The sequence below is a fragment of the Theobroma umbraticum genome, unplaced genomic scaffold (genome assembly GCF_002168275.2).
Source record: "Theobroma umbraticum cultivar Fairchild unplaced genomic scaffold, ASM216827v3 scaffold_147.0, whole genome shotgun sequence".
In the NCBI taxonomy this organism is placed as follows: Eukaryota; Viridiplantae; Streptophyta; class Magnoliopsida; order Malvales; family Malvaceae; genus Theobroma; species Theobroma umbraticum.
This window is the reverse complement of record NW_018397259.1, coordinates 1,575,051-1,633,399: the sequence shown is the minus strand read 5'-3', so window position 1 is coordinate 1,633,399 and position 58,349 is coordinate 1,575,051. Positions and strand designations below refer to the sequence as shown.

Here is a 58,349-nt window from a genome sequence, read left to right as displayed (position 1 = left end):
TAAGTCCCTTGTTGAGATTATAAAAGATATGTGGGTTTGAGTTGGGCATCTCTACATTCTAGTGAACTTCATTGTGCTTGAAATGGAAGAGGATGTGAAATTCCTTTAATCTTAGGTTGACCATTCCTAGCTACTGAAAGCACAATAATTAATGTGAACGAAGGAAATATAACCTTTAAAGTTGGAGAGAAAGTAGTCGAATTTAATATTTTCAATGCAAATAAGTATCCTACCTCTACAAATAGTTGTTATAGAGTGGATTTAGTTGATAAAGGCTAAGGTAAGCATTTTCAAAACCAAGTAGTTGCATGAGGAGCATTTTCAACCACCTCTCAATTGTTTTGATTTTGAGGTTAGACAACAAGTGTTACTCTCTAATTCATGCTTCAAGCTTTTTCCATGGAAACGCAAGGCAAGATGGTTAGGTCTTTTCAATGTGGTAAAGGTTTATCATTGTGGCATAACAGAGATTAATACTAAGGATACTAGTGCATTCATGGTTAATGAACTAAGCCTCAAGCCTTATTTTATGGATAAAGAAGTGCAAAAGAGGATGTCGTAGTCAAGATAGTGACTATAATGAAGTACTTCTTTGTAGGTGACCCAAGTTTTTGAAACTCTTACTATTTTTATTTGAAGTTATTATTTTTAGATTTTCCCATTAACTTGTTTTTGTTCCTTTTCTTCTTTAGATTTTTGTCATCTTAATGGATCCTCCCAACAACTTTGGATATAATGAGGGTAAAGAGGAAGATTAAAAGATCTCCGCTACCTAGAGGAGTATTAATGACCTTTTTTCTTTACTTTTTAACATTGAAAAAAATGTTAATTCTACGTTTGGGGGAGGGGGAACTTTTTAGTTTTTAAGCTTTGTTTTCTTCTTTTTGCATTAATGTTTTTAGACTTTAAGTTTAGTTAAGTTGTCCATCATTTAATTTTCTACATAATTTAAGATTTAGAACTAGATTTAGTTACAAAAATTTCTTTGATTCATCTATCTAATGATGAAAATTAGTTATCTTGTTTTCTTTTGCTCATAGTAAATGTGAATATTATTTGAGTATTATGTTGAACTCTTATGTTAAGCATAATTATAGGATGAGATTTTCCATAACTTGAGCACTATATCTCTTACTTTGAATTATTGTATACATTTAAAGAAGATATATGTGAACGTAAATTTTTAAAAAATGTCTTGACTTTCAAAATTTGTTTAAGTTTATCTCGAGGCAAAATCCTAGAGTATACTTAGTTAAACAAATGACTTATGCCGTCATTGGACCGATTAAGCTTTTCAAGCCACTTTGTTATATATTTGTCCCTAGAATGCCCCTTTGAGACTAATGTAACATTTTCTTTGTTTAAACACTTAATTATTAGCCTAGACCCATATATAAAAAGTTTCAATTTTTGCATCTCTCACTCTTAAGTTCATAAGTCAATTTAAGAAGTGTAATGAGCTAAATAATGAAAAAGATAGTAAAGATGAAAGTGATTAAAAGCTTGAAAGCATGATTTTATTCATTTCATTACCCAATAAAAGAAATAAGTTTGAGGTGTGATATTAAGAAAAAGAAAAAGGGAAAAAAAGAAGAAAAAGAATGAAGTGTTGAACAAAAGAAAATTTTGATGAAAAAGGTTATACTTGGTGAAGGAAAATAAAGCTCTAAATGGGTCCTAGAATGATCACTACAGTGATTTGAGCCACATATTATCCCATATCCTACCTTGACTCTAACTATATGTTACAAACTGTATAAAGTCGTAAGAATCTTCGATTGAGTGTTAGTCTACATTAGTGGAGAGATAGATGAAAAGCAACAATGAAACTCTAAACTAATTTGAATTTTGCATGAGCGTAAATTTATCCAAATAGCATGATGTTCATTGTGAGAGATTTCCCACACACATAGGAATTCATTCGAGAATGAGTTTGTATTTGAGATGAAATGTGAACTTGAATAATATATATGTTTTGCTTTGAGTCGTAAAAATGAGATGACTTATAAGGAATTTAAAGCTGATGATTGACTTGGTGGAACCTAGTTCTAGTTAAATGTTTTCTTCGTTTATGTTGTTTCCTTTTGTTTTAAGTTTTGCTCGAGGATTAGCAAAATATTAAGTTTGGAGGTGTGATAACTCTATTACATAAAGTTATCTTGTCAAATTTTGGGTGCAAAAATGGTTAAATTCATGAGTCTTAGCTGTGGTTTTAAGTTATTTTAGATATTTTTCTTAAGTTAATAAAAAAACGTTGAGTCAATTAACTTCAGTTATTTTAGTTCATTTGTATGTTAAAATGCCTACTTTTAGATGCTATTAATTTAGTTCCTTGTTTTTAAAGGTCCACAAATGAAAAGGGGCTTAAACGGCAATGAATTGCGCATGTATGGCTAAATGCAAACTTTCACTAAATAGGTTGCGTATTTTGCATACAACTCTCACTCCAAAAATTCAATTGACATGATTATTTAACCATTGGAAATCTAAGAGTTAGAGCTATAACTTACATTTTTTCACTTTACCCAGTTTAGCCTTGAAGCAGGGGAAAATCACGTTACAAGTGAAGATACTGTAGTAGATTCTGCACAATGGCAACATGAAGAAGGCATCAATCACCCAATGCCTAGGCACCGAGATCCCTCATACAAATTCCAGAGAACTCAGCACCTAGGCGCCAGCCACTCAATGCTTAGGCACCAGCACGTGACTTAAAAATCTACAACTTTTTTATTTTTTTTTTATCATAGGGCTTTTAACGGGGTATAAATAAGAATTTTTTGAGCTGAGAAAACGGGTTTGGAGCAAAGTAGCTTTTGAGAGAAAAAAGAGACTTTTTACAAAGAAGAACGATAAAGAAATTAAGGAAAAAAGAGCTTTCAAAAGAAGCTACTGCTTGTTTCTCTCACTAGATTTGGCTTTCTCTCTCTTTTATTTACTATAAAAATGATCAATTTTCTTAGGATATTGCTGTTTGTTGAAGATATTATGAGCTAAATTAATTTTTCTAGGATTGTGGCAGATTTCAACATGTAATTTTGGATATTATGTTTCTCCTTTACTTAATATTAATGGGTAGTGTGATGTTTATTTAAATCTAAGCTTATTACCTTTGGTTGCTTGATCAATAATTGAATGAATGTGGATATCTAAATGAAACTTGATAACGTAAGCTTAGATTACACCATGGTTTGAATAATGTATGTTCATTTCACTTAGAAAATGAGTGAATTGGTTAGCAATTAAGATAGACGTACACCTAAATACCATATGGAGTCAAATTAGAACATATGCTTAATGAACCTTCCTTAATGGATTCTTACAAACATATAGTGACCCAATTAGGTTAGGTATTTATGCAAACATCTTAATGGAGACTTGTACATAAATTTGGATTTTAGACTAGCATCACCACCTATTGATTTAAGTATTAAAATATGTATTAGTATAAATGAAATGTTTAATAAAACTATAATCCTAAACTCTTAAACCATTCCTTTTCTTTTAATTTTTACTTCCATTTCTTGGACTAGTGTTGTTAAGTAAATTTTGTCTTAAATTAATTTTCAAAAATTTGGTTTTCTTGGATAAAACTATGGTGCCTTAATTTTAGTATTTAGCAAGAATTTAGGCATAATTTATCATGGGATACGATACTTACTTACCTTTGTATTACTTGTGCAACACATGCACTTATGTGTGTAAAGTTAGCAATAAGCATTTGTAAAAATTAAGATTGAAGTCATCAGGTCAGAGAGCTTTAGAACCATCACACTCTCATATCGTTGCTCTCACTTTCTCCACAATGATCGACAACTCAAGGAAAAAAGCACCTTTTTGGCTTAGCTTCTCAAAAGAAAAATCTTAAAAGTTTGGGTGAAGCCAAGAGTCACAATGAAAAAGATTTTTAAAGAAATTGGCAGTGGTTTGGCATACTTTTCTTGGGTTAAAGATCAAAGAACCATTAACTAACACATTGGATATGTAGTTTCAACTCAATCTAGTTTTAGCCTTACATTGGAAATAACGAGTATTCTTATCACCATCTCTAACCCATTGAATGTGAGATTTTTAGCGCCAAATAAATTCTCTTTTTTGATGAGCTATCCAGAGATTACTAGTTGCAATTCTTTTACTTAACATTCAGCAACCAAAAGATCCCTTGAGTTGACTAAATGGTCAAACTCCTTAATCCAACTTGACAATAGTGATGTCGACATTACCAAAAGATTACTTGTTCCACCATTTTAGGTGTGATTTAAGTCTATTTAATTTGACCTTAAGGTAAAGACCCGTACTTCCATTAGTAGTAAAAGAATTCCGATTTTCAACAATTGTGTTAGAGAAATCCTTAATAGATAACCAATAGTCAAAAAATTTGAATAGTCATGGCCCCCAATCAATTAACTCAAAAGAAAGAAGTAAGGGACAATGGTCTAATCAAGCTCTTTTGAGTCCTTTTTTGCTAAGATTTTTGAACTAAAAGAATCACTCTGAAGAAAGAAGAAATTTGTTGACGCAGCTTCGTTTGTCATTTAAACCATACCTTGTGCATTTCTTACCCACCAATAGAAGATCCGTAAGCTCACAACGATCAATAAAGTCATTAATTTTGCCATGCCTAATCTAGAATGGCTACACCATGTTCTTTCCTCCAAACATCTAATAGAATTAAAATCACCTGCACAACACCAACTCAAAGGGTGATGAGAACGAAAAGAGAAAATATTCTCCCATAAAGGAAGCTTGCTAGTAGCATCACATGGAGCATTCAAATTGAAAACAACACATTGAAAATTTTCTACAAGCCAAGTTCCACACAACAGAATGAATCTTTCCCTAATCACAATAGAATTCTAAGAAAATGAGGATTTGTCCCATAATGTTAAAATACCCTTTGACCTCCCATCAGATGGACTGAAACCTAGTCCACATTATTATTTTGCCAAAGTCTCCCAATAAGTCTACTTGAAACTTCTATCAGCTTGGTTTCTTGAATGAAAGGCATATCTACTCTATTAGAAAGAATAACTTTACAAACCATATTGATTACTAAATGAACTTTTCTTTAAGGCTTTAGGAATGCTAGTGGAGCAATTTAGGTCCCAAGGAAAGAAGATCTCTCCAACATTAACCACAGATAAAAAAATAAGATTTTTGCGTTTTTGTCAATAACATCCCAACTAGAGTACATTGGAGATACCTAAAAAGGGTCTTTCAACATTTTGGAAAGTTAGTTGATGTTTATATTGTCAAGAAAAAAACAAGCTATGGTGGTATATTTGGATTTGTTAGGTTTGAGCAATTAATTGATGCTCAAAGAATGGTTTCAAGGTTGAATGTAGCTTAGCTTCTTAACTAGAGAGTGTGAGTCAATATGGCTTGATTTGGGGGTAAATATTCTTACTGGAAGAAAAACACGTGATATCTCCCATCAAGTAGATGAGTATCTAGTTGGAAAAAGGGAAAATAGTCATGACAAAAAAAAAGCAACCCTTTACTCTAAATGGACATATGTCTTATGCATAAGCTTTAATGGAGCATAAGGACAAACCAAAGAACTTTTCTAATTGTAATACAAACAAGACACATAACAATCTACCTAGCAAGTAGTGCAAGGGAGAGATTAAAGATGAGACTCTCCATCAGTTAAAGGAGTCTCTGGTGGCTATTACAGACCATCAGGTGAAATCAACTTTCTTACATATAATGAGGTAATGAAGTCTCAAGACTATGCATTTTGGAAAGAAGTAATAAATAATGAAATGGACTCAATACTGGGTAATAATACTTGAATTTTGATTGATCTTAGGTTGTAAATGGATTAGTAAGAAAAAAAATGAAGGTGGATGGAACCATAGACAAGTTTAAAGCAAGATTGGTAGTCAAAGGCCTCACACTAAGTAAGGTATTAACTACTTTGATACTTATACTCATAGACTTCTAATTTCTTTTGCCTCAATTTATAATTTGATAATTCACCAAATGGATATAAAGAAAATTTTTAAATGGTGCATTAAAAGTGGAAGTTCACATGGAATAATTTTAAGGGTTCATTGTTTCGAGACAAAGCTTAAGATTTGTGAACTTCTTAATTATTATTTGCACATTTGGTATAAAAAAATTGATATTGTTTTAGTTAGGGGTGAGTAATTGGGTAGTTCTGTCCATCATACCTACGAACCAAATGGACTAAACATTTTTAAAAAATGACCAAAACCAATCAAACATAAAAAAAAAAAAACCAAACCAACCAAACATCGAATGGTTTAGTTGGTTCAGTTTTGCACCAATGGACCAAAATTTTATCATTTTTTTTTTGCAAATTACAATATTTAAACTTATAAAATTCATCTATAATTATAAAATATATAAATAATCTAAACATTAAAAAAATAACATTTGTTCTTTCACTCACATAATTATGTCTTTTTGCATAAACTATCAAATTAACATTCAAGATTTAACATAACAAATAGTCAAAGATAATAAAATTAACATTCATAAAATAAAACTATTTCAGTTCAAGCTTTGAAAAAAGAAAGAAAGAAAGAGTAAAGACTAAAAAAAGACTACAGGTGAGAAAGAAAGAAAGAGTAAAGAAAAAAGGTGGTTAAAAATGAAGAAGTGAAAGAAAGAATAGGGTGGGAGCACGAAGGGTATAAGCTCAAATGGCAACAATAACTTATTAATTAAAAATTGAAAATATTAAATATATATTATATTTTATATAAATTTATAAATAATAAATAATATTATATATATTAATATATATAAAAATATTAGATTGGTCCTTTGATAAGTTTGGTGCAAAAATTTTAAAATTGAGAACAGATCAAATAAACCAAATGGATCAAATGGCTTGAACTAATTGACCCAATGGATCAATTGGATCAAACCATTTTATCCAAATCACATTTGGTTCAAGTGAGTCATTGGTCCGATCCACTTTTGCTTACCCTTACTTTAAGCCATTGGTGATATAATAAATGAGTCTAATAAGTGCATATGTAACAAAATCCAAAATGTTGAAGGGGTTATAATTTGCTTATATGTGGATTAAATGTTAATATTAGACTCAGAATTGGAACAAGTTGAGGAGATATAAAAATTAGTTTTATAATTTTGCAATGAAATGTATGGGTGTAGTAGATATTATCTTAAAAAATTAAAATATTTTGAAATGAAAAAATGGCATAACTTTGTTTCAATCACATTATATTGACAATGGTGCTCAAAAAGTTTGATCTGATTAATTGTATACCAATATTTACACCTATGGATCTTCAAATCAAATTAATGTCTAATATTGGTAGTACGAATGATCAATTACAATATACAAGAGTAATTTATTGCCTAAAGTATGCAATGACAGCTATAAGGTTGGATATGGCATTTATGGTGAGGAAATTAAGTAAATATACAAGTAATCCAAGTATGGAAAATCATGGTAAGTAGGTACACAAGTAATCTAAGTAACTTGCATTGGTAAGTATTAAATAAGTACTTAGATGCTTAAAGAAGACAATCACTTATGATCTTTGCTATAATAGCTATCCATCGGTATTAAAGATATTTGAATGCTCAATGGATTACAAGTATGGAAAATCATGCTTTTATAAAAAGATGGAGCTCCATACTTGATAAGGGTGTTATTTCTTGAGGTTTTAAGAAACAAATATATAAAACTGATTCTACCATAGTGGCTAAATTTATTTCATTAGATACTTTCACAAAAAAAGTTGAATGACTAAGAAAATTATTATATGTTGTACCTTTATAGCCTAACCAATTTCTTCAATTTTTAGTTGTTGTGATAGTGAAGATCCTACAGTAAGGGCACATAGCCAAGTATAATGAAAAGTCTAGTTATATTTGTTAAGATATAACTAATTTTTGCAATTAACTTCAGGTGGAGTGATCACTATGACCATTTTGATCTTAATTGAAAACTTGACAAATTCTTTGGTGAAAAGTCATGTTAGAGATCTTATAAACATGACCTTGAAGGGATAAGGCTCAAGCTCATAAATTGAAGTACTCGTCCGTGGTGGAACCTTAACTTAATCTTTGGTGTAACGTCAAGTCTTGAATTCAATGAAGAAAAGTACATTAGCTATACATGGTTGATAGCACTAGAAATATGATATATAATATTCCATCCCAAGTAAAATGTTAGGTACTTGTAATGGTAAGAAAATAATGAATAAAGAAACCAATAACATAATTTGTTAAAATGGTTTAGTTATTGGAACATTCTTTATGCAGTCTACCTATGTAAGTGTGAACGATGATTACTAGGAGCTCAATACCTTGGCTTTAATTGCACTCATGAAAGGAAGATGCTAACGCATAGTCATAAATATGTGAATTTTGTATTAAATGTGCTTGATTAACCAAATGGAATAGCTAGTTCAAAATATAATATACCATGCAATTTTTATTTATTTTAACATAGTTTTACTAAATAAAGGTTTAATACAAAAATACCTACATTTATGCAATTAGATTTCAAAAATATTGAAATTTTTTAAAAATGATAAGAGACTGTTGGATATTTTCAACAATAACAAGTGCGGCATAACCCCAATTTGGAAGAAATAAACGAAAGAGTGTTCTTTCAGTAAAAATGAGTTCAAGTCCATAGTAGTGGGACTAAAATGCGAACTGAACCATGATTAGGCTTTTCAAACCTTAGAAGGTCGTGAAATTTAATTAAAGTAATATTTATTATTATTTAATAAAAGCACTTCATAAGTGGAGGTGTAGTTGTAGTTGATTAAATAATATATAATTTCAATTTTAAAGTTTATTATTTTGAATTAAACAATTGTTTATTGACTTTCAATTGATTTCTCTATACAAGCAAAAAATTTTGTGTGTACTAACAAACATTTGATTGTCTTTAAATAAAGACTTCTCTTGCTCATAAAAACACAAAAACAATTTGCAAGAAAATCTATACTTATTCTCCAAATATTTTTCAACTTGCTTTTGTGTTGTTTCGCTCCAAAAAAATTCTTTAGAAATTTGATAATTTTTTCATATGTAGATGAGTGTTCAATGTATTGATCTCATTAGTGCAAAACAAAATAAATCACTGACTTCATTATAGCCTCAAGGTTTATCATCTGTAACTTTTTTGCACACCAACACTGAGACATATAAACCTTAAAGACAATAGTATTGATAGACACTTTAAAGCCATTTCATAAATTTTTGTATTTCTAGACTTGATTTTTTAAAAAATTTTACACTAGAACAACATTTTCACCTACTATTTAATGCCTTTAAAACCTTAAAGCATTCTATTGAGTTTGATCATCAAATATCATAACAATACATTGTTTCTTCGAATTAGAAAAAGTGAAAGATGAGGACGACAGCCAAAATGAGTTGGAAAAGAGGAGAAGGAGGAAAGAGAAAAGGAAGCAAAAAGGCAAAGATCAATAGAAAAATGACAAAAATAAATAAAAAGTCATATTAGATTTAAATTTATTTAATTTCCACAATGTAGGATTTTATTATTTTTTATGGTAGACACTTATTTTTTAGAAAAATATATATTAAAATTAAATAAACAAATCCAAAAATCAAAAAAATAGAAGATCAAAAAAGAAAAATGAATGAAAAAAAGTAACAACATTGAAAAAAAAGGGCCAAAACACAATCTGTCCATGGAAAGGACAAATCGTACAAACATCAAAATGTACCCTAGCAAAGGGTGCCCAAAAATGCACCCTCTACACAGTATAACTAGTAGCACATAAGAGCGAATTAAAGGGAGGAAAAAATAAAGAAAATAAAAAGAAAAGGGATGCCATTTTAGGGAAAGAAAATTATATTTAAAAAAAGAAAAAAATGGAGAGAAACCCTAGAATTCTACTAACTAATGAACCACAATATAATCAATAAAAAAACTCAGAAACAAAAAAAAAACAAAATATAAGAGAGAAACATTTAGGACTTATTTTCTTTGTTAGGCCTCGATATTTTGTAGATCTAGACAAATGGAGTGAGTTTTTTTAAAAAAAAATCTGATCAAAAGGTAGAAAAGAGAGAGAGAGAGGAATTTTTTAAAGATTTTTGAGAAATTTTTTGACACGGATGAGAGATGATTGACGTGGACCAAAGGAGTGGTCGTTTGAGAAGAGAGAAAATAAGAGTTAGAAAAAAAAGAGCGGGCTGGGGTTTTTTCTTTTTTATAGGGGGTTTATAAAAAGAAAGAAAAGAAAGAAAAAAGAAAGGTAGGTTACCCAAAGAGTGAAGCCCAAGTAGAAAGAAAACCTTAAAAAAGAAGAAGAGGAAAATAATTGGATAGCCTAGCAAAAAAGAAAAAAGATCCAACAGAAAAAGAAAAAGGAAATGGAGAAAAAGCCCAACCCTTGGAGGCCCAACAATGATGAAAATAATAGGCTCTTGCCTAGTCCATTAAAGATGAGTTTCTTGAGCACTTTTTTATTTTAAATTCATTTCATTTTATAATGTTTCATTAGTGTAGTTAGCATGAAAGTAATGAATTAAATATATTTAATGCAGTAAGCATGAAATTATTGAATTAAGTGTATTTACTTGAATTAACCCGATGACGGAGTTTCACTTAAGAAGGCGAAGAGTCACATTTTCAAGATGATTTTTCTAGGTGTGGAATTTGGCTAAGGCTTTCATCGAAACATTGGAATAAACTCTAGTTTTATATTCCATTACTTCGTTAATTCAAATAATTATTCTAATAAGAATAATAAAAACAAAATAAAATGAGATAATGCTAAGTTTTTACGAAATAAATAGTTTTAAAAAAGAATAGGTAGGTATACATATTAAAAAATAGAAGAAAAATATGATGAAATAAAATTATAAACATAAAAATAGAATGATTATTTTGAGTTAACCTGATGATGAAATTTCACTCGGAGGTGCAAAGAGCTGTGTTTCTAGGATGATTTTACTTCGTTCAGAATTTGATTAAGGTTTTCATCAAAACATCGGGATAAACCCTAGTTTTATATTCCAATACCTCGTTAATTTAAATAATTATCCTAATAGGAATACTAATTTAAGGGAATTAATCCATTAAATATTTTATTAATATAGTATTCAACAATTAACTTAATTAATTATTATAAATAGAAGACTTTTTGAAATTAATTTGTTTACTCAATTAAAAATAATTCCATGGTTGAGGTCAATTATTTATTCAAAATTCCATTGGTTAAAATATATATTTTAAAATATAATAAAAATAAAAAAGGATATTCAATTAAATCAAAATATTAAGTATATTACCGTAAAATTTAAAGTCAAATGTTGCATTCAAAAATGCATTCATCATCCATATTGTTGGCATTGCATGTAACTTGATTATTTTGCCAATAGGTACAAAAACCCCGATGATGAGATTTTCTCAATAAACTTGTAGAGATGAGTTTTTTCAGGAACTTTCTTAGGTGAGAAAAAACCTTTAAATTTCATCAAAGCATTGGGATGGTCTACAAATGTTTTTTCAATACGCTTTTGATTCCCATTATTTAAAATTGGAAATCATATCATGTCATGGTTGCACCATGTGCAGTAAAAAATATTTGGTTCGTAAATGACAATCTTCGACAATAGGATCTTCTCAAGGAGGCTTGTAGAGACAAGCTTTCTCAAGAAATTACCTCGGTGAGGAGAAATTCTTAGACTTCACCAAAGAGTTAGGATGTATTAAAAATTTTTTCGAAATAAGGATTTTATTCACGCACAGATAAAAAATAATGAATAAAATATATAAATAATAAAAATAAATTAGAGAAAAGAAAGAATAGGGAAAATAAGACATATAAAATCAAGAACAAAATAATGAATAATAATTAAGGAAACTTATGAATAAAATTAAAATTAAGATTAAAATAGGATAATGTGTGATTAAATGATATTGTTCGTGAAACATGTATGATAGGAGTGCTAATCCCTCCCTATGCGTAACCGTACTCCCAAACCTAACTCCAAAAAATGTAGACCAAGTTATTATTCGTTAGATGTACCTACAATTAATTTAGGAGTTCATCGAATTAAATCAAATAAGAGGTCAATCACACCTAGATAATAAAGATTGGTAGCGACTGATAACTCTATTATATAGAGTTATTTTGACTCATTTTGAGAGCTTAAGTAGCTAGATCTTTGAGATTTTATGTTCGAATTTTAGCATTATAGGTGTTTTTTTTTAGTTTAAGTTTGATTATTTGTTAAGTGATTAATTTAAGTTATTTTAGTTAAATTTTAGGTTATTTTATTTTAAATTACTTTAAGAGTAGTTATTGCTAATTTCTCCTATGGCTTTTGTAGGAAATTGATGAAAAAGACTCATTTGATGAAAATCAGTGCAAGTATGGTGATAGCTTCATTTGTATATGTTTCAATATTTTGACCATATCTCTTTCTAAAAAACTCCAAATGAGGTGATTCTTTGACAAATCAAATTATAAGAAGAAGGGAAACACATTTTTATGTTCACCAATTGCCCAGTTATGATTGGATCATGGTCAAAACATTTGTCAATTCGGACCACTGCAGCAGGATGTAAAGACTGAACATGATGCAGCATTTGGAGCAAATCTTTCAATCCAGAAGTCCAATTGATGTGATTTTTAATCCATTGGAAAGTTAAGAGATAGGGATAAAACTTTTATGTTTACTACTTTGCCCAGTTCTTAACATATCAGGGTGAAAGTCATGTTTGAAGTTGATAGACTGCCACAGTGCTGGGAGAACAAGGCTGCAGCGTTGATGAAAGGAAGCACACATACAAAATTCCAGAGAGCTCGGAGCTGCAGCGCTAGAGAAGTAGCGCCGCAGCCTAGAGACTTCCCTAAAAAAATAAAAGACATTAACGGAATTTCGTAAAATTAGGTTATTTGGAGCCTTATAAGGAGACTTTTTCAGAGATTTTGGAAGAGCAAGAGAGGCAGCAAAGGAGCAGCAAGCAACTATTCTGGAGATTTGGAGCAAGAACAAAGCAAGGAAACAAGAGAATTGGAGAGAGAATCAAGATCACAAATCTCTAACCATTAGTTTTCTCTCTTACCTTTGTGTTTTTCTTATTTTCTTTGACTTGGATTCATGGCTAAATTTCTTTGGATATTGTCTTATATAGATATTATGAACTAATTTATTTTTCTAGGATTGCAATTGAACTCACATGTAATCTAGATTTTTAATCACTTTCTTGCTTATTTTCAATGGGATTTGAATTGTTTATTCCAATTTGTTCTTAATGCTTTAATTGCATGGCCACCAATTAAATTGATCTAGAAACCTAAACAAACTTGGGAAAGGGAGTTTAGTGTAGACTAAAATTGGGATAGCATATGATCATATTAAGTGATTTGCATATAGGATAGGATATACCTATAGGCCATATGTAGCCAAATTAGAGCCTGAACTTAATGAGTTTGTTTTAATTTCAATTCACATAGGGATATAGTGTTTTGGTTAAAATAGATATTTTTATAAGATGAGTTGGGAGACCCTTATAAATAATTTAGGACTCTAGGTTAGCAATTCAAACCATTGAGATAAGTTAAGGAAGAGAGGTAAGATTTAGATGAAGTGTGAGGGATATTGTAATCCTAGGCTTGTTTGATTTGATATTTATTTGAGTATTTATTATTTTGATTTTTCTTAATTTAATTCTGCTATAACTTAGTTTGATTGATATTATTTTGATATTGTTTGGATAGATTAATTTGCAATATTTTAGTACTTAGTAAACTTTTAGATCAATTCCCTGCGGATCGATACTCTACTTGCTAATATATTATCTATTCGATACGTATACTTGCATAGTAGAATTTTAACTGACAGCGACTCCCAAATTTTTCATGTTGCACATAGCAACACTTATAATTAAAAATGAGTTTTTTAATTATTTTTTAGATTGTGCTGGTTTTTTTAAAGATAAATCTATTCAATTATTATTTTTAAATATATTTATTTAAAAAAGTTATTAAATACCATTATAAAGTTTGTTATTTTTGCCATCAAAAAGATAAATAATGTGAAATGAGCATTAGGCAAAACTTGTTTGTGACACAATCAAAACACTGTGTCCATGAAAATGGCTAAAGCACTACAAAAAATAATTAAAATACAATGATATGCCTTTAACAACAAAAAGGAAATTCCACTTATCGAATTTGACTTGATAAAGTATTTTTTTTAGTACATTATACCCATAATTCCTAAAACTCAAGACATGATTTATTTAGGCATTTATAGTTTAAAAAGTAAGATGGTCCTCTTCTTTCATTTTCTGTTATTAAATATGAGTTGATGTCTAATATGTTTACATAAACATATATAGAAACGGACTCAAGTGGATTTTTTTTTAACTATTTACGTTTTGTCTATTTTCTCTTTTTTTTTTTACTTTCTTTTCTTTTGGTTCTTTTTTATGTGAGACCCCATGTTCTAATGTAAAGATAAAGTGGTAAATTCTTTAGAGGGCTTGTCAAATATTTCATTCAATCGAATATTTTAAAGATTTTTCCTTACAAAACCATATTTTTTAAGTTATTGAGATTATTTGAAAGAAAAGAGAGAAACAGAAACTAAAATGGGTGTATTTCATGAGAAAAATAGCATTCTATGAAGTATCGATACCCGATACCTAAAAAGCCTTTGAAACACATTTTGTATAACAAATATAGATACCTTTAAAGAAGGTATTTTTTTTTTAAAATAATTGGGAAAAAGGGGATTCAAACCCTATCTTTTAAACAGGGAGTTTATGCACCAACCAATGAGCAAATGCTCAAGTGCATCAAAGAAGAAAAAAGTAGTGATACTTGAAACTTTGAATGAAAAGTATCGATACTGAAGCCTTAAGTATCGATACCTTTCATTGTTTTACAAAATCAAAATAGATAAAATAGTAATTTCACACAAAATCTACCTCTGATGGAAAGATTTAACCTTAAGTTAAGATTTGGAATGTAATATTGTCCATGGATTAATGGTGTTGTCTTTGTGAACTTTTGATGAGATTTTATGTTGTCTAATTGCCTCTAAGGGTAAAGAGGTTGTTTGGACTTCCTATTGTTAGAAATTGGGCCAAAATTTGAGTAGAATGAATGAAGTATCAATAACTCTTGAATAAGGTATTGATACATAATAAGCAGAATGCCCTAAGAGGCATTTGTTAGATGTAATCCCTACAACCAGTCAAATTGCTCGAGGTTTATATCCTTAATCATGCAACAAGATTATTGATAACAAGTGATCAAAGATTTTCCTTCATCAATAAGCTATTTTACATAAGCTTATTGGATGAAGTCTAAGGAATTAACATGCCTTGCAAAAGAACTTTAAGTGTTACAATTATGAGATTCCTATACATCAAAGCATAATTCTTAAATTGTTCCTAGTCAATGTATCATTGAGACTAGACATCAATAATGTTTAAAGATTAGCACAATCTATGTTTTTTACTTTTGAAGTAAACAACTTATCTCATAGATTGAAGTATGGAGATACTTAGAATTAGAATGTGGGTGCTTGTTCTTGGAACAAGTTCACTGAACATGACTCATCATGAGGATTCCATTTGGTATGTCACTCAAGTATTTATAGAATATATCCTCATATGACATTCGTGTAAGTGATCCTTTGATTTGAGACATTGGGTGGTCTTATATGAGGATTGTTATTTTTGATATCATTCTTTCATGTCCTAACCAAGGATGCCCAAATAGGATGGTGTTGGGTATAGCATGAAGCATATGAAGACAAATGAATGGTCAAGAAGGGATTCACCACTCTAAGTGATTGAGGAGATGTATCTTAATTAATTTTGTCTTAAATTAGCTTAATGAAATCTTCGGCCTAAGCAAGATGGATTTTGGAAAAAAAAATTTCCATAATCCATGTTAGCTAATTAGTGGTTAGAAGAACTAATATGGAAAGATCAAGTGGAGTAGATACTGCACAATAATTTTTGGTTTTCTGAGACATTTGGTAAATGAATTGAATTGCACTAAACGACTGATTACTAAAAGATTGAGTCAAACCATTTTGACTTTTCTAATATTTAGGTACCCATGATGCATCACTGGATCATGCTCTTGGTCTATGAACTTTAAATAGTTAATTTGATTAATGATTATATCTTAAGTTTAATTTAAGAATTATATATTAAGTTCATTTTCAACATGTTAAAAGCCTAATGGGTCACACTCTCAAAATGAATACTAAAAATAAAATGGGAGAGGTGATTAAGTTGGACTTAATTTAGTCATAAGTTATACTCTTATTAAGAACTTAATTAAATAATTTAATTAAGTTATTAAGTTAATTGACAATTACATAAAAGTTATTTAATTAACTTAATTAAGGCTTAAACTAATCCAAGGTATCAATAACTTGCTGTAGTTGCTTAATATAAGCAAGCTTACACACTTACAAACACTCTTACCCGAGCCATACACCTAGTGAAGAGAAAAATATTTTTTTTCACTTTACACTGAGTGTGTTCGGCATTAAGGATGTTTGTTTGGGAATTTGAGTTTATGAAACTCATCTTTACGAGCACATTACTGTGGCACAACACTCCAAATCCTTAGAGAAGGATTTTCAAGTTCATTGGTGTGGATCACCATTAAAGGCTACACAAGAAATCCTTCGATAACTTTGGTTTGCAATTACTAGGTTGAGGTGGTTGAGTCTTTTGAGGGTTGTTATGGTGGTTTTGTTAAACCACCTTACCTTTGGTTTGCATTTTGTTCATTCATTGTCTTCCACTACAATTCTATTTGTATTTGATCCACGACTAGCCCTCTTAATAGCATTCTACATATGAAGTATCAATATCTCAAGGGAAGGTATCAATAGCTAATGAAAAGGATCGATACCCAAAGGTGGATGCTTGTATAGTTATAAGCCCCTAAAATTTAAAATCTTTTATATACTATATATTTTTCTTTTAATAGCCCCATCGAAATAATTTTTTTATTTAATAATTAATACAAATAAAGAATAACAAAATAACCCCACATGCCCCACTCAACTTTACTCTCTTTAACTCTTGAGTTTCTCTACACCTCTTTATCTCTCTCTCTCTTTTTTCTCTCTTTTCCTTCTCTTTTATCCTTTCATTTTTAACTTTACTCTCTTGCAGATAATTTATTTGTTTATATTGACAAAGACATTGCTAGTCTTTTCAATACAAAGTCAATAATTGATAAATTTGAATCCAAGAAACGTGGTCAAGCATAATTTTCTTAAAAGACTATTTTAAGTCTTTTTTTTTATTCCTTTTGATTTACATGTTATATAAATTATTGTTCATTATGAATTTTTTGATTATTGATTAATTTCAACATATTAGTTTTAAAAAATTTTAGCCCTTATTCTTGTTTATCTTTGACTCTCTCAACAGAAGTTGGTTAGTTCCGCCCTTGTCGATACCCTAGAAAGAGATATTGATACTTAGTGGACAAAATGCCTAAAAGGCATTTTATGTTAAAGGTATCGATACCTTTGGGCTAGGTATTGATACCCACAACTTATTTTCTTAAAAATGCCCTATTTTAAAGCAATTTCCCTTTTTAAATGGTTCGTTATTCCTAGATAATGATTTACATGGTATCATACCTCAATGTCTTTGAAATATATTATGAAAATTCCTTAAACACTTAACTCACTTGATTTGGTATGACTACTACCAAATTGCATATTCGTGAAAAATGATGGTTTAGTAAAACAATCTTCCCTCTTAGCTTTTCCCCCCTCATTTATCTGCACATTGAGCTTTTATAACTCACACATGTAAGCTCTACTTGTTTTCAAATCAATAAACTGTTTAGCTTATCACTTGTTGGAGAAGTCTTCCAGCTTTCATTTTGATAGCTATGTAAGAGCCCTTCTTGAAGCTCCAACATCGAGTCACTCTCTGCTATCAAGTCAGTTCTTATATGTTTATCTATTTTGTTATGTTGAGACACGTGGTTATGTAACCAAGATTAACAATACTTATGTTTATCTACATATGTTATGCAATGCCTATGATGAGTATTGAAAAATTGTGAATGATATGTGATGGAAATGGTCACAAGACCACAGATGAAAATGAGCACAAGTAAACATGCAATATAGTTGACTAATGTGAAAATGTTGATATTGATGAACGAATACATGCTTACATATATATGCATAACTTTGTGTTGCATGATTTGATTGACATGGTGCATACAAACACTTTTATATGTGCACAATAGTATAATGACAAGATATATACGGCTTGCTTGGGTTTTGTGGGTTTACCATTTTAGACTCTTGCATTAGTCATAGCTTAAGATTGGGTCATGACATTTTCTCTTTCCTTTAACTTTGGCTCCCACTTTCCCCACTAACCAAGGGGCAACCAATAATAACAAAAGGCTCAATCTTAGCACAATCGACATTGTGACACTTGTTGGATCCAAATTGATCTTTTTTGCCATTGATCCAACAAAGTGGAAAAGGTCATGTCATATAAAAATGTCAGCCTAAACTTTTTCCCCATGTCAAATCCATAACAAAATGGGTCAATTTGGCTCTGATAAGTATCGTAATGTCAATTAAATTTGGCCCTTAGCCATTGTTGGCTAGTAAGGGTAAGCATCAGTTGATGCGGTCAATTTTGGTCCTAAAGAAGGCTGTAACTGACCAAACCAACCAAGGTGGTGGAATTGACTGCCACCAATTGAGGCTATGGAGGAATCAACCAAACCATGACTAACCACAATCAGTTCGTTATGTGATTTTTGGCTTGGCAAGTAGGGTTGAAATTGATGGCGACTCAAGTTGTAAGACATGCAGTTGTAGTACGAGAAGGGGAATGTGAGTTCAACAATCTTTGGGATTTAGGATTTCTTTCTAAGAGTGCAAGTGGGAGAAAATGGGAGAATTAATGAAGAAGGGTAAATGTGTAATTTCTCATATAAATATAATTTTTTTGAAAAGCTTTAATGATTTTCATTACTTCCTAAATCCAAAATGCCATTTTAAGTTTATAGTTTTTAGCAGGAGACTTTGATAGCAATTTAACTACACCCAGTGACTCACTCTTATACCTTAGGACCATTATAATAGTAAAAAAAGTCCACAAATAGCTCTTGTGCCAAAGAACTCGAATGTTCTCACTTTCAAAGTGTCATACCAACTCAAGATACCTCATCTGGCTTTCCTATATAAAAACTAAGCGCTTGATTCAAGGTCATATAAATATAATTGAAAAAAAGCTATCAGTTATTTGATTAGTCTTGGGGGAAAGGGTTCCTCGTTAATGATCTAGTCGAATAACCAAAATAATAATCACCCTCAACTGCATCACAATTGACGTCAATATAACCAGCCCCATGTTGATTGAAAACCGTTGGAACTTGTTGACTCTATGGTTTTGGCCAACTAGTGCTTAGCCCTGTAATGGTTGGCTCTTGGTTAATGAGTAAGAGGGTGGGATAAGAAAGAAAGATACAAAAGAGAAAATTAAAAAAAGTGATGAATAGAAAAATAAAATAGAAATAATTATAGAATAAAAGAAAAATTTTTATATTTTTTAAAAGTTTTGATATATTTTTTAAAATATTATAATTTAAAATAAATTACATATTTATTTTTTAAATAAATAATTAATATACATGTGTTAGATACATGTGGTCAATTGATTTTATCAAAAAAATATAAGGGTAAAATAGTTTCACTTTTTAAGTTTTGATTGAAATTATACAGAGGTCCATTCGTTTTGGAAATGGACACTTCACCTAAAAAAAATATTTTTTTGAACACCTAGGTCCTATCTTTAGTCAATTGTTAGTATTTTCGTCAACTTGTTGATGCGGCAAGAATAAAAAGATAATTTTACCATTAATTAATTTTTATAATTACTATTATATAATTTTATTATTTTTTATTAATTAAAAAAAAGGCTCCCCATTTTGGGGAGCACAGAAGCTCCCCTGGAGAGCACAGAAGCTCCCCTGGAGAGCGTGATTTAGGGCTCCCTTCCCTGGGGAGCACCTGTCTGTTAATGGTGTTTCAACTCTGTGGGTGAAGTGTTCATTTCAAAAACTAATAAACTTTCATGTAATTTCGATCAAAATTTAAAAGATAAGGGTATTTTACCCAAAATATAAATAATAATAAATTACTTTTTTATAAAATATAAAAACTAAAATGATAAACATCATCACTATGTAATGATTTTTTGTTAGATTGAAAATTTTTGAAGACAAGACAAGGCTTTCAAAATTAATGACCAGCAATAAATTAATTGAAGAACAAGAAGTTAGAACTCTATATAGTTTTCTTTTTCTTGGTAAAAAAAAAAGTAGAAACAAAATCACTATTGGTCCCCCTTTTTCTCTGTATAAAAGTTATCGGTTAAAATACCCAAGTCTCTTTATTCATGCATTTTGCTTAATTTAGTCACTATACTCAAAATCAAAGTAATTTAGTCTTTTTATTTTGAAAATTACTTTAATTTAGTCATTCTCTTTAATTATATCCAATTTTACCATTAAAAGGAATGAAGTCAATGCTGATATTAGGGTTGACGTGACACCACATAATGATGTGGCATGCCATGTGCCACCAACTTAATGACATGGCAATGCCATGTGGTATTAATATAATGACGTGGCACTAACATGCTGACATGTCAGTACCATGCGGTAGCTCAAAAAAATTTCAAACAATTTTTTGTGCCATGTCATAGGGACTAAAATGAATTAAAATATTTAAAAATTATAAATCTTTAAGTAGATAATAGATATACTTATTAATAAGTTAAATATTTAAGTATAAAGATTTATGGTGTTAAACAATATATATAAATACTTTCTTATTTGATTATTTGATATTGGAATATGTACATTAATTTATCTTCTTTGTAAAAATTAAGATTGAATTCTCTTTCTATAAAATATATTTTGAAAAAAATTTCATATCTAATATCAAATTTAGATAAATAACTTGTATTATGTTGAATAAAATAATATAAAAAAATTAAATAATTTTTTATTTATAATAATATAAAAATTTAAATTTATGTGACATAGTTTTTAACTTGAGCTAAACTCAAATTAGCAAAATAGATTAATTTAGTTTTTTCTTTTAAAAAAATGTAAAAGATAAATATGGAGTTGGTGATAATTATAAAAATAATTTTTTATTCTGACTTGCTTAATTTGGACATGGCAAACTTTTTATTACAATCACAAAATTTGAGTTGCTCCACCACTTCAATTTTTTATTTATTTTTATATTTTTATTTTATTTAATATTTCAAGTTACATTTTTTAGGTTGAAATTTCATGAATTAAAGACTGCATTTATAGTTGATAGAGTTAAATATAATTCTAAATATTGGTACAATTTTATTTTATATTACAAATTTTTTGTACATCTAAATTAATAATTTAAATTTAAATTTAAATTTAACAGAATTTGATTGTCGTATTTGAACTTAAATAAAATTATTTTATAAAAACCTTTGAGTAAATTTAAATGGAAGGTAATTTGGGTAAGAGTTGAATAATTTTAAAAAAATCAGTATTTTGTAAATTGTGAAAGTTATAACTAAATTAATTTATTTTCTTAATTTGAGTTCAGCTTTAGTTAAAAATTAAGTTAAATAAATTTTAAAATTTTATACTACTATAAATAAAAAAATTTCTTTAGTCCTTTTATATTATTTAATTATAATATAATGTATATTATTTATCTAAATTTGAGTTTAAGTATGATATTTTTTTTGAAATTTTTTTATAGTAGGAGAATTTAAACTTAATTTTTATAAAAAAGATATATTAGTGTATATATATTCTAAAATCAAATAATCAAGTAAGAAAATATTTATATATATTTTAACACTATAAATCTTTTATACTTAAATATATAGCTTATTAATAAGTATATGTATCATCTATTTAAAAATTTATATTTTTTAATTTTTTTCTAATTTAATCCCTCAATATCTTAATTTTATTCAATTTAATCTTTGTATTATATATTTGTATCTATTTTAGCACCTATGACGTGGCACAATAATTTCTTTTAGAAAGTTTTGATCTGTCATGTGATACTAATAAGTCAGTATGTTAGTATTTTAATATCATCAAATTAGTGCTATATAGTATTGTCACATCATCAAGTTAGTGCTATGTCATCAAAATATATTACGTGCACTAATGTCAATGCTGACCTTATACAAAATTAGATATTATTAGAAAAAGAGATTAAATTGAATTAGTTCTCAAAATCAATTCAATATAAGACTAAGTGTCCGTTTGGCCTAACTTATATTTAACTTATCTACTACTTAAAAGTAGAAGTTGGGCTAAACAAGATTTCGTAAAAAGCTTTATAGAAAAACTTTTTTTTGAAAAAAAATCTTAAAAAAAAGTTAAAAAAAACACTAATTAGGTGCTTTCTCTTTTCTTTTTTTTAAATACTCCAACTTATTAGGAGAGTTATTTTTTTTCAAAAAGATCATTTCTGTAAAAAAATACTCCTTTTTCTGTTCCTATCGATCTCCTTCTTCTTTCTCCCTTGCTGCAAATCATCACTCTAAGATTTTTTTTTATTCTTACAAAAGCTAAGAAAAAAGAAGATTCAAAATTTAAAACTACATTAAGGTATTATTTCTTTTTTTCAATTTTGTTTTTTATTTTTTATCATTTTTTTTAGATTTTGAAAACTCTCTTAATTAGTTGATATTTCTCAGTTTATTATTTGATATGACAATTATGTTATGTTTATTTATTTTAACTTCTTTATGATGTATATAATATTTGATGATTATGATTGAAATAATTAATTAAATAGGTCAATGGTTGTTGAGATAAATTAGATGAAAATTGAAATAATATTTGTTGATTATGGTTGTTAATATAATATTGTTCATGAAAGTGAATTTTATTGGTAAAGACATAAATAGCTAAACATGATTTTCTTGAGTTATTATTATCACTTTGGACTTCTCTTATTCTTTTACGAGTTCTTTTCCATTGTTAAAGTTAGAGATTTAGTAATCGATTCACTGTTTTTTTTATTTTTTATTTTATTTTATTTTTTATTTTATTTATTTATTATTATTTAATAAAAAATTATTTATGAGTTATGTGTTATTTATAAATTATTTGTTAAACTCTTTTTTTATAATTTATTATTAATTATAAACTTTATATTATATAATTTTTTTATTTTTTTAAAAATTTATTTTAAATAGATAAAAGATAAAATTATTTTTTATTTTCAATAAAAAATTTATAATTAACAAAAAATTATTTATTAAATATCTTTTATGATAATTTTAATTAAAGTAGAGTTTATATAAATTATTTTATCAAATAATTTATTTAAAAAAAGTTTATAAAAAATAAATTTATCAAATAATTTTAATTTAATTTTAAAAATTATTATTTTTAATAAAAATTTTATAATAGCTTTTAATAGCCAGACCAAAATGCATTAATGCAAAGACTTTGGACATTTTCACCAAAGTCTTCTGGCCGGCGAACCAATCAAGATCGTCTCTCTTTCTTTCTTTCTCTCCATAGCCAAAATCCGGAAGACAAAGAACCATACATAAAAGGCAAGACCGACCTGCTGTTTCCTTTATCGGAGAACTGAAAAATGGCGGTCGGAAAAGAAGATGTGGAGATTATAAAGCCAAGAACGGACAAAAGGGAATACCGGAGGATCGTCCTTAGGAATTCCCTTCAAGTTCTTCTCGTCAGCGATCCTGATACCGATAAGGCAAAATTATTTGCTACAATTCTGTCTTTCGTCGCAAAAATGTCTGATTTCATTTTTTAATTGTCGTTTTATTTTTCATGTTACAGTGTGCTGCTTCTATGAGTGTGGGTGTTGGTTCCTTCTGTGATCCCGTTGGCCTCGAAGGCCTCGCTCATTTTCTTGGTATTTCTTCGTTCCATTTTAGCCATTGATTTTATCTTCTCAATGTATTTGTGAACTGCCAGGAATTTCTGATCTTTATACTTAAGATTTTGGCAATATGTGACCACACTTAAATAATTCTATTGCCGATAATGTTAGTAAATAAGCTTGTTGATTTGCACCGAGCATTTGGCCAAAGGTAAGTGCATGTATCCCTGGTCCAAAAAAGCTGGGTTCAACGCTCCCTTTCTCCCATATTATAAAAATAAGTTCATGTTATAATTATTATTATTTGCTGTGTATTGATTTTAATGCATTGGTGTTGCTTGCAGAGCACATGCTGTTTTATGCTAGTGAAAAGTATCCTTTGGAGGATAGTTACTCAAAGTACATTACAGAGGTACTACTCATCTTTAATGCAATAGGGTCATTTATTGTTATGTGTGTTTATCTTTAATGTTTATTTGTTTTAATAAAGTTATGTTTCGTATGTTTTAATTACTAACTTACTATGTAGAATTGGGAAATGGAAAAAAAATGTTTTAAAGGGATTAGGGCTTATGGTATCTTTTATCATGCTCACTAAAATTCATCGTCATGTGCATCATACCTAAATAGTTGTGTCACAACAACAACTGAGCCTTTTCTCACTATGTGAAATCGGCTCTGTGGATCATTTATTGGGCTACCATACCCACTACAAAACCTTATTATCAATAAGCACATCAATAATTGTTTTATTCACACAAAATTTTTAAACTGTAAAATTTTAAATATAATGTTTAAAGCATAAATAAATATTTACCTAATGGTAATATCTTTTTGGTCAGAATAGTTTAATAATATTAGCATTAGACATGTTAACATTGATTGGATTAGCAATCTTATAATCAATTTGAAAATCAAATTTGAAAGGATTCATATCAGATGCATATCTTATTTAATAACTCATTTAATGTTAACTCCAATTGAATACAAATGTTAAAGGGATATGCTCATTAAAAAAAGAGGCTTATGGTGAAGTAAATCATTTGTATTACTTGTTTTCAATAATATTCTTTGAAATCAAATTTACATGCTGTTTGTCTTCTTGATTCACAGCATGGAGGGAGCACAAATGCCTTTACAGCTTCTGAGCAGACCAACTATTATTTTGATGTTAACACTGATTGTTTTGAAGAAGCTCTGGACCGGTAGGTGGTGTTTGTTCAATTTTCCTTAGTTGTTATTTTCATCAATGTTCTTGTCGTGTCTGTGAGTTTGGGTGTTTTGCCATCATTTACTCTTCAGGTTCGCACAATTCTTCATCAAACCACTGATGTCAGCTGATGCTACCACAAGGGAAATTAAAGCTGTTGAATCTGGTTTGCTCTTTGGTTCTTGATTTACTTCAGTACAGTGATTCCTCTATTTTAAACCCCAATTAATCAATACATTTCTCTCTCTCTTTCACTCTCTTCCTAGAGAACCAGAAAAACTTACTGTCTGATGCTTGGAGAATGAACCAGGTATTATGTACTTTTTTGTTGAATCACTTTACATCTACAAATCACTTCATTGAAAGTTCCCTATTCCACATGTGTGCTAGTCATGGTTTGGATTCTCTTTGAATACTAATTTGGTGTTTGGCTGGCCTTCACTATGAAACCAGTTATTGTGTAACTGTAATGTGATTGGTTCCTCAAAGCGGTGAGCTGAACTTATGATGGCAAGTGTTCATTCATCCTTTGACATTGATACATGAGAATAATTGCGTATACCTGTCATTGAGGACTTTTCATCAATTTGTGCTTTCCTCAGGTCCTTTTGAGGGTTTAGATCGTATGCATGGATGTCATGGTTTCATTCCTAAGGGTAGTTCCTTAATAAGTGAAAGATATTTCTGATTATTAAATACGCTGGGTCATGGTTCATATTTGAACCATTGTTTGTCACTCTCATACACTAGCCATTTGTAGTGGTTGATTTATACCATCAAAACCCGTCAAGAATTGCTAATTGTTTGAAATGCTAATTGCACTTTTAGAAACTTTCCCATCTTTGCATTGCTTGTTTTCTTGCTTGTAGTTAGTTAGGAGAATTCTTCCCTGGATTATGAGTATTATAGTGTTTAACAATAGGTTCAAATTCATTTTAATTTTGTATTAAGTTGCACTTATATGTTTTGTTTCATTTGTTTAATGTTGTTTGTCAAGTAGTATTCTTCAATGTTGAAGTTTCTAGATAGATTCCTAACTGCTTTTCCTGTTTTAATTTTTCCTTCTATGCAGCTTCAGAAACATCTAAGTTTGGAAAGTCATCCATATAACAAATTCAGCACAGGTCAAAACATTTCCTTATTTGATCTTCCCTCCCTTGTTCCCCTACATCCCCTTCTGTCTCCCCTCTTCTCTTTTATTGAAGATGTGCTACGGTTGAATTTATTTAATTAAGAAGCTATAGGCCATGCATTCTGCTTCATAGGGAGTCAATTAACTTAGTGAATTTGAGAATTAATTATCGAAATCTGAATGAAAAGGATCAACAATAAAAAACCTAATGGTGTATTTTAGTGTTTCAACAGTTCTGATTTTTGCTAAGACTTTCATCTGAATGCCTACTTGTTCTCCTTTTGGACATGTGCTAAGCTTTTCTTGCTCTTTTCTGGATTTCTTGGATGTATCATTAGATTTCAAGTGCTTAATTACTAGGCTCCCTTTTTGAGTACTCTCTTGTGTTTGATTTTACTTCAATATGCAACAATGCGACACTGATATGGAGTTCATTTTTGAGATACTGACGAATCTCTTTTTTTCCCTCTCAGCTAATTTCTTTGGATTTTTGCTTTTTGTTTTTGTTTTTGATTTTCATGGATGACTAGATCTTTTAGATCTCTAATACAGTTTGCCAGTCTTTCTTTTGCATTTTCTTGTGTGTGTTTTGAACTTGTAAAAACAGAAAAACTGATGCTAGTGCATAAATATTCTAAGCATCTATAAATTATTATATTGGTCAGTAACTTGTTATGTGCAGGGAACTGGGAAACTTTGGAAGTTAGACCAAAAGCAAAAGGAGTAGATACAAGGCAAGAGCTCCTTAAGTTCTATGAAGACAATTATTCAGCCAACCTCATGCATCTGGTTGTATATGCAAAAGGTTAATAACTAAGTGTTTTATTAACTTTAAGGGCTATGACTTTAGTGAGCAGAAAAGGAATTTTTGCTATGATTGCTTTTAATCATTAGGAATTGCAATTTCTTTGTTTGGTATTTTCAGAAAGTCTTGATAAAATTCAGAGTCTAGTGGAGGACAAGTTCCAGGAAATTCGAAACTCTGATAGAAGCTGTTTCGTATTTCCTGGTCAGCCTTGCACATCGGAACATCTTCAGGTATATAGTACTGTTACGGTGCCTGGACATAGTCATTGTGTTATGTTTGTCACAATTTTGAACAAAGCAAGGAAGACTTATGCCAAACGATTTAAGGTTCTAAGAGACATTTTTTTTGGCTTTATTTTTCTTTTATTTTAAATGTCAGATTCTTGTCCAAGCTGTTCCAATAAAGCAAGGCCACAAATTAAGGATTATATGGCCGATAACACCAAGCATTCTTCGTTACAAGGAAGAACCATGCAGGTATCTTGGTCACCTCATTGGCCATGAAGGAGAAGGATCTTTGTTTTATGTCTTGAAAACACTAGGTGGGTTGCACATGTTGTTTATATGCTTTAGACAATCAAATTTTGAAAAAAAAAAAAATCTTGGAATGCATGCCTCTAAAACTTAGAATGAGTCCTCTTAAAATCCAGGTAAAATGTAGACATTGCTTTTTGTTAACATATACAAAAGATATTGGCCTTTAGATCTTATATTATAAAGATACCAACTTTTGTCACTGCATTTTGGTTTTCTATATCCTATGCTTTTCTTGTATGGTTCTTTAGATCTTGATATTTTTGGTACCATTTCTCTTCTTTCATTGCATATGCTGCAATAGGATTCACAGTAGATTTAGCTTTTCATTTAAATAGAAATATCAGTTGAAGTTCTGCAAAATAAGTTGCATTGTGAATCCTGTCGTAAAGTCATGCTTTTATATACCGTGGTGCATTGATTGGGAATATTTTGGCAATCTTGCCGAATGATAGTTGTGGTGTATTCTGATTTGGTATTAAGTGTCCTTGCTGCTCTGAATTGTGTCAAATTAGGACCATGGTATTTACTTGAATTTCCCAGTAAATTGTTTAAAATTGAAGTAGCCTTTAGGTATGTCATGATTATCTGAAGACCATGAGACATTTATATTTTGCTAGGGTATATTATATTTTGCTGTTGCTTGGTATTTGGTTGTTTCAGCTTGGAAGAGCAGAAAAGTTAATAAAAGGTGAAGATGGTCCAGAGAAACTAATAAAGTGGACAAGGAAGGACATAGGTGGTAGTTTATAATGAACTTAAAATTTAAAAGATTAAGGAGTTAGAGAGAAGAAAGAATCCAATGAGCCTACTAATTTTGATATGATTATGTGAAAATTGTATAATACCGGCTTAGCAACATTAGACTAAGTTTGCATGTGCATACATTGGCCAATAGGCATCCTTTTATGAAGGCATGCATAAAGTTGTCTTTGTGCATCTTCATATGTTTTGTTATACGTATATGTACATTTATGTGATTATTGTTTATATAGATTAGAAAGACCACTGAAATGCGTATATATATGGACCTTTGTAGGATGGGCTACTAGATTGTCGGCTGGCGAAGGTGATTGGACTTTGGAGTTTTCTTTCTTCAAAGTAGTAATAGATCTTACTGATGCTGGCCATGGTTAGTGCTTATTTGCACCCCCATCATCTCCCTCATCGTAGGATGTCTGATATGTTTAATTGTTGATTTATTTTGCTCTGGTAAATCTAACTAGCATTGTAAATTTTTCCTGGGAAACCATGATATCTTTTAACTTGTGCCTGACTAATATTGTTTTCATTGATTAAATTTCAGATCACATGCAGGATATAGTTGGGTTGCTATTTAAATACATTCAACTGTTGCAGCAGTCTGGTGTTTGTGAATGGATATTTAATGAGGTATGCATTTTAAAACCTGAACAAATTATAGTTGTTTAAGGAGTTATTGACCATTGATGCTGTGACTGCTTAACCTAGACTACAGGAAACTAACTCAAACAAGTTCTGATAAAAAAAAAGTTCTAGTAAGCTAGTGAAGAACCAACTTGGACTCCAAGAAAAATGCCTAACTGCTCGAATAATCTAAACTCAACAGAATTTAGTCCTAGAGCACATAAATTAAGAGATTGCAGTTTTGCCCCATGAAAGTAGCCAAAATTCATAAAATAATAATAATACAACCATTAGACTGGTTTTTCTTTTTTTTTCTTTTCGAGAAATTTCTTCTGTTACAGGTGCTTTAGTAATCGCCAAGGAGCCCTGGAACCTTTAGGTCCCAGGTTCAAGTCCTACCGTATATGGGATTAGTTCAACTTTACCTTGGTTTTTTTTTTTTTTTGGTCTGGGGAGTGAGAAACAGGAAATTTATTGTGCAATTTTCCTGTTTATCATTTTGAATCTCATTGTCAGGTTTTCTTTTCTTCTTAATGTAAAATATACGAAAAGAGTAAGATGACTTGACCAGCTTGCATTGCTATAGGCACATTGGTCAAGATAATTTCTGAATCATGTTTAGATTTTGCACAATGGGTCGTTGTATTTTATGTTTGTCAATCTTAATTAATTTTCCTTTCCTTCCTATGGTTTGATTTTAGTAACAGTTAGTATCTATCAAGTTCTAAATTAATGATTCTATGACATTTTAATTTGTGTATGAAGCTCTCAGCTGTTTGCGAGACAGGATTTCACTATCAGGACAAATTCCGTCCTATTGACTATGTAGTAAAAATTGCATCAAATATGCAGGTAATTTAATTACAATTTAATTACATCCCCCTTCCGCTCTGCCATTTCTCTTTTTCTCCCTCTTTGTATTGCTTGAAACTTTTGTTTAAGTTTTTTACCAGTAGCTTTTTGACATCAATTTCACTCATAGTTAAGTCTATTTGCTTATATTATACCATAAATTTATGCAAAAACTTTTTTAAGATTAGAACTTTTCCCAGAAAGACATGATACTACAACTACTCATTGCATTGCTGCTTTAACTATAATATATGGAAAGCAAGGATTATTTTGTATGCTTGATCAATTGAAATGAAAGCTTGTTTTTCACGTTTGGATATTTGTTGTGTAAAAGAGATAACACGGCCAACATGCAGTGACTAATGCATTTTAGCTGCTTTAAATTCTTTGGATGGCTGTATTACTTGATGGTGAAGACACTTGGAATACCCATCTTTGAATAATGTCACAGTTTTCTACTTTCTGCCACTTGAAAAATGGACTTGAAAAGTCTATTGCCACAACATTTGCAACTTGAGGTGGTCACCTACTAAATCCTAATCTATTTACAAGCATGGTTTCTAATTCAAAATATTTACACATGAAATATCAATTACTACAAGGTTGCTTTGAATAGGGTGTGTATCAAATGCATGTTTGAGTATGTATGTGAAAATATATGAGTAGCTGTAAGTGTGGAACCTAAGGAAGTGTGAGGAACACAGAGGAAACAAACACTACAATTTACTGAAATTTCATTGAAAGTTTATTCGAAGTAAATACATTGCACTTCTTGATTGGATGCGTTGATGAATTTAACCATTTTTTATTCTTCAAGATGAGAACATGGATTTGGGGAAGAACAGAAAAATGGAAAGACAATATAGATAGGTTGATGAAATTGTAGCCACAAAATCCAAAGAATTCAGCTTAGGAAAATTCAAAATTGTGTGTAGCCTCCTTGTTTGGGTGAATGAAAGATTAATAATTTTTCTGGAAAAATTTGCCTTATGGTTCTACTATTTAATACTATTTGGAACTAGTTAGAACTATACAGGTACTATTTGCTAGCATTCGTGATCTGAGAGTTTTATTTCATAGTGCAAAGTTTGCATGACAACTTTTATGTCCTTCAATTCACTGAACATGTTGGCCACCATTTTGCTTTTTTCTCAGCTGAATTCTTTGGATTTTGGACTGTATTTCTTCATATTGTCTCATACGGTATTCTCACTTTTTTTGTTCTTGTCCAAATCCATATTTCTTCTTTTGAAGGATAGCAATGGTGTAATTCATCAATATGTCCAATCAGGTAATGAAACCTGAGCTGCTGGTGTACATACATGGTGTAGAGGGGAAGATGCTGGATTACACTTAGGGCCATTTATTGCATCAGTGAGGGGCAGTTCAGGCAAAAAATTGGCCGCCCTGCAGCTGCCTGCTGTTTGGCTGGCCAGTGAGGTGTGGCTGGGGGCATGTCTAGCAGCAGTGGACCACCTTCCACTAGCGGTTGGGCTATTGGATCCTTGGGGATTTTGTGGCTCAAACAAGCCATTTTTTTTCCCCATTTTTCCCTATTTTATCTTCATTTCTCTTTTTCTTTTCTCTGTTTTGTTCCTCAATATGTAGGATGAAAATGCCCCTAATTTAATATGGCCAAGGGTACAATCGATTAATATATTAAAGTTTTAACAATTAAATTAAAAAATAAATGAAAAAATACACTATAATTAATCAAATAAAAATAGATAATATTATTTTTTTACTTATAAATGTGTCAATATTTATTAATTATACATTAATTATTATTTTAATAAGAATAATTTTATTTATTTTGATTGAATTGTTTATAAGATAAAATGCCACTTAATGTCCTTTAAAGGAAATAAATAATTTTGATAGATGTATTAAATAATTATTAATTTATCACTTGATTGGATAAAATAATTTTTAGTAATTTATTTATTAATTATTTTTATAATTGAAAATGATGTGTCTGTATTTTTTATTGAATAATTTTTCAAAATTTTAAAAATTTCTATATGAAAATAATTTATTTATACACTTTTGAAGTTAATGTCCTCAATGGTCAGTTTTTCTTCTAATCATAGCTTACCTCACTGCCACGTTATTTCTACAAACACATATTGTCTTACTGTTGGTTTCAACCTCACTGCTGCAAGTTCAATCTCACAGTCATTTCTATTTTCAATCTCACTGGAACCAATTTCACCATTATCCCAAACAGGCCCTTAGTCTGGCTTTTCTGTCTAAATAGGAAAATTTTGGATGAAGCAGAGTTGTTGGGATGCTTTTCATGAGATCTAGCCACTAGATTGAAAAATTTTCCCTCTTTCCCTCTTTACAGCACTTATCAATCAAAACTAAATAAATGTTCATAAATGCCCCAATTTTTATGAACTTCTTAGAGGGTTTTCTATGGAAAAGAGCCTTATGATTATTGAGGGATTTCTTGGACTTGCATATCACCATTAGTGATCATTATGTTTTCTCTGATCCTGAATTTGGGTATGTGTATAGGAAGGTGTAGCCATACGTTAGGAGGGCATTTATACACTGCTCTCTGGCTAAAAGGAGTTAGCCATTTTTAATTAAGGAGAGTATTTTTCATTGGTGTGTCAATTTGCAAAATACTTTTGGGTATCCAAGGTTAGTATATGTATATGCTGATTTGGCATTACTTTGCCATAGCCTAGTGGAGATAGTAGGCTTCCTTAGAAGAAGTGTAATGCGATTTGTGAATGATCTAGAAGCAATTAAGGAAATGAACAGAAAGGTTGATAATTCACAATGTTCGAAGGGTGCTCCTGAGTCTCCGTATTTGCAGATAACATTTATTGCATTTGGTGTATCTGTGAAAACTAATGTCGAAGGATTGTTTCAGAAGCAACATCCTCCTCAAGCTCATTTGGTAGCTTACTTGCAAGCTTGTTTAGATCCTCCTCCAGTTCCTTTGAGAGCTTTCTTAAGGAGAATTGCTGATCATTTAAACAGCAAGTATTCAAGCTTTGGCTTTTGGGACTTGCTTTAGATTGTCATTCTATATCTGAATCGCCCTCATGCATAAACTGTTCATTCAGTTAGTGCAATATTCCGTTTATTATTGATGATCTTACATTTGGGCTTAACTAGTTTGATTCTGATTCTTTTGACATTGATTTTCAGATATATCCTCCAAAAGATTGGCTAGTGGGGTCATCATTGCCTTCGAATTTCAATCCAGACACTATACAAATGATACTAAATGAGCTCTGTCCAGAGAATGTCAGGTATGTGTTTTGAGTGAGGACTAAAATGGGATATATGACCCATTCACTTGTCCCATTAGAGACGTTTAAGCTCTTTTTACCTTTATATCAATGCAAGTATACATCTAATTAACTTGTTTGGCCCTCCTTTTTGAACTAGTATTTAAGTTTTCACAAATGCATCATGCACTATTATTAGTTTGAAGCTCTCAATATTGGTGTTCCTTTTTTTGTTTTTTTTCCCTCTATGTTTGTGTGAATTACAGTGTGCATGTTATTAAACAAATGAACTGCCAAGTTATCAAATGCATTCACTTATTGTAGCTCCTCCAAACAAAGTTGCTATTAAGTTTGTTCTGCTTACAAATAATATCTGGAAGCTTTCAGAAGAATTCTTAGAAATGTTTAAAAAACTTTACTTATTTTTCTGAATTGTAGAAATGGTTTTGTGTCTTGTTAGCTCGAGATAGTTATTGTTGTGCTATGGTATGGTTTATTTCTGATAAGCCCTCTTTCTAACAGAATCTTCTGGGAGTCAAAGAAATTTGAGGGACTGACTGACAAGGTTGAGCCTTGGTATGGAACTGCATATTCCATTGAGAAAGTTACCCCCTCAATAGTTCAGGTCCGTAGTCAGATCTTGCTGATGATAATTAACTAGATCTGTATAATAATAATAATTTCATTTGTCTAAATGATGTACTAGTCATTGATTCCACTAAAAAAAAGGTGCTTGATGGAATCTTTATTTGACTGCAGGAATGGATGTCATTGGCTCCTATGGAAAAGCTGCATTTACCTGCCCCTAATGATTTTATACCAACAGACTTGTCTCTTAAGAGTGCTCAAGAGAAGGTTTGATGGATCTTACAATTTGATTTTATTTTTTTAAAGTTGTCACTTTTTTTTTTTAATTTCCTTTTGTAGTTATTCTGACTTCTCATGCGATTAACCTTTGGAACAGGTCAAGTTTCCAGTTTTGTTGAGAAAGTCATCATATTCAAAATTATGGTACAAGCCTGACACAATGTTCTCCACTCCTAAGGCATATGTTAAGATAGACTTCAACTGCCCATATGCTAGCAACTCTCCTGAAGCTGAAGTTCTTGCAGATATTTTTGCACGGTTATTGATGGATTACTTGAATGAATATGGTATGATAAATTTCATATCCTTTTTCGATAATGGTGTAATGTGATTATGCAGTACTCAGATTATAAGGCGGTAGCCTTCAAATGTATAATTCTACTCGCCCCTCCTTCCCCAGTTCCTTTTCTCTTTGCTTGAGCTTTCTATATCAAAAGCTATCTGTAGTGACTTTAGATTATTCTTACCATTCGAGTATGATTGTCTCCTTTACTGATGCCTTGTTTTATCTTATGTGCTTCAGCTTACTATGCTCAGGTTGCTGGTCTTTATTACAGCATAAGCGACCTAAATAGTGGTTTTGAGGTACTTCTTCCTTTTTTCTCTTGTGGCATTTATGTGATTCCATCTGATAATGTGTGCATTTGACCTAAATATGAATTGTCTATGGATAAGGTAATGAATTATAATTATATATACTAACACATATAGATTATCTTCATTATAATAAGGATAAAATGAGAGATGGGATTTAGATTTGTATGACCAGAATTTAGAGGTGGGATTGCATGTTTCATGGTTAAAGCTTCATGTCACTTGAGTTTGGGAAATTTCTGCCTAAGGAGAATTACAAGGGTCATTCAGACAAGTGCCTCACCTGATTCATGACTCTCCATATTGAATTGGCTGGCTGGGTCTGTCCTAATAACTTTGATCGTAAATTAGATCATGTTGATGCTCATTAAAGCTTCTAAATTTTGTCTTCAACAGTATGATCCTGCTTGTTATCTAGCATTTAGACAATTTTGTTTTTGTTTGTTTTTGGCATAAAAAACAAAAAGAAAACAAGAAATGAAAAAGAAGCAAAATTGTCTGAGTGCTAGAAGGTAATTGGGATAATTGGATTACAAATTCAAGGAAAAGCCTCTCTGAAGCATAATTGAAAGGAACTCTGAAAAGGGCAAGAATTGATTAAAATAGGGTATCCTCTCTGAAGCATTGTTTCAAGGAACTTACCCCCTATGCTGCTTGACTCTATCGGTGGATTATTTATTCGTTTGGTGGATGCACTTTTAACATATTGCTGTTGAGAAGGTAACTAAAGTGTGTGAAATGTATAATCTTTTGAGAATGATAAAGAATTTACTTACACTGGCAGACTCTAAATTCTGCCTTACTGTCGCACCAATCTGTAGTTTGCCTTCTCTTAAGTTAGATTAAAGTTAGAATTGGCTGGAAATATTCTACACTGATGATATGCATGCTCTAAATACTTACCTTAGTTGAAAAGATCCAAGAAGGAAAATAAACAGTCTTTTGTGGTAATCATTTTCTTTTTCTTTCTTTCTATATGTGTATCTGCACTTATCAGAGTAGTTATATGGCATTAATCATATCTTTCATTTCTTAATTAGATGGTATCTTTTAATTTGTTTTGTTCTTTTAGGTTACATTGTTTGGTTATAATCACAAGTTGAGGATCTTGCTGGAAACTGTAGTCGATAAAATTGCGAAATTTGAAGTGAAACCTGACAGGTTTTCGGTAATCAAGGTAATGATTAAAAGACTATATAAATTGCTACTTAAGCTTCGGAGATAAACAACTTCCTTTTGGTGTCAGTATGCCATTGTCTCTGGTCTGCTCTTTTCATTTGTGTTTCTTGAGCAGGTGTTACTTATTGACTAATATAATAATACAAAGGTAATGACTGAGGTTTGTTATGCCTAGAGGTTCACTACTTCAAGTGTTTTAGATATTGCAACCTTTTATTTTTCCTCCTTAAAATTGCCACTAACATCAAATTGCTTGGTCCAGGTGAGTGTATTTCTTTTTCTGATCTTCTGGAATTAGTTATGTATTTGTTTGGTTGTTTTATGAGACCTCATAATTTTGGGCCCTTGTTATTTGAGCTCTTAATCACCTGAACTTTACATATAGTGTTAAAGTCCTGTGATTATTATGCAATCTTTTCATCCGTTGTTTTATTACAGTGTCACATCTAAATGCAGTAGTCCGAAAAAGAATTTTTCTCCACAGTTATGCTAAGTGTACCATATAGATTGTCATGTGCAAAGTTATTAAAAAGTTAAATTATCATGATACACCAAGATATCACTTTTAGAGTTTCAAAGTACATTTCTATTATTGTAGTATAGGCTTAGTTTTTGTGCAATAATTTCAAAGGCATAATACCTAAAAAAGCCCCTTAATCATTTTAAGAAAATTAAAATAAGCCTTAGAGTCCAGTTGGTAAATGGAAAATAACTTGCTGAAGGGAAATTTTTTTTGTGTCAAGTATTTTAGAGGAAAATTTAATGTTTTCTGTTGTTTGGATAAACTGTCGAAACATGATCTATTAATTGGATCATCTTGTGGAAAATAATTTCCACCATCGCTAGTGGAGTTATTTGAGTGTTTTTTTTTTTTTGGAAACGTGAGTTATTTGGGTGTTAAATTGATAAATAGGAGTTGATTGGGTTAATTGGTTCACATTAAAATTAAGAATGGAAATAAAAAAGGGGAAAATCAATAATAATATTTTCTAAAGCATTTAACCACATATTGTAATGATAGTAAGCATTAATTTTCAAAAAAATTTCCATGTCATTGAAATATCAAATATTCATCAATTGTGTAAAACATTCAAAACCTATATTTATAAATGTGTATTCATTAAATGACGATAATTGAAATATTTTTTGTTATAATTTTTAGTAATATTTATTCAATTTATAAATAAAATATTAATTACATTGAATGATTTCATTAAAAAATATTTTTTTAATTTTTACGGTATCGAATAATTTAAATATTAATATTTTAAGTTAAAAATTTGTTAAATTTAAATTAATATTTTACTTTTTTAATTTTTTAGTTAAATATTAATATTCATTAAACATATACTACTAGACTTAGTAAAAACATTTCTTTTGTTCTCCGAAACATGTCTTATGCCTTTCAAGGGTGTAAGACATTTTACATGATCAATGGGTGTTTTTCCTATTGACCTGTAAAATGTTGTACATTTAGAATAAATTTTCCATCTTCCAAATAAACACAAGTCTTGAAAACATTTTCTAAAAAATATTTTACGTCAAAACAGCCGGACCTTTTTTTTTCTTTTTTGCATTTAATCAAACCATGATATTTTTATTTTGGATCAAAATAAGCCCTTATAGCCAACAGTTGACTATTGTTAGGCAAAATGACACTTGTCATTTTATGCCTCCATGGTCTGGATGTGACATGTTGACTTGTCATAGTTGAGACTGATGTCGAGATGTGGCAGTCTCACCCTACACTATGACAAGTCACCATACCATGTTAGTGCCACTTCAGCATAAAACGATAGATATCAAAATACGAATGGCAATTAGTAAATTGTTAGCCATGACGGTTTATTTGATCCAAAATTAAAGTATAGGGTTACAAGGGCTTGTTTGAAAGTAATAAAAGAACAAGGGTTTATTTGAATTTTTTTGAATAGTTCAAGGGTTTTTTTAAAGTATTATGCTTATAAGATGCTAATTTTGTAACACTGGTGCTTGGGTCCATATCAAAAGCAATAGCTAACTGGAAGAGGCTCTATATTTGGCTCTTATACCACTAGGCTTGATTTATGCAAGAGATGTGAGATTCTTATGCCATCAGTGAAAAGGTAATAAAAACAATGCAGTGTGAGTAGCCAAGCAAAGGGCTTTCAATCTCCACTGGCCAGTATTGCTAAATTTTGATTGGGTTAGGAGGGTAGAATATCCTTTGACAACAATATCCTGATGACTAGATATTGGCAATCTAATTATGGATATTTATGTAACTTTTACATATACTAGTTAAGTGAAGCTAACTTTAATTGGGGCCCAAATGAAGGGCCTTTATAAACTTGCCTCTGAAGGGAGGGTGGGTTGTCATAAGGTCCTCTTGTAGCACCTATAGCCTGTGCTGTAAAACAAACAATTTTAACTGTTTGTTTCTCACATTCAAAAATCAAGGTCAGATGAACATATGATCCGTGGCATGGCACATGTTAGAGAAGTGTTCATCCATAAATAATCAATTCCCTTTAGTTTTGGAAGGAAAAAGAACAACCTTAAGATTTTGTGTAGTCTGATAAAATGTTGGTTTGGCAGCCTGGCTGTCTTCTCTCTGTTGAAGTAAAATCTGCATCACTGAAAATGAGTAAACAGAGGTTCTGGGCATTTACCTATGGTCAACTTGCTAATGTAAGTCATTGGATGAGACAAATCTTTTTAGTTAAACCATTTTATGTGGATTGAATTTATTGGTTCATCAATAGAGCATGTGATTAGAAATTTATTTATTACGTTAATCAATATGTTTGTTAATAACCTTCTATTCTGCCCTTCGTATTCTTTCTTTGTTTTTATTAGGAAATGGTAATGAAGGACTATCAAAATCTCAAGTTTCAGCAACCCTATCAACAGGCTATGTACTATTGCTCATTAATACTAAAGGACCAGACAAGGCCTTGGATGGAACAACTTGAAGTTTTACCTCATCTTAATGCAGAAGACCTTGCAAAATTTGCTCCCATGATGCTCTCAAAGGCCTTTCTGGAGTGTTACATAGCAGGTTTGTCATATGTGCCTTCCTTCTCCATCCCAGTCACTTTTTTGTTGCATCTAGTCATACTTGCTAGGTTCTAAATATTCTCACCCTTTTGTTTTATTTTAATTTATTTCTCCCATAGGAAACATCGAACAGGAGGAAGCAGAGTCAATGATTCAGCGTGTTGAGGATGTTTTCTTTAAGGGTTCAAACCCTATATGCCAGCCATTGTTTCTGTCCCAGCATCTAACAAATAGAGTTGTCAAGCTTGAAAGAGGCATGAATTACTTCCACTCTAAGGAAGGCCTTAATCCTAGTGATGAGAATTCTGCTTTAGTCCACTATATTCAGGTAATTGTGGTTTGTCTGGAGAATATAAAATTTTTGGTCATTTTATCTGGAATGCATTTACCCATTAGGATCTTGTATTATATTGCTCCCAATGAGTTTTATCTAGACATAATTGCCCTGAATTTTAATATCTAAATAGCGGGCAGTCTTTTGAGCTGTTATGTTGATGCTGAGATATCCACAGCTTTGCATTTACTTGTGAAAGATCTCTTTTCCCATTGCTGCCATGAACCGTGGATGTAGGTGTGAATTTTGAAATGTCTGGATAGCGTTAATTACCTAAACTTTTTCTGCTATCTGACTTTATATATGTAAAACTCTTCCTTGGTTTGAATTTTAGGTGTTAGCCTCGATCATGAACTCCATTAAGTATCTGTAGAAAAAATGCCATACGATCTTATTAATCAAAGGCTCCATTGTTCATAATCTAATCATGTTGGATTTTCCAATATATTCTCAGATATCATTTCAGGTCCTCTTTGACTGTAGTACTCATTAATCTTGACATGCATTCATCCTTTACATGTTGAAATTTAGCTGATGCTTTCTCCATTTGGGGCATGCATTATTTTGCTTAGGCTACTTTTGTTAATAAAAAATGATTTAAGGGGAATTATTTCTTATGTTTGGTCTGACATATGAAGATTCAAATATTTTCAGGATCAATAAACAAAATTACAATGTAATTAATTGTTCAATAACATTTAGACATTTTTCTGGAGTGAATGTTAAAATACTGTCCATGTGGGCAACCATGGCCATTTGTCAGGAATTGTTGTCTGTTATTACCACCTTCAAAAATGGCAACCATCAACTACATTTGTTCATTGATCATCTATCTTTTAGCATTGCCCATTATTGCTTCTGGCAAGCAACTTTCATCAATCATTTTATCATCCATAATGAGAATGATGTACATTTAGTTTTTAATGATGCCAAATACCAAAATATAACCTATTTGTACCATTTTCATTAAGTATTTCCCAATAAGAACACATTTGGTGTAAAACAATTGGAGCCTGACTTTGGACACCTATTACCTTGTCCATGAAGGAGTATGTCATTGATGTTTAGGTTTTTCATGTTTATGAAGATAAATTTTCTTGATCAAGAGTCAAAATGTTATGTCACTCATTGATTCAACTCAACCTGTTATATCCTTCAATTTTGCCTGAGACCAACACCCGAGCATTTGGCTTATTAGTTGGTGCATTATCCCCCTGCCTAAAGAGCAGGGTTCGAATCCCCTCTCCCCCAATTATAAAAAAAAAAAAAATTCCTGAGACCAAGGGCTGGATATGAAATTAAAAATCTTGTACCTGTATGTTTTTTAGTTGACTCCTTTGATGGTGCCAAATTTTGTAACATTGTTTTGGATTTATGTCAATAAAACCCATGGCTCTGCAAGGAGCAAATTTCTGTTGAATAAACAAGGGTAAATGTCACCTACACCCCTAGTGATTTCAACTTATCCATGTGGCACCTTGTGGTTTCTTTTTTCTCAATTAGCACCCCATCGATACCTTTTTTCTCAATTAGCATCTTGTGAATAATTTCTGTTCTCACAGGGGTTTTAGCTGTTAATTTTCCAATATTATGAAAACATCCTCAATTCAAAGTTAGTTTGTTTGTTCACACATTAGGGTGTTTTTGTAATTTTACTGAGCAAAATTAACAGCCTAACCCTTTGTGACAACGTAAGTTATCCACAAGGTGCTAATTAAGAAGAAAGATATCTATAGGGTGCTATTTGGGAAAAAGGAAACCGTAGGGTGTCATGGGGAAAAGATTGAAACTACAAGAGGTGTAGGTGGAGTTTACCTGATGAACAAAGATATGTCCATATTATGTGGAAATGACATTGACCATCCTTGGAGCATCACATGATTTTGTGGAGGATAATTTGCTTTAAGCATCTGGTGAAAGACTTTTGTCTATATATAATGGGCATGAAACATATGTTGGGACATTAACTTTGTCTGTGTCCATCAGACACTGTAACACAATGATTTTAGGCAGTTTACATTAATACAACTACCACTGTCTGGCCTAATACTTGAAATGTTAAGATGAAAATGTGGAATTTATATGTTTCACCCACTTGGTTGTGGAGGGTATCTTCCACTTCCTGAACTCTTTCCTCGAGGTGGGAGAGCTTGAAATAAAGCATGTTACTGAAAGTATCAATTTAACCTCACAAATAAATTTTTGCAATTGATTTGATGTTTAGAAAACTTAGAAAATTATACATGATTCTAAAGATGATTTTCATTCACCCAATGCAAAACTGTCTTCAAACTTATTTACTTGTTTTTATTTTAGAATTTTGTAGAATGTGAAAGGTTCTTGTTGTCCAAATATCTATGGAGTGTTCTGGTTGCATTTTATGGCCATCTCTGAATGAAATAGTTGTGTGTGTGTGTGTATGTATATGAATGAAAGGATGTCTATGGCTTGAAGTGGATCCTGCTCTTGAGAGGTGAAGGATCCTAAAAGAACTGATCCAAAGATTAACATTCATTACCATGACATAGTTATTACCTTTTACTCCTTTTTGACTGATAAGGTTGCGGAAAGATGGACAACATTTCCGTATGATTCTGCTTTGCTTAAGTTCTTGTATCAGTTTTGGAGTCATATGCCCCTTGAAATTACGCAATTCTGACGTGAATCATGTTTGAATGGCTAGGTTCATAGGGATGATTTTATATTGAATGTGAAACTTCAACTCTTTGTCCTTATTGCAAAGCAACCTGCCTTCCATCAGCTTCGATCTATTGAGCAACTGGGGTACATTACTGTCCTCATGCAGAGGTATGAGAAAAACTGTTGTCCCTTAATATTATGCTTGCATTTTCTGCAACATTTTAAGGTCTTGAATTGTCTTTCATTAGGAATGATTCTGGAATTCGTGGGGTGCAATTCATTATCCAATCTACAGTAAAGGTGCATTTCATGGTTCTCGTTTTTGTATTTACTTATTGCCTTTTCACTTCAACTCTAAAACACGGTCTCTCTTAACAGGGTCCAGGACGTATTGATTTGAGAGTTGAGGCATTCCTCAAAATGTTTGAGAGTAAACTGTATGAGATGACAAATGATGAATTTAAGGTAAGATGGGGAGTTCTGCCGGTGGAAGTAATTCTTTTCTGTGTGTTTTTGTGGATTTTTTTTTTAACTTGTGTGACAAAGGTCCAAGGTAATTTATTCATGAGATTGTTTGATATAGCATCAGCAGCTTGTTTAGATAATTCCATCTTCTTTGGAAACCCAAGGCTAAATTCTAGGGTTCTTCATCAACAAAGTTTCTCTCATTAAAGTAATTTATGGATTTAATTTAGTTTTGGTCTGTTGGGGTTTTTTGTCATTTTTGTTTTGCTGGTATGGATCTTTGTCGTGGTCCATTGGGTCTTATTTTGGGTTGCTTAGAGATATTAGGTTTTTAAAGTAGTGTTTAGTAGTTTATATTATTTGAGTCTTTTCTGTAATTTTAATGATTTTAGAATCTTAGTTCCAGTAGGATAAGTTAGTCTTTTTCCTAGTTATATCTTTTAATTGCTACTCAAGATTTTAGTTATTGAGAGTTTCTGGAGAAGTTGTAATTGAGTGATCTGTAATCTCCTTTCTTCTTTCTTCTTTCCATCTCTACTCTACAGTGCTTCAGGTTACTCTTCCTTGCACAAGAACAGCACCTCTAAAACTTATTTTCTTCTAATTCCACTGTTGCCAGAAACTTCCACCAATCTTTCCCCAGGCATGCTCCAGCCCTAGTTGGAAATCCAATCTCAATTGATTCATTCCCTGATTGATTATCAAATCTTAATTCAAATTATAGGTGTAAAACCTAAAATCCCTAGTTTTCTAGCCACCGCACCATGAACCCTAAGTAGGAAAACTTCCCCAAATGTGCCCTACGCTATTGTTTCTCTAGTCGTAAGGTAAGAGCACGGCTTCATGTTTTCTGCTGTGTCATAGTTTGTACTAGAATGCCAATGGTTGATTGCTTGAAAATGCAAATCTGCTGGATGGTATGCATGGTTGAGTTCTAATATATATAGTCATTCATTTTGAAATTGAAAAAGAAAATCTTGCTGCCAGAGTAAACATGGGCATTTATTGTAGTCAAAATATTGTTGGTTATTTCATGGTTTGATAACCTGTTCGTATTATGCTTCTTAGTTACCTTTCTTTGGTACATTTACAACTTTGATATCAACGCAGGCTGTTTTGTATATCATGTTGGTAAATTATCTATTATGGGTAGAATATCTTTACATCTCGTTGACAATTCAGCTGCATAGCATTTGGAAAATCATCTGCCTAATGATCTCTTAGTTGAATGCCCTTTATGCATTTGGTAGATGAAGGAATTTCAGACTAATTATTCCAATAATTTTGTTAAGCATTTGATGCAGATTCCATGTGCATGACTTTTGAGTGTGGGTTGGGTGTGTAATTCTTGCATTTGTTTTCTATTCAAGATTTTATTATCCAACTCTAAGGTGTGTGTATGATTGTGTGCATTTGTGGTTGGCTGTGAGTGAGTTTGTCCTTTAATAGTATAACAGCCGCCAACTTGTTACGCAGAGCAATATAAATGCATTGATTGATATGAAGCTTGAGAAGCACAAGAATTTAAGGGAAGAATCTCAATTTTACTGGCGAGAGATCAGTGATGGGACGCTCAAGTTTGATAGGAGAGAAGCTGAGGTATGTAGATCAAACTGATATGTACTTGGGCTAAGAAAAAAGAGTAATTTTTTTGCGGACTCTGTTAAATGAAATACATCTACATTTTATTTTGACTTAATGTAATACTACATTTTAATTGAACTGTTCATCGAAATTGAATGTTTTAGTTTGATCTGAATAGTTTATGTCATTAAATAGTTGATCTTTACCATCTTTATTCAAACAGGTTGCAGCGTTAAGGCAGCTTACACATCAAGAATTGATAGATTTTTTCAATGAAAACATAAAAGTTGGTGCAACTCGAAAGAAGACACTTAGTGTGCGTGTGTACGGGAACCAACATTTGTCTGAAATCAACTCAGATAAAAGTGAGCCAGTTCAACCGCACATCATCCAAATTGATGATATCTTCAGTTTTAGAAGATCACAACCACTTTATGGTTCATTTAGAGGCGGCTTTATGAAGCTGTAGGCTGGAAGACGAGGGGAGAGGGGAGATGGAGTTCAAGCTCATCCCTCTTCGTAAAACAAATTGTTCAGTGATGTACAAAATTTAGGCAAGCATGCCATGGAAACAAACAGGATAATGTAGGGTCACTGACAAACCTTCTTACAGTTAGTTTTTCATGGATTGAGGCATTGTTCTACATAGGAGAAAAGCAGCAAATGGTACATTGGTTCCTCTTCTGATATATACTGTTTTAATCCTGCCTAGGTACAAACAAACAAAAAGAATGTCTAGGTAGAGAAATGGAGTTGCAGTCATTTGTATATGGAAAGAATAAAACTTGTGGTGTGGAATATATTTGATAGAATGAAAGTGGGTAGGATTGTCCGTATTTGCTCATGATTTCAGTCTTAAAATTGGTTGTGGTTTAGATCCAAGGAGTTCGAGTGTTGTACCCAATCCATGCATAAAGTGGTTTACCCTTCTTTTAATAGAAACTTTACCAAACTCAAATGTTTTTAATAGAAAGAAAACAACTTTTAAAGTTCCCATATAGAGATTATGAACTTTATTTATTGGCCATTATTATTTGGTGAGTGATTGATCTAGTTTACCCAATGAGTTAGTGAAGAAGGATTACAATGTTATGACACTATTTGGACAAAGAGTAGTCAAACACCCATAAGATATGGAAACCATACTCGCACAGACTCTACTTGTCCCTCCTCCTCCTCTTTTCACTTTCATGTACTTAGGAAAACTAGTCTCTAACTATGACTTCTTCTACGAGATTGCTCACATACCTTTACTAAATTCATACGAAGCCTTTTAAAAAAACCCTCTACCTTTTTCCCTTCGTCCATAAAGAGATTAATATCTCCAAAAACCCAAAATCCAAAAGAACACATACTCTCCACAAGGTTTGACTAGTTTATACTTAAGATTCCTCCAAAGTTTCCAGTTAAGTAAGTGGTTAAAGTAAGGATACACCCACATCCATTTTGGAGTAGTAAGATTACAACGGCATCAAAGGACGATCAGTGTTCTCTAAAATTGCCTTGTTAGACTCCAGACACTTCAAAGTATGAACATGCTTGTATAGATATTGCTAAAACCTCTCTCGACTCAAGACCAATCTCTATGACTTTCAAAAGCACTGAAAGTTCAGATCTAAATTGTTAAGAGCAAGAATTATCAGCCAAACACATGAAGCCATTCTACACTGCCAGATGGTGTATAGAGTCCAAGATCATGCAATCTACGACTCTATCCCACACAAGAATGCGATCTCTTTTGTCAAGTTCGATGCCCAGACAAACACAGCCACATGCGTCCATGTACCCAAAGCAGTCACAAAAGAACAGATTATCTCTCAACGAACCATTGGAAAGTTTGACTGTTATGTTTGTTATTCTCAACGAACAGATGAGCCAAACTAATCTAAAACCTGCACTCAGCATCTTCCTCCTTTAAAGCCTAGAAAAAAAGAAAAGCTAATGTCTTGCTCTGCAGTAGGACTTGCGTGTATCCAAAGGAAAAGAAAAAACACCTTGACCCAGCTACCTCAACTTGAATTTACATCCTATGAGACAAAATTCCCTCAGATTGTGATGAAAGTGGAAATCAAAAGAAAGCCTCAGCAGCTAAAGTAGTTTTGAACTAGGAAACTCATAATGCAAATCTTATTAAGGATTGAAAATAAGATAGATCAAGTTAGTGGATATTTTGACCAACACCTCATAAATCTCCAAAATTTTATTTTACAGATCTAGCAAAGACTTGTCATTCTTGATCTAGAAATCTGACAAATCATTGTCACGTGATAAGGCTATACATAAGCTATAACTGATAGAGAAGCTGAAATGAAGTCACTAAAGGTTCAACTTTCATATCTTCAAAGACAAGTCCCCCAAAAACTACTACAACCACATTCCTCCGTCACAATTAATAACCATAATACCCTTCCTTCCATGTAACTCTACACCTCCACACTCCTTTTCCACCAAAAACACCGTCAACATTAGCACTGACCTTTGTAACACTTGCACCAACCTTCTTGACACAGTTGCAACTAAATGAAAAATAGGACTAGAGATGAATAGTCTTCCACTCAAAGATATCCACAAAATCATGTTGAAAGCCTTTGACAAGATCCGTCATGAGCACAAGTACATTGCCAAAGGAGTCCAAAATTTCAAGAAGCTCAATGCTCAATATGCTTTACCGTTAGGACTACAAATCAAATACTCATTCACACATTCCTCCTGTCTCTGCAAATTCGAAAAAAGAATTCACTTCAGAAGACCTCTCAAAAAATACAATTGCTCACCATACTTAAACCAGCTTATTATGAGGACTAATAAGTTTCCAAGAAGAAAAAAATTCAAAAGCTTCGATTATGGAAGAAAAAAAGTGAAACTAGACAACAAGCCATCAAAATGCTTCATCTTCGAAAAATTAAGACACTATACAAAGCAATGTCGTAGATTAGACAAGAAATCCATCCAGATGATGTAATAAATTGTGAGCACTTCAAGTCTCAATCTATCTAACGATGATGATCTTCAATCCGTGTTCTCACTTGACGATGAACAGAGTTACTAGACCCTGTTTGTAATAACTGAGTTTTTCCCAAGTGTCTCTATCACACAAAGGATACTAGGTTCCTCTTTACCACATAAGGACTTAGCCATTGGATTTGATATTCTATCTAGTAAGCCAGTTCTTAAGCTTAACTACAAAGATCTCAAGTGTAGACAGTTCTTCCAAACATAGAGACTCCTGACAAACCTGTTCACAATCACTTTGCATTCGGCCCAGTTCGAAGATATCAGAAAGAAGTTAATCTTAACTTCTTGTGTTGACAGTTATGCAAGTTCTTTCCTTAAATGTCCAAATCCACTATTGAAAAACTTAGAGATTTTCATCACTCTGTCGTTCGAAAAAGAAGAATTAGTGAACCCAGTAAACGCTTGCTGTTCGAGTATAAACCCAGACCATCTCAAGCTAGCCACTGAAGACACTGTTCACAACTCCAAGACCAAGGCTTAATTAAGCCCACAACCTTCTTATGGGCGCACAACGCCTTCTATGCTAATAAATGCTTTCAGCAAGTAAGTGGTAAGTTAAGATTGGTCATTAATTACAGGCCACTAAACTTGTTCTTTGTTAATGACAAGTTCTCGCTCCCCAATAGAAAAACATTGTTCTCAAACTTGCCCAATGCTCAGGTATTCTCCAAGTTTGACTTGAAAGCAATATTTTCACAACTTTGAATATCTCAGTCAAAAAGATACAAAGTAGTGTTTTACATCCCCAACACAATTTTCAATGGATGATTATGCCCTTTGGTTTGAAGACAACTCTGTCATTATTCCAAAAAGCTATGAAAAAGATATTCAATTCAATATTAAATAATGCACTAATCTATATTAATGATATCTTATTATTTTCTCTCGACGAGACAAGTCACAAGCAACTTTTAGAAAAATTCCAAAGCATCGTCTAGCATTACGAGAAAATGTTGTGCAAGAAAAAGATTACATTAAGTGCTATAAAAACCAACTTCCTCGTTATGCACCTCAAAGATGGAAAGTACATCGCGTAGCCACATATAGGCCAAGAACTCCAATCATCTAGATCCAATCACAAAAAAGAAAGTGCAACAATTCCTTGAAATTGTAAACTCTACAAGAAATTTCATTGTAAATCGTACGAAGATTACAAGTCCATTTACGCAATTATTGAAGAAAGACTCACCAAAATAATGGACAAGGAAACAGTTGAAAGTTGTACGGATGGTTGTCAATGTGTTGCCCGGTCACCTTCCAATGTGTTGTCACGTTATCCAATTCTCAAGACGAACAAATCCAATGCTTACATCACAAGGCATGGATGGTGATGACATGGTTGGTATCAAGGTGAGTTAGCGAAAGTCGGATGGTGAAACAGACAAAGAAGGGATAATTATGGATGGTGATGATTGATTGGTATCAAGCATCAAACAGTGGAGTTGCAATCCAAATAAAGCTGGGTTGAAAAGTGCCTTAAAAGGGGAACTAAGGTGAAAAAGAGAGACACAGGGTTTGTCTTTCGAGAAAGTAAGGATGAAACTAAGAAAAGTGTATAAGAAAAGAAAAAGTTCAAAAGAAAAGAAGTTTAAATTTTAATAAAGAGAAAATGATGGAAAAGGCCAAAGGAAGGAGTTTAAGGGGGACGAGATTATGACGGTCCAAAATAGAGTGGTGGCCTTCATGTTGAGTTTGTTGGATTAACTATGGACCAAGTTCAAGAAAAAAACAAGCTTAAAATGTTGAATATGGGGGGAAAAGTTGTAAAATAAGTTAGAGTGAAGGGATTCCAGGGGTTTCAGTTTATGATAGGTTTTTTGATGAAGGAGGTTAAGCTCTAAGGACCATTATGCAGGAAGAAAATAGCTTAAGAATCAAAAGTAAGTGCAGATTAGAAGATGGGTTAATATAAAGTAGAGAAAAGAGGGAGACTAAAAGGGATAAGGTTGAACTGAAAGGTATTAGAGCACTCAAAATTGAAGAAAGAAGTGTATGAGAAAGGGAAAACAGAGAAAAGGTCGACCATTCATGGAAAAAAGTAAAGGTATCAAGGCAAATGGTCAAAGCTTAGATGAATGGGGTGATTGAAGGGTGGAAGAAATTGAGGTATTAAGGGGAAGCTCTATAAGATAAAGGTGGAAAAACTTAGGGTTATCAATATTGGAGGATATGGTGTTAAAGGATTGCATTAGAAGCAAGAAGAGGGAAAAAAAATAAGCAAGTCGAAGCTCCAAATAAAAAAATCAGTATTGGAAGGAAAGAGAGTAAAATTAGGAAACCAGTTTGAAGGCCAAGTCAAAAATAGGGAACTAAAAGGAACAAATAACAGGAAGACAAAGACGAAGGAACTAGATAGGGATCATAGTTAGTGTGAGTAGAGTGGAGAAACTTAGAGAGAAAAGGGTAGAGAAAATTCTGTTTTAAAGGAGGATTTAGAGCAGAAAAGTCGATTGAATGAAAATAGGGAGACAAAAAAGAAGTTAAGGAGAATAATGAAGGAAAAAAAAAGATAGTACAATGAGTAATTGGGATGATGAGGTCATTATGTGGAGGGAATCTTTAACAACCATGGATGTGAATAGCAACCTTGGTTTGGAATTTATGGCGATAAAGGACAAAAGTTATCAAGGCTTTTGCTAATCAGGCAAGTGATGAGGATATTCGATAGGATTGAGATAGTGACGAGGTGATGACTGTAGTTATGTGAGTTTTGTCTTTTTCTATAATTCTTTTAACTTGGAACCTTAGAAGGATAGGTAAAAGGAAAAAAAAAAGAGCATTAAAGAGGTTAATCAAGAAAAACAAACCAAACATGGTTTTTATTCAAGAGTCAAAATTGAAGACTATATCCAATGGCTTGCTTGAAAGGTTATGGCTTAAAGAACAGGTGTGCAGCAAGGCAATGGCTGCTAAATGGAGATCTAGGGGATTAATCATTCTATGGCAAGATAACTATTTTAATGTGAAGGAAAGCATTTTGCACAAAAACTACATTATGTTGATAGGAGAGCTAAGGAACAAGAATGTTAAATGCGGCTTTGACAATGTTTACACTCCTAATGATGATGGAGAACGTAGTGCTATCTGGGAAGAAATTATATATATATTGTGGGGGCTTCAAGCATTATGTGGATCTTTGGTGGTGATTTTAGTGTTATGAGAATAGAAGAATAAATGATTGGTAAGGGTGATTTAGGCAGGGTTGTGAAAGCTTTTGATGATTTTATTAATGAAGCTGGGCTTACGGATCTTCCTATGGTGGGTAAAAAATATAATTAAAATAATAACAGAGAAGAGCCGTCTTTCAATTGACTTAATCACTTCCTTGTTTATATTGAAGTGCTAGAAATGGAGAAAAAACTACTCCAAAAATGTTTACCAACATCAATTTTATATAACAACTTGTTTTTATTAGAGTCGAGGCTAATGGATTGGGAGCCATAACTGTTTAAATTTTTTAATTATCGGATGAAAGAGATGAGTTTCATTCAGTTGTTAAAAGCATTGGGAACTTCAAGGGAATGGCATTAGAGATGATTATGGTCTATGGAGGAAACTTAAAGCTTTAAAGATAGTGTTGAAAGGGTGGCAGAAAAGAGTTTTTGGTAGTGTGCTGGAAAAAATAAGCAAATTGAAAACTGAACTAGAGAACGTTAATGAAAAAATGCAAGAAGAGGAAAGGTGTGCTACTCTGCATCAAAAGGCCGTGGCTAAAAGAGCTAAGTTGTGGGAGCTTTATAGGAGGGAGGAAAGAAAGTGGCAATAGAAAGCTAGAGTAAGATGGATGGTGGATAATGATTGAAACACCAAGTACTTTTATGCAATGGCCTCAACTGCGAGGAGAAACAATCTGATCCAACAATTGAAGGTAAAGGGAAATGTATTAAGAAGGTTATTGACGATCATTATGTTAAGTTTTATGAGAAGAAAGAGGTATCGTAATTGAGAAACTTTAACTGTCCATTTAAAAAATTGAGTAACAATGCAACAACTTGGTTGAAAAAACAGATGACTGGGGAAAAGCTTTGGGATATGATCTCTAATTGTGATGAGAGTAAGGCTTCAGGGCTCGATGGATATAATCTTGAGTTCTTCAAAAACCAGTGGGGTGTTGTCAAAAATAATGTAATGAGGAGCATGTAAAAGTTTTTTGAAGAGGGCCGAATGAAAAAGGGCACGGAAATTTCCTTTTTAGCATTTATACGTAAGGTGGTTAATCTAATCGTTATTTCCAAATATAGGTCAATCAGCTTAGTGGGGAGTCTTTGTAAGCTCATTTCTGAATTACTTGCCATTAGGCTTACAATGATTATTGGAGAGGTTATTGGTGATAAGAAATTTGTATTTTTTAAAGGTAGACAATTGATGGATTATCTGTTAATTACTAACGATGTGATAAATCTTGTAAAAAAAAATAGTGAAGGTGGCTTTATGCTCAAAGTTGATTTTGAGAATACACATGATAATGTCGATTGGGGTTTTTTGCACTTTGTCATAAAGAGGTTGGATTTTGGAGACAATGGAAGAGAAAGGTTATAGGCTTTGTGACCAATGCTAAGGCTTTGATTCTTGTGAATGATATGGCTACGAATTCGTTTAAAATGGGAATAAGGTTGCAACAAGGATACCTATTGTCACCATTCCTTTTCAATATGGTTATGGAGTCTTTAAGTCAAATGATGGATAAAGGGGTAGAGAATGGTCTTTGCAGAATAATCATCATTAGTAATAATCGCATTTACAGTTTGCTGACAATACCATGATTTTTTGTAAACCCAAAGTTTAAAGGCTCGTCATTATTAAACAAATTTTGAAGGGTTTGCAAGCTATCTTGGGGTTGAAAACTAACTTTCATAAGCGTAGCCTCATTGGAGTAGGTTTAGATGAACATGTTGTTAGAGAGACAATCGAGAGAATAGCTTGTAAAGCGAGGAATCTCCATATTATGTATTTAGGGATGCCATTGGGAGGAAATCAAGGATCGGTTCAAATCTGAAAACCTATTATTAAGAAATTTGAAATGTGTCTCATGGGATAGAAGGCAAAGACTTTACCAATAGGTTGTAAGATGACATTATTAAAGTCTATCCTTAACAGCTTGCCTATTTTCTTCTGACATGATTTCAAATGTCCAAGGGAGTCATAAAAGAACTTGAGAAAATTGAGGAGAGATTCTTGTGACTTCTAGGAAAATGAGGGGCTAGGAATTGTGAACCTTGAGCTGAAAACTAAAACACTCCTAAACAAATGGCTATGAAGGTATGGAAGAGAGAGGGATAGTCTGTGGAATGAAGTAATAGTAGAGAAATAAGAGAAAATCCTACCAATCTTTTACCAAAGGAAAACACTAATAGGAGGTATTCTAGAATATAGAGCAACATTCTAAATTCTTTGGTTTCTACCAACATGTTTTCATTGCAAGTTACTTTTAACTTTCAGCCAATTGTTGGTGATTGGGATCCAAATTCTTTTCTGGCAAGATTATTGGATGAAAGGTCAATCTTTTAAAGAAAGATATCTAAGAATGTATGCCTTAGCTAGTAATAACGAAAAGTACATTCGAGACTATGGAGGATGGGAGGGGGAGGTTTGGGTCTAAGATGCTCGGTTACAACTTCAACTATTTGGATGGAAAAAGGACCAATGGCTTCAAATAAAAGCATTGATCGATGAATATCATTTGTGCAAAGAATTGGATGGCTCTTTTGCATGGAAAGGATCGACATCGGACCAGTACACTATTAGGTCTTTTGTAAGTAAAGTAAAGCTCAAAAGGGCAATAGGGATTATGTGTGGAAAAGTATTTGGACTAGTCTTGTTCCTTATAAAATTGAGGTCTTTAGGTGGCAAATTCTTCATGAAGAAGTTGCTATCAATATGAACTAGTGTGAAGAGGGTTCTTTACTAATGCAATAGCAAGTTGTGTGTTGTGTAACAGGGAAATAGAGAATGTTAATCATTTATTCCTTCATTGTGAGGAGGTCTGGAGGGTCTAGATGAAATGGAGTGAAGAATGAGGGTGAGTTGGCCAATCCCCAATAGGATAAGGGAGTTTTTAATTTGTGAAAAAATGCTAAAACTAAAGGGAAAGATCGTTTGATTTGAGGGATGGATTTTTACATAATTTCTTAGTCTGTGTGTTTTCAATAAAATGAAATTATCTTTAGAGGTGCTTCTTAAGACTCGAACCAAGTCCTAGAAGCAAGCAAACTAAGGGTTACAGTGTAGGTAGAGGCTAAATGGCCAAACAAAAATGGGTCAATCATTGATATATATATATAGTAACCTTATTTTGAAAGCAACAATAAAACAGACTATGAAGCGTAGAAAAGTGGAGGGATGGACCAAACTTACACCAAGGGCAATGAAATTCAATATCGATGATAGCTTGAGGAAGCTTAAGAAAGGTAGGAATTATGGGAGCTATGAAGGATGACAAGGGACATACCACAATCCTATTCTCAAAGTCCATAGGAGTAGGAGACTCTAATTCGACAGAAATAAGAGTGATAAAGGAAGCGTTCATCTTATTCATACCTTAAAGTGGTGTTCAAAAAATTCATTGATTATCAGAAGTGATTCGAGCAATGCTGTCAAATGGGTGAACCAACCATTTGAAGGACCATGGAGATAAAAGAAATGGATTCTTCACATCAAGAGGCTTAAAAAGGACATTTCAAGCTGGGACGTTAAATGCATGTTTAGAGAAAATAACCATTTACTTAACAAACTTGCCAAAGCAAGGGTGCATCACAATCAAAATCTTGTTAGAATTTTGGATTGATGTCTTGTTTTTGTTGTGGTTTTGATCTTAAGGTGTTTTTCTTTCTATGCCAATTGAGTTCTGATTTGGATATTCTGAGGTTCAACCTATCATGACTCTTCGATATGGGTTTGGGTGCATCTGATGGTAAGGCTAAGGAGATTTGAAGTTTTTGGGTTTGATTGATTTTTGTTGAATGGAGTGGACTTTTGCTGGCTACAGAGGCTGTCATCTTTTTATTTTCTTTCTTTTTTCTTGTATATAGGAACAATTTTATTTGTTCTGGGAACTGTTTCTAAGTGCAGGACTAGGAATTTTTGTTTGGGGGTTTGTTTAATGCACAAGGGAGACTTTTGTGCTTTTTGTTTTTGAGAGATAAAAGTAGGGAATGGGAAACTCATAGATTTATTTTTTTCTTTTGTATAGAAGTTGGGAATGATTCTGGTTCGTCACTTTTTTTTAGGTGGAGTTATAGGCTAAATTGTTCATGTGCTTCCCTCTAAAGCTGAATTAGTGGTTCCTTCTAATTGAATTTACCATTAAATTTAAAAAAAAATCAAAACTACCTCAAAAGCAACACTAAAGGAATTGCATTCACTTTTGTCTTTTGTATTTATCTTTTAACTTTTGTTTAGAATCTTGGAATCACCTTTATCAAAAGGTGTGTCAATTATGTAAGCTTTCATTTTACCATTGTAAGCCTTTTATAAAGGTATAAGAATCTTATAAGTCTTTAGTCATATCATGTCATTATCTTCAATAGTGACTAGTTTGTTTTTATATTGTCTTTGTAAGCTTATGTAAGGCAAATCTTTCACGATGAAAGAAGCATTGAAAAATTCATCAAAAATCATTGTAAAAAACTTGTGTCAAATATCAAGTAATAACTGAATTAATAACTGAGTATGAATCCTTTACTCACACTTAGTAAGTAATGACAGAAGTCATATGTTCTACGGTTATCACTTCGATGGTCCTTTGCATCCAAAAACTCATAGAGTTGTTTTATTGACCACAGCATACCACTGCAAGAAATTAACACTAAAGGCCAATACTCCATAGCCTCGTTACTATAGTACGACAACATGTATTTTATGATCCTATTACCCTAAGCACATCTTTAATTCATAAAAATTAGGCCTTGACTAGCCTTTGTTAGCTAGGAAAGCGTTTGAAGGGCTGAAGTCAACAACAACTAGTATCGAATAATATTTAGTGACTTTGATATGGGTGCCCAATCTATGACGCTTAGTGCTGTGAACTATGGTCCCATGTTGTATCCTAGTTTTTAACGTCGATCCCCCCTTGTACCTTGTAATCAAAGTTGAATACATTGACTTTACTTTTGTAATAAAAATCTTTTTCCATGAATTGGCTTAAACACCCACTAATTCTTAAGATTTAAAAATTTTTAGCTTATAAGGATGCTCATTTGAGCTTTTAGCAGAAACTACAAAACAAAGTTTTCAAAAAAAATGCTAAATGTGTAGTAACATATATTTAATGAAATTTTTTTAAATTCTCATTTTACTTTTTAATAATTCATAAATTACTAGAAGAATTGTCTTTTTATTTTTTTCATAAATTTTTTATTAAAACTAAATGAAAATATTATCAAATAGTTTTCCACATGATACAACACTTTGAAATCAACTCCACTCAAACAATACTTATGATAGAAGCTTTAATCGGACAAAACAAACCTTAGGTAGTTAGGATATTTCTAAAATGTATATATATACATATATGGACAAAATGCATTAGTAGGTTATTTTTATTCACATTTTCTAACGTGCTAATAGCTCAATTTGCACTCTTAGCAATTTAATCCCCAACAACAAATACCTAGAAATCTAGGAGGTTTTTTTTTTTTTTATGCATTTGGACAAAGATCATGGATTTAAAAGAAGATGATAAAATTAAACCATAAACCTTAATCATTTTTTTTGAGTGTAACGATTGGTTAGGGAAGTCAAGGTTATTCCAAATAATTAAACAAATATATTTGGAAAAGAAATTTTGTCTATTGATAGTATACATATAAATTAAGAAATTGATGCTACTTTCTTTCCTTTTTTTTTTGAAAAAGTGAATGGAAAAAATAAAAGTAATAAAAATATAAGGATCAATCACTTAGATTTAGCTTAGACAGAGTTGAGTAGGAGCAAATATTGGAAGTTTAGATAGTGATAGTGATACTTCCTCTTGGACCAAAAATAAATATATTAGTGTAAGCTTACAAGTTAATCGATTTTATGCTCGTAAAACACTACACTAATTAGTAATATATATTTTATATAATGTATGAGCTATTCCTTTAACCATAAGTTTATTTAGAAAAAGTTATAAGATATTTATGTAGATAAAGTCTTAGGAACATAATGGCCTTATAAAGAAATTATAAAGGTTATAATTATGAGATTCTTATGCATCAAAGGCTTGTTCCTAAATATGTTCCTGGTCATTATTTTGTCAAGAATAAGGATATTGACAATGCTTAAAGACTGACACATGCTAAGCTTTCTTATTTTGGAAGTAAGCAACTTATCTCATAAGCTGAAGTATGTGAGATACTTGGAGATAGTATGTAGGTACTTGTTAAGGAACAAGTTCATTGAACATGACCTGCTATGAGAGTTCCATTTGATACTTAGCTTAAGTGTTTATGAAAATACTCTCGTATGTCAGTAGTGTAAATAATCCTTATACTTGTGATACCAAGTCAGCTTGTATGTGAATTGTCATCTTTTGATTTCACCTTTATGGATCTGGAGGTGACCAAATGCCTACATAAGGTGCTTTTGGGTATGGCATGAAGCATGCGAAGATAAATGAGTAACCTAAAAAGGATTCATCACCCCAAGTGATTTAAAAGGGGCATATCTCGTTTGCTCTTAGCTTACATTAACTAAAGTCCTTAGTCAAGGCAATCTTGATAGGTCCATATAGAAGCTGTAAGACTAACATTGATAAGTTAAAAAGTAAACACTGAGCCAAGCTTTCTATCAATCTAAGATATATGATAAAAGGACTGAATTACACTGAGATACTGCATATTGTAAGGTTAGTCAAACCATATTGACCGTCTTGATATTTGAGTGGTTATGATGTATTGTTAGATGCTGCTCATGATCTATAAATATAAATATGAATTCTTAATTAAATTAAGTTATATTTATTGCCAAAATATTGGGCATTTAAAAGATCACACACATAAAGTGAATTGTCAAAATTAATTTGAGTTCTATTAGATGTGATCCAATTTATTTTATAAAGGTTTAATCTGATTAAGTATTGGATTAAATCAAATATGATTTAATAAAATATTAAACAAAGGCCCAATTAGCCTAAGACATTTTCTAATCCTTATTGGATATGTAGTAGGTCAATTCATCCTATAAAAGAATCCTTTAGCCGCCTCTTGAATGTAAAGAAAAGTTCTGTTTTATTTTTTCATGTGTTAAGATAAGAGCACAGCCAAAAAGAGAGAAACACAAAGGAGCTCAAAGTTGAGAGTTTACAAGCACAAACTTTGGCTTAGAAATTCACACAATCTTAGAGAAGAGATTTCGACAAATCACTATGTAAATCACTGTGTGAATCACTATTAGAGGCAAGACAATTTTGTTACTATAATTTGATAAGTCCTAGTTGGTTTACAAAACTAAAAAACAAATGCAAAGCCAAGAAAGACTCTACCAAAGAAAGTAGACATCAAACTTTCAATTATGTTGAAATCTTTCTATTGTGGTTTTCCCTAGATTAATTTCATTTAAAATGATCCATAACTTAAAGGACTAAAATTTTAATATTACATTGCATATGCTCTACCTTAACATGATTCGAATCACTTTCAGTGGTATCAGAGCATGCTTTAATTAATTTAATCTAATGTTATGTTTGGTTGTTGAAGATTATAAAAATTATTTTTGTTTATATGTCAATTTGATGCAAAGTTTAAAAAAAATTAGAATAATTCTAAATGGATTTTTCAAATTTGATTTATGTTTCAAAAGGCCTTTAAAGTCTTGATTTATGAATTTAAAATCTATATTAATAAGTCCTTATAGATTTTATAAATTTATTTTATAAAAATTCAAATCTAAAACTCTAGTAGCATAAAGTGATCTACTTTGAAAATTTTTTTGAGGGACTTAGAAGAGGAGTTTGTGTGTGATTTTTAATGAGTAGAAGGTGAAGAGAACGGTTTCAATCGCTAAAAATTTACAGTATCCAACCACCTCGTTTGGGTGGCGATCTGATGATGTTTCTGCACAAATAGTTTGCTGGAATTTTGTTCATATATGACAAAGACTCTTGCAAAATCATGGTTGTTTGTACTCCAAATTTACTGAGGTTTTTGGAGGTTTTTGGCATGATGCTTGGGACATGGGATGTCTCTAAATAGATGTCAAAATCACAGCAAACAATGAAGGATAGGGCTCCAAAGAATTTGGGATGGTATAGGTAATGTAAAACCAATAAAATTGCACTAGCCTGTGCGATTTCTTCTCTATATAATTAGCAGTTGTACAAATTCAGTTATGACCTGGATTTAGACTCCTAATTGTAGTGGAATACATCCTAAAGTGTTTTGGATTTAGGATTGCCCCAATCAGGTTCTAAAATCAAATGGGCAAAGAAATAGGACTCTTGACTATAAAAATCTAATTCTAGTTAAACTAAGATTGTAAAATTAAAGACAACAAGGATTAAATTTTCTAATAAAATTAAAAAGCTTAATTGGATTAGGATTCTTTGTGAATATTAAATTTCTAATATGATTAGAA

General features: G+C 31.7%; 1 protein-coding gene across 1 annotated transcript; it reads left to right on the top strand.

Moving 5' to 3' along the window:
• Window positions 1-23,502: 23,502 nt before the first annotated feature.
• LOC110415995 (insulin-degrading enzyme-like 1, peroxisomal) lies at window positions 23,503-44,617 on the top strand. Its single transcript, XM_021427812.1, has 26 exons — window positions 23,503-23,781; window positions 23,868-23,943; window positions 24,255-24,322; window positions 25,024-25,115; window positions 25,213-25,286; window positions 25,387-25,430; window positions 26,193-26,244; window positions 26,935-27,057; window positions 27,178-27,290; window positions 27,439-27,601; window positions 28,633-28,725; window positions 28,900-28,985; window positions 29,745-29,831; window positions 32,997-33,100; window positions 33,602-33,704; window positions 33,839-33,934; window positions 34,044-34,233; window positions 34,470-34,531; window positions 35,613-35,717; window positions 38,558-38,759; window positions 38,878-39,086; window positions 41,776-41,900; window positions 41,981-42,032; window positions 42,111-42,197; window positions 43,674-43,796; window positions 44,005-44,617. The coding sequence occupies exons 1-26, from the start codon at window positions 23,659-23,661 to the stop codon at window positions 44,248-44,250; spliced, it is 2,898 nt and encodes a 965-aa protein (XP_021283487.1). The 5' UTR covers window positions 23,503-23,658; the 3' UTR covers window positions 44,251-44,617.
• Window positions 44,618-58,349: the final 13,732 nt, after the last annotated feature.

Bases quoted from the DNA above. Each gene is read 5' to 3' on its own strand.
- LOC110415995 (XM_021427812.1), top strand. From the start codon at position 23,659: ATGGCGGTCGGAAAAGAAGATGTGGAGATTATAAAGCCAAGAACGGAC. The intron at 29,832-32,996 runs GTAATTTAATTA...ATTGATTTTCAG, and splicing joins AAATTGCATCAAATATGCAG to ATATATCCTCCAAAAGATTG. The intron at 38,760-38,877 runs GTTTGTCATATG...TTTCTCCCATAG, and splicing joins TCTGGAGTGTTACATAGCAG to GAAACATCGAACAGGAGGAA.